Source organism: Nelumbo lutea, chromosome 6, assembly GCF_056320005.1.
Source record: "Nelumbo lutea isolate HS-2025 chromosome 6, American lotus-T2T, whole genome shotgun sequence".
NCBI lineage: Eukaryota > Viridiplantae > Streptophyta > Magnoliopsida > Proteales > Nelumbonaceae > Nelumbo > Nelumbo lutea.
Window position 1 is genome coordinate 44,681,259 of NC_142689.1, and position 72,089 is coordinate 44,753,347.

The 72,089-nt window shown below is 42.3% G+C and overlaps 2 non-coding genes across 2 annotated transcripts; both read left to right on the forward strand.

The window, feature by feature from the left end:
* Positions 1-37,379: 37,379 nt before the first annotated feature.
* LOC148848805 (small nucleolar RNA R71) lies at positions 37,380-37,486 on the forward strand. The gene has a single exon (XR_016101611.1). It is a non-coding gene; the product is annotated as a small nucleolar RNA R71 (small nucleolar RNA).
* An 8,816-nt stretch (positions 37,487-46,302) lies between these two features.
* Positions 46,303-46,409, forward strand: LOC148848806 (small nucleolar RNA R71). The gene has a single exon (XR_016101585.1). It is a non-coding gene; the product is annotated as a small nucleolar RNA R71 (small nucleolar RNA).
* The last annotated feature ends 25,680 nt before the right edge of the window (positions 46,410-72,089 follow it).

Below are 72,089 nucleotides of genomic sequence, written 5' to 3' on the forward strand. Positions count from 1 at the left end.
GACAATAGTCTTGCAAGAAAGACACTAGGATTTGGTGTTCAAGGTTTCCAGAGGATTCTTGTGAAGAATCTAGTGTGTAGGACGCACCCTACTGGTTCCATTCCATCCACAGCTGTATCATCTTCAGTAGGAGTGGATCTTGGTTATTTCTTTGGGCGTGAACACCAACTTTGGGAGATATTATTTCTCCGAATCAGGTATAATCCTTCCTGTTTCCTTTTGGTTCAGATCTGGTTTGTTTATGGTTCAAGTAGGACCCTTGAATAATGTATTCTAAATTTATGGAATATGATTCCCAGTTGGAAGATGGTAGGAAATTTTTTTGAAAGTCGCCCTCATTCCACACCTTTCTTGGCATCCATTAGATGGTTCCTACCATTCTTTTAGTGGTATCAGAGCCATAGGTTCGAATCTTGAACCAAAAGAAAATCAGATCTGACCCTGCGCAGATGAACAGAAAATGTTCTGCGAAGATCTGCGCAGATTGCTTTCCTTTTTTTTTCAAGAAATGGTTTCTTGTTAAGGGCGTTTGATCTGAAATTAATTTTGTTAAATCCAAAAATTTATTTAGAATTGTTCTTTATTTATTTTTTATTTAATGGACTGTTCGAACCTGGAGATCGCAGTGCAGATTTGGCGCAGATAGTCTGCGCACCCTTTTTTCTTCCTTTTATTATTATTCGGTTTGTAAATAAATTTTTTTTATTTTTCTAGACTGAATGTATAGGATTTGATCAACAATGTAATTAATTAATAGAAATGGGATTTCTGTTTTTTATTTATTTTCTTGATTAAAGAAGAAGGAAGAAGATGGCGGCGCTGGAGATTTGCAGATGGAGAAATCGCATACTGCGATTTACAGTTTATGAAACTGTAACTTTTGTGATTAACCTCTGTTTTGCAGGTGGTACGAACAGTCCATATTTTTTATTTGTGATTGTCTACAATAAAAAATTATTAATTTCATATCTCTCTTGAATTGAAAATCAGTTTTGGACCTTTTCGGACTAGATTGGACCAAAATTGTTTAGACTGAATATGAGATTCAAAGGGGGCTGTTTTTCAGTCCATATTTCTCACACTGATTATTCCAAATCTGATGTTCAATTACAGGGATTAATTCAGCCCACCTGTAAAGCCCTGTTTTAAAGGGTTAAAACTGCAAAAGCCCATTGTTGTGAGAAAAGCTGTATGGGCCGAACTGCTAACTGCAATTCAGCCCATACACCTAGTAAACATTAATTGTTAATGCTTTAAGTTTTAAATGGGCCATTTGATGGGCTTTACAACAGTTAATTGATTGGATCAATTCTTCCTTTACATGTGATGTTTGGATGTATGATGTGTTGCGACCATGGGCCATAAGCACTTGGCCCATGTTAACTCATTAGTGGCTCTTGCGCATACCATGACTGAATGCACATCATTGCCATGGTGTCCCTTAAGGCCATTGGATGACCCCTCTCTACTTGATGGGCCCCACAACCCTAAAAAGGGATATGTACGGAACCCTAGCCGATTGCGGCCCACCAGAAATCTGACTTTATGAAAGCCAGTGGGAGCCACTTTGGTTTGACCTAAATTAGAACTAGGGCGTAATTTTGTTCCCTCCAAGCAAATATGAGTGTGTGTGATAGGGAGATCCATTTGATGGATTCTCTAAAGGCCTTCCGTCACTAGCACAATGATGGGTCCATCAGTAATGAGGAAACGCACCATAAAATTGGGCTATCCATTTGCTGTTGGATCTGTTAGAGTGTTTCATTAGATGATAGGGGCGTCATAGACCGATGTGGGAGGGGCTTCACCAGAAAATGGGAACTCTCTCATGGTACCTTGGCATAACCTGAATATGATGGGTGTGCACTCACTGGATAGAAAGGTTTACCTGAAAACGGCTCTGAACCTTGTCTGATAGAGGCCAAAGGGAAACTCATCTGATGAGTGGATATGATCCGTCACAAAAAGGTGGTGGGGTTATGCAGCTGAAACAGTTGGCTTCACGCACCCTATGTGATTTCCCACATTTCTAGAGACATTTCGTCATCTCCGTCACTGAGAAGGGAGGGATAATCTCAGAGATGAATAAATGGGAATGGAACATAGATTAAAAGCCATATTTATGTAGGTAACATGAATCAAACTAAGGTTGTGGACTAACATTTTTGCTATTTTATCAGAAAATGGCAAACGGTCAATTTTCAAAGCTTCTAGATGATAACAAGCTTAAGGGCCCAAACTATGCCGACTGGTACAGAAATCTTATGCTGGTCCTAATTTTTGAAAAGTTAGATAAGGTGGTGAAAAATCCTGCCCCAGAACGTCCGGGTGATAGTGTCTGAGGCCCGTAGGAGGGACTACCAAGATTGGGAGGATAAGAACTCCCTAGCCCACTGCTTTGTCATTGCCTCCTTAGACAACTCAATACAGAGGCAGTTTGATCAGATCGAACTAGCCAAGGACATATTGGACAGCCTAAGAACAATGTATGAAGAGCAGAACCGTTCTACTCGACAGAAGGTCCTGAAATTGTTCATGACCGTGCAGATGTCCAAGGGGCAGAAAGTTCATGACCATTGTCTTCGGATGATGGGATACATTAATGAACTTGAAGCTCTTGGATCTGGGCTAGATCTTGGCATGCAAGTGGATGCCATCCTGAATTCTTTGCCCTCTTCCTTCAATGCGTTCACTATGAACTACAATATGAATAAGCTGAATGTCAGCGTCCAGGAACTCAGCAATATGTTGCAGAGAGCCGAGATCGGGTAAGAAAAAGAGAAAGGCAAAGAAGCCCCAGAAGAAAGCTGCCAAACCCAAGAAGCAGAAGAAGAACAAGGCATCGGATGTCTGTCACTTCTGTAAACAGACCGGCCACTGGAAGAGGAACTGTCCTGCCTACTTGGAATCTAAGAAAGGTCACATCAAAACTTGTGTCATAAAACTAATATGTTAGTTACTTCTGTGTCCTGGTGTGTTGACTCCGGGGCTTCAACTCATGCGTGTAACTCACCGGAAGGTTCAAGGTTAGTAGAAGATTGAGTGATGGCGAGGTGACACTATTCTTGGGAACAACTACAAGTGTTGTAGCTGCGGCGATAGGAACCGTAGAATTAGTTTTTAGAGAAGGAGTCCTTGTACTTAAAGATTGTCTTTATGTATAGAACTTGAGAAGAAATTTAATTTCTGTTTCTAAACTGTGTGCTGATGGATATACTATTTATTTTAGTAATATGATTACTGTTAAACGGAATAACAAATTCATCGCATGTGGGGAACTGGAGAATGGTTTCTATGTTCTACATCCTTCTCTAGAAACTAACCTAACCGAAACTACGTCGGTCGAAAATCCCAAGAAAAGGAATCGTGATACAGTTAATCCCACATGCCTCTAGCATTACCGACTTGGCCATATCGGTATTGACCGAATCACAAGACTAGTAAAGGATGGTCCTTTGGATTTTCTAACCATAGAAAATCTTCCCACTTGTGAGCCTTGCCTTCAAGGTAAGATGACTAAGCAGCCATTTGACGGTAAGCCTGAAAGATCTGGAGGCACACTTGACCTAATTCATACTGATGTATGTTGTCCCCTGAGTGTTAGGACACGGAATCAACACGTGTACTTCATCACCTTTACAGATGATTTTTCACGATATGGTTACGTGTACCTAATGAGACACAAATCTGAATCATTTGAAAAGTTCAAAGAGTTCAAATAGGAAGTCGATAAACAATTAGGGAGAGAAGTTAAGGCCCTTCAATCGGATCGAGGTGGCAAGTATCTCTCTAACGAATTCAGGGACTACTTAAAGGACAATGGGATAGTGTCACAACTAGCTCCTCTTGCTACACCACAACTCAACGGTGTTTCAGAGAGGAGGAATAGGACCTTGTTGGACATGGTCCGATCACTTCTCGTATGCTTAGAATTACTCACATCCTTTTGGGGATATGCATTAGAGACTGCTATCTACGTGCTGAATCGGGTTCCAACCAAATCAGTTCCGACAACTCCATATGAACTATGGACCGGAAGGAAGCCATGTGTAAGACACTTGAAGATTTGGGGTTGTCCTGCACACGTTAGAAGAACAAGTGTAGACAAGTTGGGATCAAAAACCAGCCGTTACCTATTTACAGGCTACCCAAAGGATTCAGTGGGTTATCTATTCTATGACCCAAGTGAGCAGAAAGTGTTTTGCAGTCGAAACACCCAATTCTTAGAATCTGAATACATCATGGACACTCACCATCAAGAAATAGTTCTTGATGAGGAGAGCTCACGAGTAGTGGGAGATGTCCCACAAGTTCTAGGTAATGACCTACCTAGAAGGTCCACCCGGGTATCCAGACCACCAGTCCGATATGGTTATGACCAGGATACCTACCTGGTAGAAGCCTTGACTAGTGAAGAGGATCCCGTGACTTACGCGGAAGCTATGTTAGACATAGATTCCCAGAAGTGGGTGGAGGCCATGAGAGTTGAGATGGACTCGATGGGACCAATGGAGTCTAGACTCTAGTAGATTCGCCCTCTGGGGTAAAAGCAATTGGTTACAAATGGATCTACAAGAGGAAGAAGGGCCACGATGGTAGGATTGAGACCTACAAAGCTCGCTTGGTGGCGAAAGGGTATACTCAGAAAGAAGGCATCGATTATGAGGAACCATTTTCGCCCGTGGCCATGCTTAAATCCATTAGGATCCTGCTAGCTGTAGCAGCATACCATAACTATGAGATTTGGCAAATGGATGTCAAAACCGCATTTCTGAATGGAGATCTTAGTGAAGATATCTACATGCAGCAGCCGCAAGGCTTTATTGCTGTTGGTCAGGAACACATGGTATGTAAACTCAAAAGATCCATATATGGACTTAGGCAGGCTTCTAGGAGTTGGAACATCCATTTTGATTCTACCGTCAAAACGTTTGACTTTGTGCAGAATCTGGATGAGCCTTGTGTTTACAGGAAATTCAGTGGGGATAAGATTACCTTTTTGGTATTGTACGTGGACGATATCATACTCATTGGGAATGATGTAGGAATGTTGACTTCGACTCTATAGAGAGAGATCGAAGTGGATAATTGGATTATCCCAGGCTGCTTACATTGAAAAAATTGTCAAAATGTACAGCATGGAAAACTCCAAGAAAGGAAATGTTCCTTTCAGACATGGAGTAACTCTCTCCAAGAAGATGTCTCCCATGACTTCTGAGGAGATTGAGGGCATGAGAGACGTTCCCTACGCCTCAGCCGTAGGGAGCATCATGTATGCCATGCTGTGCACTCGCCCGGACATAGCTCAGGCGGTGAGTGTGGTAAGCAGATTCTAGGCTAACCCAGGGCAGGAGCATTGGATTGCTGTGAAGAACATACTTAAATACCTTCGAAGGACAAAAGAGTTTTGTCTGGTATTCAATGGAAGGTCACTACAAGTTCTAGGGTATACAAATGTCGATTTCCAGTCGGATCCAGATGATAGAAAGTCTACATCTGGATAAGTTTTCACGATAGGATCGTGTATTGTTTCCTGAATGTTAGCAAATAGAGGTCCTGAGTAGCAAATTGATTGTCCACAACCCAAGCCGAGCGCATTGCCGTAAGTGAGGTTGCCTTATGAATGAAGGTGTTCATTCCTGAATTTGGAATTCAGTACATCACCCATTCCACTGTTGTATGACAACACTGGACCTACGGGAGGATGATATTAAGAGGTAGCATCAGCGGACAATGTGGTAGACCCATTGACTAAGCCACTGACACAGAAGGTGTTTGAGAAACACGTGGAAAGTATGGGACTACGGCTAGTACCAGATTGGACCTAAGTGTAAGTGGGAGCTGTTAGACAGTCTTGTATGCCTTAGTTTCAATTGGATTTGATGTACTTTTGTTATTTAGTGGAAATAAATTAAAGTGCATGTTAGATTCATATTGTTTGGTATAATTCTGTGTAAGACCCTAAAACTGGACACTTATAGAAACTTGTGTTTGTTTTAAATGTTCACAGCCATTGGATAAGTCTGGGGAGATTTATCCTGCCAAAGCTGATACTGCTGTGCCACCAAGTGTTGGGATGGCTTGTTTCAGCCATCAGGGTAAGACCCAAGGCACATATAGTACGGGATTGCTTGAACCCTTGAACCGGACCAGATTTCCAGTATTGCCCTAGACCTTGGAAACAGATGGGCAAAACTAGAAAGTTACACCTGACCCCTAGACTCGGTTATGACACATCACTAGGTGTCAGATCGGGCTGTCTTTGATGTGTCAATCAGTGAGATCCTTAGTGGGGGTCAAAACCTGGACATGTTGGGGCAGTCTGAGAATTCATCTGAGTGAGTGGTCATAGTGACAGGATCAACCCCTTTGTCGGACAATGGTAATGATCGGTAATGCACTCTCTTTGATGGAAACCAAACTACCGGTAGTTGATTTCAATCGTTGGAATTTTGTTTTGCAAAATAAGATATATATATATATATATATATATATATATATATATATATATGTATATGTACGGTTTCAAAAGATTTGCAAAATGTTTTAATTCCCGGGATCCATGTGAGTGGAGAGTGCGGCACTGTTCCTTGCAGCCGAGAGAGAGGTCTTCTCTTGTCGGGCAGTGCTAGATCATTAAGGGCTGAGAGGTTAAGTGTAAGACCATTTAGGATAATACCTGATGGGCTAATCTTGCACCTGCCCACAGTCCCTGGGTTTTTATAAGATGGCTTGGCCCAGGGACCACTTAATGTAAGTGTTGGGCCCATAGGGTCCATGTGATGGGCTCAAGGGGGTCATTGAGTCTTTCAGTGAATTTGGCTGGGCCTTGTAATAAAGGCTGGGCCAAACCCATGTGGCTGGTGTGTAGATCAATGCTTGGGTCCCATGCCATACAAAGAAGCCCAACTGGGCAGTAGGTTGGAAACTAGTTAAACACTGAACACTTAATGGGCCAAAAGCACATTTCGAACTGGGCTGATATGATCACCAGTTCATAGGGCGAATCTGAGATTAGTGTTAGTAAAAGGATTGGGCCTTTGACCTTATCCACTCTAAGAGACCAACTTCAAATTAGATTTGAATCTGGTAACCTCCTGATAAGATCAGGAGTTAACTAACTTAATCTGCAGATAGGATTAATATTAACCTCTATCCAAATACTGATTTGGATTGGGATTACTCCCAAAAATATTGGGAGGTTTCTTAATCAAGAAGAAAGAGGAGAAAACCCTAGCAGAAATATCAGATTTCGAACTAGGGGGTTTGAGTTAGCAAGAAACACATCCTGCAATCTGAGATTTGATCTCTCACAGACTCCAGAGAGAAGAGACAATTCTGCCCTCTTCATCCCAAGACTTCTCCTCCTTTAGCCGCCACCACTACCTGTTGGAAGATTGGATCTTTGCAGCAATAGGAAGTCAAGAAAGCAGTTCTTGACAATAGTCTTGCAAGAAAGACATTAGGATTCGGTGTTCAAGGTTTCCAGAGGGTTCTTGTGAAGAATCCAGTGTGTAGGACGCACCCTGCTGGTTCCGTTCCATCCACAGTTGTGTCATTTTCAGCAGGAGCGGATCTTGGTTACTTCTTTGGGCGTGAACACCAATTTTGAGAGATATTATTTCTCTGGATCATGTATACTCCTTCCTGTTTCCTTTTGGTTCAGATCTGGTTTGTTTATGGTTCAAATAGGATCCTTGAATAATGTATTCTAAATTTAGGGAATATGATTCCCAGTTGGAAGAAGGTAGGATATTTTTTTTGAAATTCGCCCCCATTCCGCACCTTTCTTGGCATCCATTAGATGGATCCTACCATTATTTCATGGAAGGCGTCATGGTCATTTGGATCGAAGGACCCATCATACTTCTCTAGAGGAGGGAGCTTGAAATCCTTTGGCATGGGGATAGCAAGGAGTTCTGGAGATAACAGAGCCGAGAGGAGGGGGTAGTTTTCACTTCAGCCGAGCACACCTCCTCCTTTCCTTTGAGCTTGGGAGAGGCTCTGGAAGCATTTCAGCGAGCTCGTCGGCGCCTTCGCTACTACTTTGTTGGTTCGGCGTTGGTGCTCAATGCCTCGGTGTTGCCGAGCTCAATAGGCTCGGACTGCTGGTGATGGCTCTGGACCGAAGGGCCCTGTCACTAGGACCTCGAATGGGTTGTCTGCTAATGGGAGCTCGAACTGAGAAGGTTGTGGTGACATGGGCTTTGTTGGATGAGAGGCCCCTGACTCACCCACAAGCTGCGAGGCGGGTGCCGAGATGGCGGCCGAACTCTCTTTCTTGCCACGGGAAGAGGCACAACTCTTGGTTGGATCTTGGACCTGGGAGGCTTCTTCCTGACGAGGCCGATCACTCCAACAAGTTGGTTTGGCCTGCTTCGTGGGTGGGTGCCAACCTGGAAGCAACACTTGGGCCTGAGGTAGAGAGGGAAACTGTTGCTGGTACTGGTACTAGGAGACATGGTGCAGCACTTGCTGTTGGTAGAGTTGAAACTATTGGAACTGTTGCATTTGAGCCTGCATGGCCCGAATGCATTGCACCAAGTCCTCCAATTGGTTCGGGTTGGCCACTAGGCACAACCGAGGGTTCAGTAGGGGTTGCTCCTACAGTAGAAGGGAGCAGAGCAATGGTGGGTGCCACTGTAAGGGGCACATTCAGGCTGGGGACTCCATCCACGGTGAGGGGGACGGTAAACTATCCAATGCAATCAGTAGGAAGCTGGGGCTGCTCCCCACCAACGTTTTGGCTGTTGCCACGTCCGGCATTGCTGGAAGAAGCCATGAAGAATGCTAAGTTTTTTGGAAGATAAGTTTTGTAAAAGATTGGAGGAAGGCTTTTAGAAGCGGTTCCCACAGACGACGCCAAATGATGCGGCATGATTTGGGCACTCCTAGCTGGCTGCGAATTGGCTCATTGTTGGCAACGGATGGCACCTGAGAAGATGGAAGAAGGATTCTCGGGGATTTACCCGATGGGAATACTCCGAAGCTTAAGTCAGAAGGTTGGGGAAGAAGAAAAAAGAGAATGCGAAAGCTAAGTGTGTAGGTTGCGCTTTATCACTGTGCTCGAGAGATTAGCTCGCAAGCAAGTAAAGACTCAGGTTGAGGATATGTGATTGCGGAAGTATTCAAAAATCTAAGAGATCTCTTCTCCTTTGCCTCAAGGGCTTTTATAGGGCAGTTACTGTCAAATCGGGTGTAACCGCCACTGGGCCCTTGCCGTAGGTGTTACCTGCCAGGGCTGCATAGGTGATCGTTGCAACGTTCCTCTTGCTCGGATGAGTGACACATCTTAAAAGGGGAGGCACGCCTCCCCCTGCTGAGAGACATGGGTGCAGACTGCCGAAAGGATAGGGACTACGCCATCAGTCAAGAGATGTGATGTAGACTAATCGGTACAGTTTGTCAGGTGGAAGCTTCCTGAGAAATGTCCGTGCCGCTCGCTCGCGAGCTACTTTGTAGCGAGCTTGGGAATACTTTGGGGTTAACCTTACTATGGTTGTTCTCAGGGGTGACTTATCCGCTCAGGGGCTGGAGCGAGCTGGTTTCCCTAGCATGCGAGCTGAAGCAGTCTTGGAGTATCCCCTTCTGGGTAGTTCGGGGGACCCGAAACTCATGTTGTAGCGAGCTCCTCCCATAGCGAACTATGATATAGCGAGCTGCTTTATGGGCTCATTACTTAGCCCTGATTAGGCTATGATGCTGAGCTGTTGCCCGTTCTAAGTCACGTCCACATGTCATCATTTCATAGGTTGGGTCAAATCATCCTCCATCAGTCAGCACTCATTCTTTTAACATGTGTCGGACAATGCCAAATCTTCAAGTGTCTTACACTTGGTTTCTTGCCCGTCCAAAGCTCATAGGGAGTTTTCGGAATGAATTTGGTTGGAACCTGGTTCAGCATGTATATTGTAGTCTCTAATGCATAACCCCAAAAGGATGTGGGTAACTCTGAGTGTACGAGAAGTGATCGAACAATATTCATTAAAGTACGATTCCTCCTTTCTAACACACCGTTTAACTGTGGTGTAGTAGGAGGAGCTAGTTGTGATACTATCACATTATCCTTTAAGTAGTCACTGAATTCGTCAGAGAGATACTCGCCACCTCGATCTGATTGAAGGGTCTTAATTTCTCTCCCTAACAGTTCTCGACTTCTTGTCTGAATTCTTTGAACTTTTCAAAAGATTCAGACTTCTGTCTCATTAGGTACACGTAACCATACCGTGAGTAATCATTGGTAAAGGTTATGAAATAAATATGTTGGTTACGTGTCCTAATATTTAGGGGATCACATACATTATTATGTATAAGGTCAAGTGTGCCTGTAGATATTTCAGGCTTACCAGTAAATGGCCATTTCGTCATCTTACCTTGAAGGCAAGATTCACAAGTTGAAAGATCTTTTATAGTTAGAAAATCCAAAGGATCATCCTTTACCAACCTTGTGATACGATCTACATTAATGTGGCCAAGTCGGTAATGCCATAGGCACATGGGAGTCACTATATCATGAGTCCTCTTCTTGGGGATTATTTCCGACATAGTTTTGGTAAGGTTTGTTTCCAGAGAATGATGGAGAACATAGAAACCGTTCTCAAGTTCTCAGTATGCAAGGAAATTTTTATTCCATTTAATAGTAATCATATTACTAAATAAGATAGAATAACCATCTATGCACAATTTTGAGATAGAAAACAAATTTCTTCTTAAATTTGGTACGAAAAGACAATCTTTCAGTACAATAGTTCATTCTCTGAAAACTAATTCTATAGTTCCTATGGCTGTAGCTGCAACTATTGTAGAAGTCCCCAAGTAGAGTGTCACTTTTCCATCACTCAGTCTTCTGCTTATCTTGAACCCCTACAATGAGATACACGCATGAGTTGAAGCCCTGAAATCAATACACCAGGAAGCAAAAGTGACCAACAAATTGGTCTCTATGATAAAAGATTCAAAATTACCTTTCTTCTTTGTCTCCAGATATTGGGGACAGTTCCTCTTCCAGTGGTCAGCCTGTTTGTAGAAGTGACATACATCTGATGCCTTATCCTTCTTCTGCTTCTTAGCTTTGCTATTTTTCTTTTGAGCCTTCCCCTTAGCCTTCTGTCTTCTTTTGACCTATTTGCCACCTTCAACAAGCATGGCTATCGGCTTATCCTTCTTAATCAGTTCTTCAACCCTCTACAAACATATTGCTGAGTTCTTGAAAACTAACATTTACCTTATTCATGTTATAGTAGTTCATGATAAACCGATTGAAGGAGGGAGGCAGGGAATTGAAGACAGCATCAATTTTGGTGTCATGGTCTAGCCCTGACCCGAGAGCCTCCAGTTCATTGATATAACCCATCATGTTTAGACAATGGTCATGAACATCTTGGTTCTCGATCATCTATGCAGTCATAAACAATTTTAAGACCTTCTGACGAGTAGAACGGTTCTGCTCCTCATACATAATCTTTAGACTATCCAATATGTCCTTGGACACTTTGATCTTATCGAATTGTTGTTGTATCGGATTATCTAAAGAGACTATAATTTAATACCGAGCAAGAGATTTTTTTTCTTCCTATTCTTGATACTCTCTTCGTCTAGCCTTAGAAGCCTTGTCACCCGGACGATTGGAGCAAGGTTTTTAGCAATTTTGTCCAATTTCTCGGATGTTAGGACCAGCATAAGGTTTTAGAACCAGTCAACATAATTAGGGCCCTTGAGTTTGTTGTCATCAAACAATTTGTAAGTCCACAACCTAATTGATTCATGTCATTACATAGATATGGCTTTTAATCTATGTTCCATTTTCATTTTGGGCATCTCTCAGATTCCGTCCAATCTTAATGACGGATACAGTTGTGTCTCTGGAAATGTGGGAAATCACATAGGGTGCATGGAGCCAACTGTTTCAGCTGCATAACCCCACCACCTTCTGTGAATGATCTTATCCACTCATCTTATGAGTTTTTCCTTTGGCCTTTGTCAGACAAGATTCATAGCCATTTTAGATTAAACCTTTCCAGTAAGTGCTCACCCATCATGTTCATGAATGCCAATGTACCATGAGAGAGTCTTCCATTTTAGGATAGGCCCTCCCACATCGGTCTATGACGCCTCTATCATCTTATGAAGCAATCTAGCCAACTGCATTAGCAGATGGATAGCCCAATTTTATGGTGCAACCCCACCCACCAATACAGTCAATCTTCATACTAATGATGGAAGGCCTTAAGAGAGTTCATCATATGAATCTTCCTATCACATGCACTTATATTTTCAGGAGGGAACGAATAATTACGCTCTATTTCAATTTATGTCAAACCAAAGTGGCTCCCACTAGCTTTCATAAAGCCAGATTTAGATGGACCCTTAATGGCTAGGGTTTCGCATGGTTCCTCTTGGGGAGGAAGCTGGTGTGGGGCCCTCCATATAGGGAGATCATCCAATGATCTTAATGAAAGAATGATAGGATCCATCGAATGGACGCCATAAAGATTGTGGAATGGGTGGGCGATTTTCAAAAATTTTTCTACCTTCTTCCAACTAGGAATCGCATTCCCTAAATTTAGAATGCAATATTCAAGGATCCTACTTATACCATAATCGAACCAGATCTGAACCAAAAGGGAAGGGAGGAATTATACCTTATCCAGAGAAATAGTATCTCTCAGAGTTGGTGTTCACGCTCAAAGAGGACACCAAGGTCCGCTCCTGCTAAAGATGACACAGTTGTATTTGGAACGAAACCAGCAGAGTGTGTCCTACACACTGAATTCTTTGCAAGAATCCTCTAGAAACTCTGAGCACCAAATCTTTTCAGTTTTTCTGAAGAACTAATATCAAGAACTGATTTCTTGATTTCTTTCCTTCAAAGATCGAATCTTATCAGAAAAATGGCGGCGGCTGGAGGAGGACTCCTGAGACGAAAATGGCTGAAATTGCTTCTCTTCTCTCTGGAGTGTGTATTAGATCAAATCTCAATTTGCAGGATGATTTTATTGCACACACAAAAACCCCTAGTTTGAATTTTGATCTAGTTCTCTTAGTTAGGGTTTCTCCTCTTTTCTTCTTGATTAAGAAACCTCCTAATTAGGAGTTAATCCCATCTGCAGATAAAGTTAGCTCACTCCTAATCTTATCAGAAGGTTACCAGATTTTAATTTGGTCTCCCAAAGTGGATAAGGTTAAAGGTCCAATCCTTTTGCTAACTTTAATCCCAGATCCGCCCCATAGATGGGTGATCATATCAGCCCAGCTCGAAATGGGCTTTTGGCCCATTAAGTGTTTAGTGCTTAAATAGTTTCCAATTTGCTGCCCAGTTGGGCTTATTTGTATGGCGTGGGACCCAAGCATTGATCTACACACCAGCCACATGGGTTTAGCCTAGCCTTTATTACAAGGCCCAGCCGAATTCACTGAAAAACTCAGTGAACCCTTGAATCCATCACATTGACCCTATGGGCCCAACACTTACATTAAGTGGTCCTTGGGCCAAGCCATCTTATAAAAACCCAGGGATTGTGAGCAGGTGCAAGATTAGCCGATCAGGTACTATCCTAAATGATCTTACACTTAACCTCTCAGCCCATAATGATCAAGCACTGCCCGACAAGAGAGGACCTCTCCCTCGGCTGCAAGGAACAGTGCCGCACTCTTTACTCACATGGATCCCGGGAATTAAAACCATTTGCAAACATTTTGAAACCGCATGTATATATATATATCATATATAAATTTTGCAAAACAAAATTCCAATGATTGAAATCAAATGCCAACAGTTTGGTTTCCATCAGAGAGAGTGCATTCCCGATCATTACCTCTGTCCGACAAAGGGGCTGATCCTATCACTATGATCACCCACTCAGATGAATTCTCAGACTGCCCCAACATGCCCAGATTTTGATCCCCGCTAAGGATCTCACAAATTGGCATATCAAAGATAGCCCGATCCAACATCTAGTGAAGTGTCATAATCGAGTCTAGGGGCAGGTGTAACTTTCTAGTTTTGCCCATCTGTCTCCAAGGTCTAGGGCAATACTGGAAATTTGGTCCAGTTTAAGAATTTGAGTAATCCCATACTGCATGTGCCTTAGGTCTTACCCTGATAGCCGAGACAGGTCATCCCAACACTTGGTGACACACCAGTATCAGCCTTGGTAGGATAAATCTCCCCAGACTTATCCAATAGCTGTGAACATTTAAAACTAACATGAGTCTCAATAAGTGTCTAGTTTTCAGGTCTTACATAGAATTATACCAAACAACATGAATCAAACATGCACTTTATTTTTTTAACTAAATATCAAAAGTACATCAAATCGGATTGAAGCTAAGGGCATACAAAACTGTCTAACAGTTCCCACTTGCACTTAGGTCCAATATGGTACAAGCCGGAGTCCCATACTTTCCACGTGTTTCTAAAACACCTTCTGTGTCAGTGGCTTAGTCAGTGGGTCTGCCACATTATCCGCTGATGCTACCTTCTGAATTAGGATGTCCCCTCTGCCAATAATCTCCTACAGTATGTGGTACTTGCTCTCGATGTGCTTTGACTTCGAGTGAGCCTAAGGCTCTTTAGCCTGGGTGATCGCTCCATTGTTGTCACACAACAACGGGATGGGTGATGTGCTAGACGGAATCACTCCCAATTCGTGTATGAATTTCTTCATCCACACGGCTTCCTTGGCAGCTTCACTTGCGGCAATGTACTCAGCCTCGGTTGTGGAATCTGTAGTGGACCCCAGTTTGCTGCTTTTCCAGCAAACAACACACGATCCTATTGTGAGAACATACCCAGATGTAAACTTTCTATCATCTGGATCCGACTGGAAATCGGCATCAATATACCCTAGAACTTGTAGTGAACTACCATCGAATACCAGAAAAAACTCTTTTGTCATTTGAAGGCATTTGAGTATGTTGTTCACAGTAGTCCAATGCTCCTGCCTTGGGTTGTCCTAGAATCTGCTTACCACACTCACCGCCTGCACAGCATGGCATACATGATGCTCCCTACAGCTGAGGCATAGGGAACGTCTTTCATGCCTTCAATCTCCTCAGAAGTCTTGGAAGACATCTTCTTGGAGAGAGTGACTCGGTGCCTAAAAGGAACGTTTCCTTTCTTGGAGTTCTCCATGCTGTATCTTTTGACAATTTTGTCAATGTAAGCATACCAAGGGAACATGAATCAAATATGCACTTTTATTTATTTACAATAAACTCATAAAGTACATCATTTTGATTGAAGCTAAGGGCATACAAAACTATCTAACAGCTCCCACTTGCACTTAGGTCCAATCAGGTACTAGCTGGAGTCTCATGCTTTCCACGTATTTCTCAAACACTTTTTGTGATAATGGCTTTGTCAATGGGTCTGCTACATTTTTCGCTGACGCTACCTTCTAAATCAGGACATCCCTTCTACCAACAATCTCCCTCAGTACGTGGTACTTTCTCTCGATGTGCTTCGACTTCGAGTGGGCTCATGGCTCCTTAGCCTGAGCAATAGATCCATTGTTGTCACACAACAATGGGATGGGTGATGTGCTAGACGGAACTACTCCCAACTTGTGAATGAACTTCTTCATCCACATGGCTTCTTTGGCAGCTTCACTTGTGGCAATGTACTCGACCTCGGTCGTGGAGTCTGCAGTGGACCCCTGTTTGCTGCTTTTCCAGCAAACAGCACATGATCCTATCATGAAAACATATCCAGATGTAGACTTTCTATCATCTAGATCCAACTAGAAATCGACATCAGTATACCCTTGGATCTGTAGTGAATTACCATCGAATACTAGACAAAACTCTTTTGTCCTTCGAAGGTACTTAAGTATGTTTTTCACAGCAGTCCAGTGCTCCTGCCCTGGGTTGGCCTGAAATCTGCTTACTACACTCACTGCTTGAGCAATGTCAGGACGAGTGCACAACATAGCATACATGATGCTCCCTACGGCAGAGGCATAGGGAACATCTTTCATGCCATCAATCTCCTCAGAAGTCTTCGGAGACATCTTCTTGGAGAACTATTGTGATAGCCATACCTTGACCGAAGTCAACATTCCTACATCATTCCCAATGAGTAGGATATCGTCCACATACAACAGCAAGAAGGTGATCTTATCCCCACTGGACCTCCTGTAAACATAGGGCTCATCCAGATTCTGCTCAAAGTCAAACGTTTTGACGGCACAATCAAAATGGATGTTCCAACTCCTAGAAGCCTGCTTAAGTCCATATATGGATCTATTAAGTTTACATACCATGTGTACCTGCCTAGCAGCAATAAAGCTTTGCAACTACTGCATGTAGATATCTTCACTAAGATCTCCATTCAGGAACACGGTTTTGACATCCATCTGCCAAATCTCATAGTCATGGTATGATGCTATAGCTAGTAGGATCCCAATGAATTTAAGCATGGCCACGGGCAAAAATGTTTCCTCATAATCAATGCCTTCTTTCTGAGTATAGCCTTTTGCCACCAAACGAGCTTTGTAGGTCTCAATCCTGCCATCGGGGCCCTTCTTCCTCTTGTAGATCCATTTGCAACCAATTGCTTTTACCCCGGAGGTGGATCTACTAGAGTCTAGACCCCATTGTTTTCCATCGAGTCCATCTCAACTCTCATGGCCTCCACCCACTTCTAGGAATCTATGTCTAGCATAGCTTCCACGTAAGTTATGGGATCCTCCTCACTAGTCAAGGCTTCTACCAGGTAACTATCTTGGTCATAACCATATCGGACTGGTGGCCTGGATACCCGAGTGGATCTTCTAGGTTGGTCACTACATGGAACTTGTGGGACATCTCCCACTGCTCCTGAGCTCTCCTCATCAAGAACTATTTCCTAACGATGGGTGTCCAGGATGTATTCGGATTCTAAGAATTGGGCATTTCGACTACAGAACACTTTTTGTTCACTAGAGTCATAGAATAGATAACCCACCGAATCTTTTGGGTAGCCTATGAATAGGCAATGACTAGTTTTGGGTTCCAACTTGTCTGCACTCATTCTTTTAATGTGACCAGGACAACCCCAAATCATCAAGTGTCTTACACTTGGCTTCCTTCCAGTCCATAGTTCATATGGAGTTTTCGGAACCGATTTGGTTGGAACCCGATTCAGCACGTAGATAGCAGTCTCTAATACATATCCCCAAAAGGATGCGGGTAATTCTCAGCCTACGAGAAGTGACTGGACCATGTTCAACAAGGTCCTATTCCTCCTCTCTGAAACACTGTTGAGTTGAGGTGTAGCAAGAGGAGCTAATTGTGACACTATCCCGTTGGCCTTCAAGTAGTCCCTGAATTCGTCAGAGAGATACTCGCCACCTCGATCCAATCGAAGGGCCTTAATTTCTCTCCCTAACTGTTTCTTGACTTTTTGTCTGAACTCTTTGAACTTTTCAAAGGATTCAGACTTGTGTCTCATTAGGTACACGTAACCATATCGTGAAAAGTCATCTGTAAAAGTGATGAAATACACGTGTTGGTTCCATGTCCTAACACTTAGGGGACCACATACATCAGTATGTATTAGGTCAAGTGTGCCTACACATCTTTCAGGCTTACCATCAAATGGCCGCTTAGTCATCTTACCTTGGAAGCAAGGATCACAAGTGGGAAGAAATTCTACAGCAAGAAAATCCAAAGAACCATCATTTACCAGCCTTGTGATTCAGTCAACACCGATATGGCCAAGTCGGTAATGCCATAGGCACGTGGGACTTACTGTATCACGAATCATTTTCTTGGGATTTTTGACCGACGTAGTTTTGGTTAAGTTAGTTTCCAGAGAAGGATGTAGAACATAGAGACCATTCTCTAGTTCCCCACATGCGATGAATTTGTTATTCCGTTTATCAATAATCATATTACTAAAATAAACAGTATATCCATCAGCACATAGTTTAGAAATAGAAGTTAAATTTCTTCTCAAGTTCTGTACATAAAGACAATCTTTAAGTACAAGCACTCATTCTCTAAAGACTAATTCTACGATTCCTATTGCCACAACTGCAACACTTGCAGTCGTTCCCAAGAATAGTGTCACTTCGCCTTCACTCAATCTTCTGCTAACTTTGAACCCCTGCAGTGAGTTACACACATGAGTTGAAGCCCCGGAGTCAACACACCAGGGCACGGAAGTAACTAACATATTAGTCTCTATGACACAAGTTTCAATGTTACCTTTCTTAGATTCCAGGTAGGCAGGATAGTTCCTCTTCCAGTGGTCGGTTTGCTTGCAGAAGTGATAGATATCAAATGCCTTGTTCTTCTTCTGCTTCTTGGGCTTGGTAGCTTTCTTCTGGGGCTTCTTTGCCTTTCTCTTTTTTTTGCCCAATTTGTTAGTTTCAGCAAGCATAACCACATGCTCATCCTTCTTAAGTAGATCCTCGGCCCTCTGCAACATATTGCTGAGTTCCTAGACACTGACATTCAGCTTGTTCATGTTGTAGTTCATTGTGAATGCATTGAAGGAAGAGGGCAAAGAATTCAGGATGACATCTACTTGCGTGCCAAGATCTAGCCCTGATCCAAGGGCTTCGAGTTCATTAATGTAGCCCATCATCCGAAGACAATGGTCATGAACTTTCTGCCCTTTGGACATCTGCGCGGTCATGAACAGTTTCAGGACCTTCTATCGAGTAGAACGATTCTGCTCTTCATACATTGTCTTTAGACTATCCAATATGTCCTTGGCTAGATTTGATCGAACTGCCTCTATATTGAGTTGTCTAGTGAGGCAATGACAAAGCAGCGGGCTAGGGAGTTCTTATCCTCTCAATCTTGGTAGTCCCTCTTACGAGCCTCAGAAGCCCTATCACCCGGATGCTCTAGGGCAGGATTTTTCACCACCTTATCTAACTTTTCAGAAGTTAGGACCAGCATAAGATTTCTGTACCAGTCGGCATAGTTTGGGACCTTAACCTTGTTATCCTCTAGAAGCTTTGCGAATTGATCGTTTCCCATTTTCTGATAAAACAGCAAAGACGTTAGTCCATAACCTTAGTTTGATTCATGTTACCTACATAGATATGGATTTTAATCTATGTTCCATTCCCATTTGTTCATCTCTGAGATTTCCCTCCTTTCTTAGTGACGGAGATGGCGAAATGTCTTTGGAAATGTGGAAAATCACATTGGGTGTGTGAAGCCAACTGTTTCAGCTGCATAACCCCACCACCTTTCTGTGACGGATCATATCCACTTATCAAATGAGTTTCCCTTTGGCCCCTGTCAGACAAGGTTCAAAGTCGTTTTCAGGTAAACATTTCTATCCAGTGAGTGCTCACCCATCATCTTCAGGTTACGCCATGGTACTGTGAGAGAGTTCCCATTTTCTGGTGAAGCACCTCCCACATCGGTCTATGATGCCCCTATCATCTAATGAAACACTCTGACAGACCCAACAACCAATGGATAGCCCAATTTTATGGTGAGTTTCCCTTTGGTGAGCACAACTTCAAATTGCCTCTTCTAGCAAGAAGCAATATCAAGAATGATTTTGATCACTCTCACAGGTAGAGATCGAACTGGGTAGGGGCGGAAAGAACAAGAAGAAAAAGAGCAAAAGACAGGAGCAGTCAAGCTGTGTTGTCTTCTCTCTTGATTCAATAGACAGTGAGTGTGTTTTGAGGTCCACCCTGCTCTCCTATTTATAGCCTTAAAGAGAGGTTTTCCTAATCCCATTAGGAGTTTTCCAATCCAAATCTTATATTTAGATTTGGACTCTCTTTAAGAGATAAGGATAATCCCTTATCTTATCTGCAGGTAAAGATTAGCCTTCCTAATCAAATTAGGAGTTTCCTAATCCAAATCTTTATTTGGATCTGGACTGTTTAAGTGGATAGGGATAATCCCTTATCCTATCACCTGATCCAAATCCCAGAACTGCCCCTTATTTAATTAAACTCATTAAGCCAGTTTGAATGGGCTTTAGTCCCATTAAATTTATGTGCTCACTTAACCTCTTAACCTGCTTCCCAGTTGGCTATCCTCGTATGGCGTGAGACCCAAACATTGATCTACACATCAGCCACATGGGTTCAACCTAGCCTTTGTTACAAGGCCTAGCCGAAATCACTATAGGAGACAGTGAACCCTTCAGTCCATCACCATGGGCTCTTAATGGGCCCAACATTTACACTAAATGGTCATAGGGTCCAGCCACCTTATGAAAACCCAAGGACTGTGGCCAGATGCAAGATTACCCCATCAGGTATTACCCTCAATGGTTTTACACTTAACCTCTCAGCCCATAATGAACAACACTACTCGACAAGAGAGGACCTCTCCCTCGGCTACAAGTGAAAGGGATGGTAGAATCCATCGTATGGATGCCAAAACAGTTGCGGAATGGGTGGGCGAATTTCAAAAATTTTCTACCTACCTTTCAACTGAGAATCACATTCCATAATTTTAGAATCAAGATTCAAGGATCCTACTTGAACCAGAACCGAACCAGATCTGAACTAAAAGTGAAGGGAGTAATTATACCTGATCTAGAGAAAAATTTTCTCCCAAAGTTGGTGTTCACGCCCAAAGAAGGAACCAATATCTGCTCCTGCTGAAGATGGCATAGCAACTGTGGAACAGAGCCAGCAGGGTGCGTCCTACACACTGAATCCTTCACAAGAATCCTCTGGATGATAGTGAACACCAAAAAAAATCAGCCTTTCAAGAAAGACTGATATCAAGAACTTTTCTTGATCTTTCTCTGGCAGAGAAAATGAACTACAGCAGATGGGGTGGTGGCTGCAACTAGAGGAAGCTAGAGAAATAGAGGGCGAACTGCTTTTCTTTTCTCTAGGGTTTCTGAGATCCTATCTCACAAAACTGTAGAATGTGTTCTATCTCCCTAGGGTTCAAATTCATGTAATTGAATTAGGGTTTCTTCTAGTTGCTTAATGATTAAGAAAGGTTTTCCTGATCATATCAGGAGTTGCCCCTTATCCAAATTTGTATTTGGATTAGGACTCTTCTTAATTCTATATGCAAATTAGATAAGCTTTTGGGCTCATCCTAATCTCAGATTTGCCCCTTAATAATGATTGATCAAATCAGCCAAGTTCGAAATGGGCTTCAGGCCCAATAAGGTTATGTGCTCAAAAGTCTTCCAAACTGCTACCCAGTTGGGCTTCTTTGTATGGAGTGGGAGGGACCCAAGCATTGATCTACACACCAGCCACATGGGTTTGGCCCAGCCTTTGTTACAAGGCCTAGCCGAATTTACTAGAAAGCCCAGTGAACCCCTTGAGCCCATCACATGGACCCTATGGGCCCAACACTTACACTAAGTGGTCCCTAGGCCAAGCCATCTTATAAAACCCAGGGACTGTGGGCAGGTGCAAGATTAGCCCATCAGGTATCATCCCAAATGGCCTTACACTTAACCTCTCAGCCCATAATGATCAAGCACTACCCAACAAGAGAGGACCTCTCCCTCGACTACAAGGAACAGTACTGCACTCTCTACTTACATGGATCCTGGGAATTAAAACCATTTGCAAACATTTTGAAACCATACTTAAATATATATCATATATATACATTTTGCAAAACAAAATTCCAATGATTGAAATCAACTGCCAGCAGTTTGGTTTCTATCAAAGAGAGTGCATCCCCGATCATTACCTTTGTCCGACAAAGGGGCTGATCCCGTCACTATGATCACCCACTCAGATGAATTCTCAGACTGTCCCAACGTACCCAGGTTTTGACCCCCACTAAGGATCTCACTAATTGGCATATCAAAGACAGTCCAATCTGACACCTAGTGCAGTACCATAATAAGGTCTAGGAGTCAGGTGTAACTTTCCATTTTGCCCATCAATCTCCAAAGTCTATGGCAATACTAGAAATCTGGTCCGGTTCAAGGTTTCAATTAATCCTACACTACATGTGCCTTGTGTCTCACCCTAGTGGCTGAGACAAGCCACCCCAACACTTGGCAGCACACTAGTGTCAGCCTTGGCAGGATAAATCTCTCCAGACTTATCCAATGGCTGTGAACATTCAAAACCAACACAAGTCTCATTAAGTGTCTAGTTTTAGGGTCTTACACAAAAGTATACCACACAACATGAATCAAACATGTACTTCATTTATTTACATTAAATATCAAAAGTACATCAAAACTGATTGAAGCTAAGGGCATACAAAAACTGTCCAACAGCAAGGTACAGTGCCGCACTCTCTACTCACATGGATCCCGAGAATTAAAACCTTTTGCAAACATTTTGAAACCATAATATATATATATATATATATATATATATATATATATATATATCTTTATATACACATATTTTGCAAAACAAGTTTCAATTGTTGACAACTGTCAGCAATTTAGGTTTCCATCAAAGAGAGTGCATCCTTGATCATTCACTTTGTTTAACAAAGGGGCTGATCCTACCACTATGATCACCCACTCAGATGAATTCTCGGGCTATCCCAACATACCCAGGTTTTGACCCCCTCTAAGGATCTCACTGATTGGCATATCAAAGCCAGTCCAATTCGACACATAGTGTAGTATCATAATCGAGTCTATGGGTCAAGTGTAGCATTCTGGTTTTGCCCATCTATCTCCAAGGTCCAGGGCAATACTAGAATTTTGGTCCAATTCAGGGTTTCAAGAAAACCCACACTACATGTATCTCAAGTCTCACCCTGGCATCTAAGACATGCCACCCCAACCAACTTGGCGGTACATTAGTGTTAGCCTTGGCCTGATAAGTCTCATCAGATCTATCCAACAACTATGAAGATTCTAAACAAACATGAGTTTCATTAAGTGTCCAGTTTAAGGGTATTACACAGAAACACACCACAATGACATGAATCAATTTTGTACTTTATTCATTTACAATAAATGTCACAAAGGTACATCAATCTGATTGGAGCTAAAGGGCATAACTTTCTAACACCCCTATTCTCAGTTTCTGGATGTCCCTTTTATGCCACTACTATTCAAGATGAAGGCTTACTCTAGATCCCCTACCGCAACAGTTGTTTCAGGCCATAAATCGATTGCAGTAACATCTATTCTCACTCATGACTTCCTTGACCATTAGAGATGGCAATGAAGCTCTACTGAGCCGATCTCTAAACGACCTACAATTAACAGCTTACAGGTTGCTTGATTTCTTGCTTTCGTTTGTTGTTATCATTTTTGTTTTTATTCCTGTGTTGCTATTGTGCTTCAAGAATTCATGTTATCTCTGTTTATTTTTTAATGTTCGATTGCTTCATTATTAATTGCCTATCATGGATAATGAATATGGACAGATTTGTTAACTAGGACCGGAGAAGATTATCATTGTGATATTCAATGGAACTCAGACTAAAAAGAAAAGAAGAAAATATAAAGAACAATGGGGATGGGATACAGAAGTTGAGATGATTTCTCTATTTGCAGATTTTGAGAGGGAAGAGTGATTGGCTGAGAGGATTTGATTAACTCAATCTAAAGAATATAGAAAATATAAAAATAAGGAAAAGGAATAGGTAATACAATAAAAAATTGGGAAAGGTTAAATGGGTAGACTAATTTAATAGACTCGGACAGTCATGGGAAACTTGGGGAGATAAACTACAGAAAGGGAAAAGTAATAAAAAAAGAGAAAAAAAACAACAAACATAAAAATAAAAAAAAAAGAGAGAAAAACAAAAAGTAGAAAATGTAAAAATTAAAAAAATAAACAAATAACAAAATAATAATATGTAAAAAATGAAAGATGAAATTGATGAGAATAAAATTTATCATATTTTTATCCCCAAACATTTTGTCTTTTATACTGAATTAGTACTTAATTGGACTCATACTTCTTGTATTTCGATGCAGGGCATGAAAGAAGGCATCAGGAGAAAAAGCAAGGCAAGTCGGATGATTTTTCATAGTTTCGGCACCATTCAGTAATCTGGGCCTAACTCTCATACCCGAGATCCGATTGGGCTGATTCAAGACTCACTGGAAAGGTAAGAGAGAATGGTACAACTTTCATGTTTTGGGATTTTGCAGATTCAGCCTGCATCGAAGTCAAATCCGGCCTGAAGTTGGGGAAAATTTGTAGGAAGGCCCAACTTGCAGAAAAGCCTTGTAGCAGCCCAATTCGCAGAAGCAGCCTAATACGAATGCAAGAATAAGAAACTGAGAAGAGTCCTATTAGATTTAAATTTGTGATGTAATCCTAGAAAGATAAAGAGATTGAGTTCACTAGATAAAGAGATAAGAATAGGATTAGATTAGGACTTTGTAATTTTGAGGATAATCTCCTAAGAGGAGTTGAAGAGAGCCCCTCCTCCTAAAGCTATATATAAAGGGGGGGTGGGGGGAGACCAGCTTTAGGCATCAAGAAGCAGAGGAGCAATCAGTCAAGAAAGCAAGAAGACTGCAAGAAGAATGTGGCAGCAAGGAGAAGAGGAGACCTCAGCTCTAAGGGCGACACCATGAGTTCTTTCTCTTGTTTATTTTATTTCCTCTAGTATGAATTGATTTATTTGTAGCTAGGACTATGGAAAGTCTAATCATAACAATGAAGACATTTTTATTCTGATTTATCCAAGATCGTGATTTCCATATAGTCTATGAGTTATCTTGCTTAATGCTATTAGGAGTGACCATCTCTTAATTGATTAGGTTTATGTGAATGAATCGAGAGAGGAATTCATATAGCAAACCACATAATTCATGGTGTGAATTGAATGGTATATAGGGGTATATACACATGATTCATCTTAATGTAACAGTTTTTCCTTGAACTTAATGCACTTCTACCTTGAGAACTCTGGTTGAGAGATCGAAGGGTTACCTGATAGAAGTAGTTTTAGTATATCTCGAGAGAGAATATTAAATAAAATTGGAAAGACTTCAGCTTATGGGAATGACAAATTATTTTGGATAATCTCATACATCAATATTTATTGGAATGGTTAGGTGGACCAAAAGTCCTAGCGAATGCAGTTAATCGTTGCATACTTCAGCATTGGTTACTTCTGCTCTTGTTTTCTTTTTCTGCTTTTCATTACTTTTTATCTTCAAATCTGAAATTCGATTGTCCAAATAATTAAGGAAGGTTGTAGTTCTAATACTTATTTTGTTAAATCCTCATGAGAACGATATTTTTATACTACTTGATAACTAGTGCACTTGCTAGGGCTATAAAAGTACATTTTGAGCTTCAGCCTAAATCCAAAGGTAGAGTGCCGCAAAAACTATTGTTGAAGAGCTTCAATTGTACATGCCTAGGGTTCAATGATAAAATCTTTGTGCGCCTAGATACGTTGATCCCTACCAAGCAACACAGTAAGATCGAATTCCGTGTTGGAAACTCTTTTGTCAAGCTTACTAGTGGAAGAAACTCAAGGCCCACCTAGCATTCGCTGGCTCTTCCAATTCTAGCAATATTTTCTCAACAACTGAGTCGGTTAACTTGATTGAATTGAAGTTCCCACTCAATGTATCCCGGTTCCTACCTATCTTCAACGAATAACAAACCCTATCAATGACTTCCCCACTCTTCGATTCTTCCTTGACTGTGTGAATTCCTTCAACCATTTCTAACTCATGAATCTAAAAGCGAATACGTTGGAAGTTCTGACTTCTGCACTATGAGCATAAATTCCTCTGTGATTCTCCCATGCTTTAATTGAAACCATTCTTTTCTCATGCTCTCACTCTCACTCACTCAAACCTTTTCTCTATTTAGGGACAAAAATAGAGCATCTGCTTTATGCTCTTGTTATATTCCGACTCCATCTGCTTTATGCGCCTAGATACGCTGATCCCTACCAAGCAACACAGTAAGATCGAATTCCGTGTTGGAAACTCTTTTGTCAAGCTTACTAGTGGAAGAAACTCAAGGCCCGCCTAGCGTTCGCTAGCTCTTCCAATTCTAGCAATATTTTCTCAACAACTGAGTCGGTTAACTTGATTGAATTGAAGTTCCCACTCAATGTATCCCAGTTCCCACCTATCTTCAACGAATAACAAACCCTATCAATGACTTCCCCACTCTTCAATTCTTCCTTGCCTATGTGAATTCTTTCAACCATTTCTAACTCATGAATCTAAAAGTGAATATGTTGGAAATTCTGACTTCTGCACTATGAGCATAAATTCCTCTGTGATTCTCCCACGCTTTAATCGAAACCATTCTTTTCTCATGCTCTCACTCTCACTCACTCAAACCTTTTCTCTATTCAGGGACAAAAATAGAGCATCTGCTTTATGCTCTTGTTATATTTCGATTCCAAATAAGAACCTAACCCAATTACGGATGTATCAAATTATCAATTATCATGCACCTCTTATTACTCATGTAATCCAAAATGGATTTCTTCTTCAAAATCCCCCACACAACTATTCTCTTTTATGAAGTCCTCCCCCCTCCACCCAAAGCCTGAGGCTGTATTTCCCACTAGCATTAATAGAAAACCAGTTATTATTTTATCATTTTCCCCCTATGATGATTTCTTGTTTTCCTGAACCTATACCTCTCCCTCTCTCTCTTTCTCTCTCTCTCTCTCTCTCTCTCTCTCTCTCTCTTCTAGAAACTAAATCCCATTTAAACTAAACCCCTTAAAGGATTTCTCTTCTCCTAAAAAATGACACATCATCAATTGATTCACTTCCTGTTGGTTCTCTTTTCTTTTTTCTCCTCTTCCTCCTCCCTTGTTTTCTGGCCAACTCTTTCATAGAAGATGCCATCTTCTTACACCGAGTTAAGAATTCCCATCTCGATAATCCAATCAGTAGCCTCCACAATTGGAATATACCCCCACAATTCACTAACATTACTCCCTGTAATTGGATTGTCATTATCTGTGATCCTCTTTCCCTCTCCATTATCTCTATTGACCTCTCAGGACTCTATTTTCCTGCTGATTTATGCTGCATTCCCACCCTTTAGAACCTCTCCCTCGCTGATAATTTCTTCAACGGTTCCCTTACTTCTACTTCCATCTCTTCCTACTCCCAACTTCACCATTTGAATCTCTCCCTCAACTTGTTCATCGATAACTTTGTTAAACAATGAATGCCCTTAGCCCCAATAAGATTGATGTAAAAATGCATTTATTGTAAATGAATCAAAGTGCATTATTGTTTCATGTTAATATTGGTATGTTTCTATGAATTTTACCCCTTAAACTGGACACTTACGAGACTCGTATTAGCTTAGAATGTTCTTAGCTATTGGATAGACTTGGGCAGTTTATCCTACCAAGGCATACACTGATGTGCTGTCATAGAAGTTGGGGCAGCTTATCTCAGCTATTAGGGTTAGACCCAATGCACATGTAATGTGTGTTTGATTGAAGCACTAAACCCGGACTATTTTCTAGTTATGCTCTAGACCTTGGAGACTGATCGGCATGAAGGGATAGGAAATCCATCACATGGAAGCCCAAAAATTGCGGAATAAGGGGGTGAATTTCAAAAAATTTTCTCTCCCTTCAACTGGGAATCGAATTCCCCATTTAGAAAATCATATTTTCAAGGATCATTCTTAAACCATAAACTAAACCAGATCTGAACCAAAAGAAGTAGGGAGAGATAATACCTGATACAGAGAAGTAATATCTCCCAATGGAGGTGTTCACGCCCAAGGAAGGATCCAAAATCTACTCCCGCTGAAAATGGCGCAGTGCAAGGTGGAGCAGAATCAGAAGTGTTCTTCCAAAAGAACTTGACCCTTTGAAAGAATCAATTGGATGGCTTGTGAATACAACTCCCACCAATCTTTTCTCCAAAAGAATGGTATCAAGATCCAATCTAGATTTGAAAGAATCAATCAAACTACTGTAGGCAACGACTGCAGGAAGGAGGCGGCAAGAGAGTATTTGCAGGGTGCAGAATTCTCTCTTCTGGTAATCTTAGCTTTGAAGACAAGAGTGTGTAGCTTGCATGTCTAAAGGCTGCCGCCCCCTTCTCCTTTTATAATCTTAAAGGGATCAGCTCCTAATCCCATTAGGAGTTGCTAACCCAAATCATATTTGAATTAGAAGTCCCTTTAAGATAAGAGATAACCCTTATCGTATCTGCATATTAGATCAGCCATCTCCTAATCTAATTAGGAGGCTTCTAGATCTAAATCTCATTTAGATCTTGGACTCTCTAAGTGGATAGGGTCTGGGCCCAATCTTATCAGCTGATCCATCTCAGAAATCACCCCTTAAGTGACTAATCAAATTAGCCCAGTTCGAAATGGGCTTAGGGCCCATTTAAGGTTATGTATTCATTTAGCCTTCCAAACTGCTACCCAGTTGGACATCCTTGTATAGCGTGGGACCAAGACATTGATCTACACATAGCCACATGGGTTCGGCCCATCCTTTGTTACAAGGCCTGGCCGAATACACTGTTATGGACAGTGCACCCCTGAAAACCCATCAGATGGGCTCTATGGGCCCAACATTTACCCTAAGTGGTGCCTGGGCCAAGCCAACTTGTAACACCCAGGGACTGTGGGCAGATGCAAGATTAGCCCATCAGGTATTATCCTCAATGGTCTTACACTTAACCTCTCAGCCCATAATGATCATACACTGCCCGACAAGAGAGGACTTCTCCCTCGGCTGCAAGGAACAGTGTTGCACTCTCTGCTTATATGGATCCCGGGAATTAAAACCTTTTGCAAATCATTTTGAAACCATAATATATATACTTTTATATATCATATAAAATATATTTTGCAAAACAAATCTCAACGATTGAAATCAGCTGCCGACAATCTTGGTTTCCATTAGTGAGAGCGCATCCCCGATCATTACCTTTGTCCGACAAAGGGCTGATCCTATCACTATGATCACCCACTCATATGAATTCTCAGACTGTCCCAACATACCCAGGTTTTGACCCCCGCTAAGGATCTCACCGATTGGTACATCAAAGATAGCCTAATCCGACACCCAGTGCAGTATCATAATCGAGTCTAGGGGTCAGGTGTAACTTTCTAGTTTTGCTCATCAATCTCCAAGGTCCAGGGCAATACTGGAAATTTGGTCCAGTTCAAAGATTCAATTAATCCTACATTGTATGTGCCTAGGGTCTCACCCGGGTAGCTGAGACAAGCCACCCCAACCGACTTGGTGGTGCCACAGTGTCAGCCTTGTCAAGATAGGTCTCCCTAGACCGACCCACTACCTGTGAACATTCTAAACTAACACGAGTCTCATTAAGTGTCTAGCTTAAGGGTATTACACAGAAACATACCAAGGGAACATGAATCAAATATGCACTCTTATTCATTTACAATAAACTCATAAAGTACATCATTTTGATTGAAGCTAAGGGCATACAAAACTGTCTAACAACTCCCACTTGCACTTAGGTCCAATTAGGTGCTAGCCGAAGTCCCATGCTTTCCACGTGTTTCTCAAACACTTTTTATGATAGTGGCTTTGTCAATGGGTCTGCTACATTTTCCACTGACGCTACCTTCTAAATTAGGACGTCCCCTCTATCAACAATCTCCCTCAGTACGTGGTACCTCTCAATGTGCTTCGACTTTGAGTGGGCTCGTGGCTCGTTAGCCTGAGCAATAGCTCCATTGTTGTCACACAACAATGGAATAGGTGATGTGCTAGATGAAAATACTCCCAACTCATGAACGAACTTCTTCATCCACACGGCTTCTTTGGCAGCCTCACTTGCGGCAATGTACTCGGCCTCGGTCGTGGAGTCTATAGTGGACCCCTGTTTGCTGCTTTTCCAGCAAACAGCACACGGTCCTATCATGAAAACATATCCAGATGTAGACTTTCTATCATCTGGATCCGATTGGAAATCGGCATCAGTATACCCTTGGATTTGTAGTGAATTACCATCGAATACTAGACAAAACTCTTTTGTCCTTCGAAGGTACTTAAGTATGTTTTTCACAGCAGTCCAGTGCTCCTGCCCTGGGTTGGCCTGAAATCTGCTTACTACACTCACTGCCTGAGTAATGTCAGGATGAGTGCACAACATGGCATACATGATAATCCCTAAGGCAGAGGCATAGGGAATGTTTTTCATTACATCAATCTCCTCAGAAGTCTTAGGAGACATCTTCTTAGAGAGAGTGACTCCGTGCCTGAAAGGAACATTTCCTTTCTTGGAGTTTTTCATGCTGTATCTTTTGACTATTTTGTCAATGTAGGCAGATTGGGATAATCCTATTATCTGCTTCGATCTATCTCTATAGAGTCGAAGACCTAGTATATAGGATGCTTCTCCAAGATCTTTCCTGGTGAATTGCTGTGAAAGCCATACTTTCACCGTAGTTAACATTCCTACATCATTCCCAATGAGTAGAATGTCGTCTACATATAGAACCAAGAAGGTAACTTTATCTCCACTGTACTTTCTGTAAACACAGGGTTCATCCGGATTCTACTCGAAGTTAAACAATTTGACAGCAAAGTCAAAACGGATGTTCCAATTTCTAGAAGCTTGCTTAAGTCCATAAATGGAACTATTGAGTTTACATACCATGTTTTCCTGACCTACAACAATGAAGCCTTCCGGCTACTGCATATAGATATCTTTAGTAAGATCTCCATTCAGGAATGCAATTTTGACATCCATCTGCCAAATCTCATAATCATGGTATGCTGCTACAGCTAGCAGGATCCTAATGGATTTAAGCATGGCCACAGGCAAAAAGATTTTCTCATAATCGATGCCCTCCTTCTGAGTGTACCCTTTTGCCACCAGACGAGCTTTGAAGGTCGCAAGCCTACCATCGCGACCCTTCTTCCTCTTTTAAATCCATTTGCAACCGATTGCTTTTACCCCGGAGGGTGGATCTACTAGAGTCTAGACTCCATTGGTCTCCATTGAGTCCATCTCTACTCTCATGGCCTCCACCCACTTCTGGGAATCTATGTCCAACATAGCTTCCGTGTAAGTCACAGGATCCTCCTCACTAGTCAAGGTTTCCACCAGGTAACTATCCTGGTCATAACCATAACGGACTAGTGGCCTGGATACCCGAGTGGATCTTCTAGGTTGGTCACTACCTGGAACTTGTGGGACATCTCCCACTGCTCCTGAGCTCTCCTCATCAAGAACAATTTCTTGACGATGTGTGTCCAGGATGTAATCAGTCTCCAAGAATTGGGCATTTTAACTGCAGAACACTTTCTACTCACTTGGGTCATAGAAAAGGTAACCTACAGAGCCTTTTGGGTAGCCTACAAATAGGCAACGGCTGGTCTTGGATTCCAACTTGTCTGCACTCGTTCTTTTAACGTGTGCTAGACATCCCTAAATCTTCAAGTGTCTGACACTTGGTTTCTTTTCGATCCAAAGTTCATATGGAGTGTTCGGAACATATTTGTTTGGAACCCGATTCAGCACGTAAATCATAGTCTCTAATGCGTAACCCCAAAAGGATGTGGGTAACTCTGAGTGTATGAGAAGTGACCAGACCATATCCAATAAGGTACACGTAACCATATCATGAAAAATCATCTGTGAAGGTGATGAAGTACACGTGTTGATTTTGTGTCCTAACACTCAGGGGACCACATACATCAGTATGTATTAGGTCAAGCGTGTTTGTACATCTTTCAGGCTTACCGTTAAATGGTCGTTTCATCATCTTGCCTTGTAGGCAAGGCTCACAGGTGGGAAGATCTTCTATAGTTAGAAAATTCAAAGGACCATCCTTTACCAACCTTGTGATTCGGTCAACACCGATGTGGCCAAGTTGGTAATGCTACAGACACGTGGGATTAATAGTATCATGGGCTCTCTTCTTGGGGATTTCAACCAATGTAGTTTTGGTTATGTTAGTTTCTAGAGAAGGATGTAAAACATAGAGACCGTTCTCCAGTTCTCTGTATGCGATGAATCTGTTATTTCTTTTAATAGTAATCATATTACTAAAGAAGACAGAATAACAATCTGCACACAATTTTGAAACAAAAATCAAATTTCTCCTTAAATTTTGTACATAAAGACAATCTTTCAGTATAATTATTCCTTCTCTAAAAATTAACTCCACGGTTCCTATTGCCGCGACTGCAATAGTTGCAGTAGTCCCCAAGTGGAGAGTGACTTCTCCTTCACTTAGCCTTCTGCTTACCTTGAACCCCTGCAGTGAGTTACACGCATAAGTTGAAGCCCTGGAGTCAATACACCAGGACGCAGAAGCTACCAATAAATTGGTTTCTATAACACAAGATTCAAAATTACCTTTCTTGGATTCCAGGTAGGCAGGATAGTTCCTTTTCCAATGGCCGGTCTTCTTGTAGAAGTGACAGGCATCCGATTCTTTGTCTTTCTTTTGCTTCTTGGGTTTGAAAGCCTTCTTCTAGGGCTTTCTCTTTGCCTTCCTTTTCTTGCCCGATTTGCCAGTTTCAACAAGCAAAGCAATGGGCTCATCCTTTTTAATCATTTCTTCAACTCTTTGCAACATATTGATGAGCTCTTGCAAGCTGATGTTCAGCTTGTTCATGTTGTAGTTCATGATGAATGGATAAAAGGATGGAGGCAGAGAGTTGAGAATAGCATCGATCTGTGTTACCAGATCCAGCCCGGATCCAAGAACCTCCAGTTCATTGATATAACCCATCATCTGGAGACAATGGTCGTGAACTTGTTGGTTCTTGGACATCTGCGCGGTTATGAACTGTTTCAAGACCTTCTGTCGAGTAGAATGATTCTGCCCTTCGTACATTGTCTTAAGACTATCAAATATGTTATTGGCAAGTTCAATCTGATCGAACTGCCTTTGAATTGGATTGTCCAAAGAGACAATGATATAGCAGCGGGCAAGGGAGTTTTTCTCCTCCCATTCTTGGTATTCTCGTCTACGGGCCTCAGAAGCCCTATCTCCTGGATGATCCGGGTCAGGATTTTTTGCTACCTTATCCAACTTTTTAGAGGTTAAGACCAACACAAGGTTCCTGTACCAGTCGGCATAGTTTGGGCCCTTAAGCTTGTTGTCGTCAAAAAGCTTTGCAAAAGATCCGTTTGCCATTTTCTGATAAAAGAGCAAACATCAGACCACAACCTAACTTGATTCATGTTCATTACATAGATATGGATTTTAATCTATGTTCCATTTCCATTTATTCATCTCTGAGATTTCCCTCCTTTCTCAGTGATGGAGACTACGGGTTGTCTCTGGAAATGTGGGAAATCACATAGGGTGCATGGAGCCAACTGTTTCAGCTGCATAACCCCACCACCTTTCTGTTAAGGATCATATCCACTCATCATATGAGTTTTCCCTTTGGCTTCTGGCGGGTTTGTCGAAGCCCTCAAAATTAGTACTAATCCCACAATAAAATATTTGTAGTAAAAGTGGTACTAGGTCGAATCCCACAGGGAGCAAATCAGTAATCTCTTAGCCGAATGGATAAAGTAATTGTGTGGGAAAATTAATTAACTAAAATTAAATGAATAACAAACTAAACAAACAAGAGAAAAATCAATCTTACCGAATTCTGGTTCAAGGGTTTGGGTTGAATCGATTGGCCATCGATCCTAGGTACAATTAAGCATTCTTGCAATTCAAGCATTTAACCTTAGATTTACTAGGATAGCCATAATAAACATTGTGGTTTCCTAATTCAGTTGACCAAACCCAACATTCAATCAACACTTATCACCACTCAACTGGGTACGATAGCGTTCCATGTTAAACAATGATAGCATTAAGATTTGTGAAAACAGTTAAACCAAAATAACAATAATTGAGATAGCTGCAATTATTGAATTTTGTTTCATTGATTCCTTTAGGTTGAACCATGATAAAACGTTGGTCAAAAGCTGTCACGAACAATTGACCCAAAAAGTTATCAACCTAATTGCTACTTCTACCATTATTCGTGACAATTACAGATCACCGAAATCATGGATAGCAATAGGAAAATCAACATTAATTCAGTTTGTCAAACTAATTAACATCAACATCCAATAAAAATATGCACAAGAATCAATGAATACTTGAATTAGAAAGCAAGAAAATAAAGTAACTACAGAACATCACAATGACATGATCGAACCTCCCCCCTTGAACCAGAAAAAGAAGCTTAGCTACTCATGATCTGCGCAATCTCCATGCTTTTCATAGCCGAACTACCTTCTTGAGCTTCTTGGCCTCTTGATGATCTGTTGGATCTTGGAATGAGTGATGCTAGAGCTGGTTTTCCCCCTCTTTATATAGCCAAAGGAGAGGGCTGTTTTCCAACTCCTTCTAGGAGATAATCTTATCTTTAGGGAGTCTTGATCTTATCTTCTTTGAACTAATCCTATCCTATCTCTTATCTAATCCCCAACCTTCTTATCCTTATAGGATTACATTCAAAGTTTAGATCTAATAAGACACTCTCCCTCTTGGGAGATTACATTCGAATTAGTACTCTAGACTCTTGTATCCGAGTTGGGCTTCTCTGCTACTTGGGCTGCTTCCAGGTTCTTCTGCGAGTTGGGCTTCAGCTGTTAAATGGGCCTGGCTGAGACGTTGCTCCAACTTCGGGCCCGGTTTTGTACTCGATGTGTACCAAATCAGTCAATACCCAAAACATAAAAGTTGTGGACCTTTCGTTCTTCTTTCTAATGCTTTTTGAATTGCCCAATTCAGAGTCCGGAATTATGAGTTAGGCCCAGATCACTGACTATCACCGAAACTGTGCAAAATCACCCAAATTGGCATGTTTCCTTCCAATTGCCTTCTTTATTGCCCTGAATCGAAATACAAGAGTAATGAGTGCATTTAAGTGTTAAAATAATGAAAAAATATGAAAATTAGGGGACAAAAATAGGGTTCTTTTCCATCTCATCAAATCCCCCCACACTTAAACTTTGCTCGTCCTCGGGCAAGGCAAAAACTCAAGTAACACAAAAGAAACCAACTACTGATTTTCAATATTTCTTTTTCTCTACATGAGGCCTAGTTCATCGCATGCTTTAGTTCATACTTGGCAACCTTTCCCTTTTCATCTCTTTCTCCCCTTTTTCTTGTCCAAGAGTGATCGCAAATCACCATTCCTCATGGTCCCAAGTTAAATCGATAGTCAAGGAGACAAGCCTTCCAGGGCTGAAACTCCTTGGACTGCACGGGTGCTCATTGCTTTTAACAAACCAATTCAGCCAGATGCAATTACTTTCCTTTGAATCAAAACAAGGTGTGCTTATTGCCATAAGCTTGCTATGTATCACATCTCCACCACTTAGTGTGAATTCCTAGGATCTGAAGGTGAGAATGGGGTTGGGGTTCTAGGGTGAGTGCATTTTATGCTCCATCTCACCCTTGCCTTCTTTTCAAGATGTGAGTGCATTTTATGCTCCATCTCACACATGCTTTCATTTCTAGATGTGAGTGCATTTTATGCTCCATCTCACATTAGTCACGATTTTTTTTTTTTGCACAAGAATCATAGGGTTTCACTGCCTGATCCATGAATTCATTGATCGTGGTCTCTATATGCCTAACACAGCAAGTTCTAGAATAATCAACCCATGTTTGATAGATAATTATGTGAAAATCAATCAAACCCTTATGCATCTTGCCTATTGATCGATTAAAATCATGAGGTACCATATGCAGCCAAGAAAGATTCAGTTAGTCATGCTTGCATCCTATCTTATTTATTCAGCCTAAGCGCATGATTCATGATAAGTTGAAATCATTGAAGGATAAGTTTTCGGGAGAAGAAATTTTAAGAAGGTAAGGTATCCCAAATTTCCATCAGATTTCCCTAATCCCCCCACACTTAAGTTATACATTGTCCCCACTGTATGTGATTATGCATAAAGCAGAAGGATTTGGGGGTACTTCCCTGTTTGTCTTGTTGGGTTCCTGCTAAACACAAAAATCAAAACCAAACAAAATAACAAATTAACTAAACATAATGGGTTGCCTCCCAGAAGCGCAATTGTTTAACGTCGTTATGCTCGATGTTTTCCTTTGCTACTTTAACTCTCGTGGTTGCAGCTTTCGGTGTGCTCCCCTTCCATCCATCATGGGCGGGTTCAAATTTGGAATAGGGGCCTTGGTATCCAATTGTGCACTCGATTCTAACTCCTCATTCATATCTTTTTCAAAAATTTCCTACACAGTTGGATCAAAAGTGTCAACCGAATAGATCGAATGGTCTTCAATTGGGTACTTCATAGCTTCAAAAATATTAAATTTAATAGTCTCTCCATCACATTTGATAGAGAGGGTACCCTCATCCACATCTATTTTGGTCTTGGCCATTTTCATGAATGGTCTGCCTAATAGAAGTGGGGCTGAACTTTCGATCATGTCCTCCTCCATCTTCAAAATGTAAAAATTAGCTGGGAAAATTAAATCATTAACCTGCACCATTGCATTCTCAACAATCCCTTCTGGGTAGGCATTAGAACGATCAACTAATTGGATAACAGCTTTAATTTTCCTTAAAGGACCTAATCTCAAAGCATAGTAAATTGAGTATGGCATGACATTGATAGGGTGAACATACCTGGATCAGCATGTTTTTCTGGTAAGGTCCTCTTGATCACAACTGAAACGTTCTCTCTAACTCCTACCTTAATGGGGCTTTTGTTTGAGTCCTGTACCTCCTCTTCTTCTTGTCTTTTTTCTACCTTCCTTGGTGAGGTGGGTTCTAGCTGTAGTTCCTTCCCGCTTCTCAGCACCACTGCACTTACATTTTCCTTGGGGTTGACTACCACTTCTGATGATAGTTTTCCGGAGCTCTGCGCCTCCAACTTACTAATGGAAGTGGCAAGTTGGCTGATTTGGTTCCCCAAATTATGAATGCTTGCTCTTGTTTTTTGTTGAAATTGTTGAGTATTAGTAGCTAGAGCCTTAACTATATCTTCTAATGATGTACCTGAATTCGGGGGTTGGCCTTGCGCTGTGATGGGTGTTGAAAACTGGGGCTGTTGACTGAAAAAATGGGGCTGATACTGCTGCTGTCCTCCTGGGTTTCCGTAGCTTAGATTTGGATGATCTCTCCACCCTGAATTGTAGTAATTGGAGTAGGGATCATACTTTCGTTGGGGCTGCCCTGGGAATCCTCCTACGACATTTACTTGCTGCATCGATCCATCTTGTAATGATGGACACATGTCCGTAGGATGACCATGGATCGAACAGATACCACACACCCTAGCAGTTTGTAATTGTCCTACAGCTAGTTGCCTAACCAAAGCAGTTAAGTCAGAAATCTGGTTTTCTAAATTTGCATGGCTTACCTCGTTAACACTTCTAATGGTACCTTTTGTCCTTTTACCGAATTGCTGAGAATTTTTGGCCATATTGGAGATTAATTCCTTCGCCGCTTCAGGTGTCTTGTTCACTAGAGCTCCTCCACTGGCTGCATCGACCATACTTTATCCATGGGCTGAAGCCCTTCAATAGAAGTATTGGATTAACAATTGTTCAGGAATTTGGTGGTGGGGACAACTAGCAACAAGTTGCTTAAACCTTTCCCAATATTCATATAATGTCTCACCACCAAACTGCTGAACTCCACATATTTCTTTTCTTATATTCACAGTCCGGGATGCAGGAAAATATTTATCTAAAAATATCCAATTCATTTCATCCCATGTGCGTACAGAACCGGGAGGGAGAATATACAGCCAATCCTTTGCTTTATCTCTTAAAGTAAATGGAAAGGCTATGAGTTTTACCTGGTCCTCGGTCATACCGTGGGGTTTCATGCTTGAACAGACGACATGAAATTCCTTTAGATGTTTGTGAGGGTCCTCACCTGGGAAACCATGAAACATAGGTAATAATTGAATCAAACCAGATTTGAGTTCAAAGGCTACCTCAAGAGTGGGGTACGTGATGCATAAGGGTTGTTGGTTCATAATTGGTGCAGCCAACTCCCTTAATGTCCTCTCTCTATCAGCCATTCTTTCTACTTCTTCGAAGATGGAAAAATCACAAGTGGGTAGATCGATATCTGAGTTCACCCTTTTAGGTGAGCGATCCTTCCTTTGCTTTGCCTCCTTCCTTAAACGACGGGTGGTCCTCTCAATTTCGGGGTTGTACTGAATTTCACCTCGTTGAGAAGCACGAGTCATAAACAAGAAGATAACAAAAGAAGGTAATAGCTAAGAAATTAACGTTGCTCCCCGGCAACGGTGCCAAAATTTTGGCGGGTTTGTCGAAGCCCTCAAAATTCGTACTAGTCCCACAATAAAATATTTGTAGTAAAAGTGGTACTAGGTCGAATCTCACAGGGAGCAAATCAGTAATCTCTTAGCCGAATGGATAAAGTAATTGTGTGGGAAATTTTAATAACTAAAATTAAATGAATAACAAACTAACTAAACAAGAGAAAATTCAATCTTACCAAATTCTGGTTCAAGGGTTTGGGTTGAATCGATTGGCCATCGATCCTAGGTACAATTAAGCATTTTTGCAATTCAAGCATTTAACCTTAGATTTACTAGGATAGCCATAATAAATCTTGTGTTTTCCTAATTCAGTTGACCAAACCCAGCATTCGATCAACACTTATCACCACTCAACTGGGTACGATAGCGTTCCATGTTAAACAATGATAGCATTAAGATTTTTGAAAACAGTTAAACCAAAATAACAATAATTGAGATAGCTGCAATTATTGAATTTTGTTCCATCGATTCCTTTAGGTTGAACCATGATAAAACATTGGTCAAAGGCTGTCACGAACAATTAACCCAAAAAGATATCAACCTAATTGCTACTTGTACCATTATTTGTGACAATTACGGATCACCGAAATCATGGATAGCAATAGGAAAATCAACATTAATTCAGTTTGTCAAACTAATTAACATCAATATCTAATAAAAATATACACAAGAATCAATGAATACTTGAATTAGAAAGCAAGAAAATAAAGTAACTACAGAACATCACAATGACACGATCAAACCTCCCCTCTTGAACCAGAAAAAGAAGCTTAACTACTCATGATCTATGCAATCTCCATGCTTTCCATAGCCGAACTACCTTCTTGAGCTTCTTGGCCTCTTGATGATCTCTTGGATCTTGGAATGAGTGATGCTAGAGCTGGTTCGCCCCCCTCTTTATATAGCCAAAGGAGAGGGCTGCTTTCCAACTCCTTCTAGGAGATAATCTTATCTTTAGGGAGTCTTGATCTTATCTTCTTTGAACTAATCCTATCCTATCTCTTATCTAATCCCCAACCTTCTTATCCTTATAGGATTACATTCAAAGTTTAGATCTAATAAGACACTCTCCCTCTTGGGAGATTACATCCGAATTAGGACTCTAGACTCTTGCTCCGACTTCGGGCATGGTTTCGTACTCGATGTGTACCGAATCAGTCAAAACCCAAAACATAAAAGTTGTGGACCTTTCGTTCTTCTTTCTAATGCTTCTTGAATTGCCCAATTCGGAGTCCGGAATTGTGAGTTAGGCCCAGATCACTGACTATCGCCGAAACTGTGCAAAATCACCCGAATTGGCATGTTTCCTTCCAATTGCCTTCTTTATTGCCCTGAATCGAAATACAAGAGTAATGAGTGCATTTAAGTGTTAAAATAATGAAAAAAGATGAAAATTAGGGGACAAAAATAGGGTTCTTTTCCGTCTCATCAGCCTCTGTCAGACAAGGTTCAGAGCCGTTTTCAGGTAAACCTTTCTGTCCAGTGAGTGCTTACCCATCATATTCGTGAACGCCAAGGTACCGTGAGAGAGTTCCCATTTTCTGGTGAAGCCCCTCCCACATCGGTCTATGACGCCCCTATAATCTTATGAAACACTTAGACAAGCCCAACAGCAAATGGATAGCTCAATTTTTGGTGCGTTTCCTCATTACTGAAGGACTCATCCTCATGCTAATGATGGAAGGCCTTTAGAGAGTTCATCATATGAATCTTCTATCACTTGCACTCATATTAGCTAGAGGGAACAGTTAATTATGCCCTAGTTTGATTTAGGTCAAACCAAAGTGGCTCCCACTGACTTTCATAAAGTCAGATTTCGGTGGGCCTTAAATTGGCAGGGATAAATTGATGAGGTGTGGGGCCCACCACTGAGGGAGGTCATCCAATAACCAAAAGGGACACCATGGCAATGATATGCATTCAGCCATGGTGTGTGCAAGAGCCACTGTCGAATGAGCATGGGCCCAACACTTATGGCCCATGTACGCAGCACATCATACATCCATACATCTCATGCAGGGATAAATTGATCCAATCAATTAATTATCTGTAAGGCCCATTGGAAGCCCGTTAAAAATCCATAATATTAACCATTAATATTATCTAGGTATATGGGCTGAATTAGGGTTACCCAGTTCGGCCCATATAGCTTTATCCTTTGAAGTGGGCTTTTAGCAGTTTTAACTATTTAAAATTGGGCCTTTACAGGTTGGGCCGAATTAACCATTTAATTAAATATCAATCCTTAGGCCCATTAGTGGGAAAAATATGGTTGACTTTCAGCCTTGTTAAACCCTAGATTTGGTCCAAACAGTTTGAACCAATCTTGGTTCGAATGGGTCTAAGGTTTGATCTTTAATTAAATCTTTAATTCAATAAAATAATCTGAAATTAAATAAATGATAAAAGAAAATCATGAATCAGTTAATCAGGGCTGTTCGCACACTCCATCCTGCAAAACAGAGGTTAGATCACAGATTGTAGTTTAACAAACTGCAAATCGCAGATTTTATGTCTCCCATCTGCGAAATCTCCTTTTCTGCGCCACCATCTTCAATCCAAAAATAAAAATAAATAGAAATCATATTTCTATTAATAATTACATCAGACCGAATGCCTATACATTGAGTCTAAAAAAAAAAAAAATTATTTACAGACCATTTGTAATAAATTAATCAAGAAACTACAAATCTTGCAGTTCTCCCTGCGCAAATCAAGAATTCGATCTCCTCTTGTACGAACAACCCATAAATCAAGAAAATCATAAAGAACTATTCTGAACAGTAATCAGATTTATATAAAATTAATTTCAGATTATTTGCCCATCAATTTTGGGAACAAATTTCCCAAAACCCATATCTGCGCAAATTGGGTAGAATGCCTTTTCCCTATTTGCGTAGGTTCAAATCTGAAACAGAATGGTTCAATACTTGAACCATGGCTCTGATACCACTGAAGGGATAGGAAATCCATCACATGGACACCCAATGATTGCGGAATAAGGGGGCGAATTTCAAAAATTTTTCTCTCCCTTCAACTGGGAATCGAATTCCCCATTTAGAAAATCATATTTTCAAGGATCATTCTTGAACCATAAACTGAACCAGATCTAAACCAAAAGGAGTAGGGAGAGATAATAGTTGATACAGAGAAGTAGTATCTCCCAATGGAGGTGTTCACGCCCAAGGAAGGATCCAAAATCTGCTCCCACTGAAGATGGCGCAGTGCAAGGTGGAGCAGAATCAGAAGTGTTCTTCCAAAAGAACTTGACCCTTCGCAAGAATCAACTGGATGGCTTGTGAATACAACTCCCACCAATCTTTTCTCCAAAAGATTGGTATTAAGATCCAATCTTGATTTCTCCCAAGAACTGGAGATCGAACTGCTGTAGGCGGCGGCTGCAAAAGGATGCAGCAAGAGAGTATTTGTAGGGTGCAGAATTCTCTCTTCTAGTAATCTCAGCTCTGAAGACAAGAGTGTGTAGCTTGCATGTCTAAAGGCTGCCGCCCCCTTCTCCTTTTATAATCTTAAAGGGATCAACTCCTAATCCCATTAGGAGTTGCTAACCCAAATCATATTTGGATTAGTAGTCCCTTTAAGATAAGAGATAACCCTTATCTTATCTGCAGATTAGATCAGCCATCTCCTAATCTAATTAGGAGGTTTCTAGATCTAAATCTCATTTAGATCTTGGACTCTCTAAGTGGATAGGGTCTGGGACCAATCCTATCAGTTGATCCATCTCAGAATTTACCCCTTAAGTGATTAATCAAATTAGCTCAGTTCGAAATGGGCTTAGGGCCCATTTAAGGTTATGTATTCATTTAGCCTTTCAAACTACTGCCCAGTTGGGCTTCCTTGTATAGCGTGGGACCCAAACATTGATCTACACATCAGCCACATGGGTTCGGCCCGGCCTTTGTTACATGGCATGGCCGAATACACTGTTATGGACAGTGCACCCCTTGAAAACCCATTAGATGGGCTCTATGGGCCCAACACTTACCCTAAGTGGTCCTTGGGCCAAGCCACCTTGTAACACCCAGGGACTATGGGTAGATGCAATTAGCCCATCAGGTATTATCCTCAATGGTCTTATACTTAACCTCTCAGCCCATAATGATCATACACTGCCCGACAAGAGAGGACCTCTCCCTCGGCTGCAAAGAACAGTGTTGCACTCTCTGCTTATATGGATCCCGGGAATTAAAACCTTTTGCAAATCATTTCGAAACCATAATATATATACTTTTATATCTCATATAAAATATATTTTGCAAAACAAATCTCAACGATTGAAATCGGCTGCCGGTAGTCTTGGTTTCCATTAGTGAGAGTGCATCCCTGATCATTACCTTTGTCCGACAAAGGGGTTGATCCTATCACTATGATCACCCACTCAAATGAATTCTCAGACTGTCCCAACATACCAATGTTTTGACCCCTACTAAGGATCTCACTGATTGGTACATCAAAGATAGCCTAATCCGACACCCAGTGCAGTATCATAATCGAGTCTAGGGGTCGGGTGTAACTTTCCAGTTTTGCCCATCAATCTCCAAGGTCCAGGGAAATACTAGAAATCTGGTCCAGTTCAAAGATTCAATTAATCCTACACTATATGTGATGTGTGGCTCATTGTGACACTAGCAAGTGCACTAGCCGTTCAAGTAATAAAGTAGTGAGTGAAGTATCGTTCCCACGAGGATTTAGAAAACAATTACCAATACTAAATTGAGCACTTCTTATCTGATCAACAAATAAATCAAAACTTTAATGAAAGCTAAAAAAATCCTAAATTAAAATCTATCTAAATCATTGGTCCAATTGCCTTCAATTCAGGTTAGAAGAGTAAGCAGTAAATGTCAATCTCAGAATTCAGCAATCTATCAATTTGGATCATTCGAATGAATCATGATTGAGCCTTGGTTTGGTGAAACCCCAAGGTCATGAACAGCCTCTCTCAAGCGCATGTTCATCCTATGCATGAGTGACGGTTCTTCTATCTCTAGCAAGAATCTAATCCCCATGCATGCATTTCTTCAAACACTTCTAAGGCATCAATTCAAATCTGAATTGATCACCAACTGAATTGTGCAAGTTATCTCTAACCTTGCACTCAATTCAGTTCTTGAATAGTAGATCTGAATTCCTAGAGTCTCTCTCAAGCACTCTAGGAATTCCAAGCTATAGATTAATTCGCCCAATCTGAAAATTGCAGATCTGAATTCTCTTTCAAGCAATTCAGATCTTGCAATCTCAGATCTGAGAATTCAGATCTGAGTTTTGAAGGTTAGTTGGCCGAATTAATCTACAATCACACCCTTATTCAAGAAACTTCAAGTACAATGCATGACCATTTGAATGAATCAAAATGAATTAAATTGCTGAACTGAAATTTTACAAGCTGAAATACATCAAGGAAGAATGGAAACAAGGAGAAAGAAGAAAGAACATATAACTAAGAAACTGAATTCAAATCAAAAGAGAATGAAACTACAAATGATTTATTACAAAAGATCTTTGAATCACAAACCCTCAATTCGAACTCACCTTCTTCTTCTAGCTTGCTTGTCTTGAACTTCCTTCAGCCCTTCTTCTTCTTCTTCCTTGCGCCTAGCCTTCTTCTCTTCTCTTCTCTCAAGGTGGCCGAACCTCTAAGAGTGGGAGAGCCTTCCTCTCAAGCAATTGAACAACTTTATCCCCTCCTAGAGGCCTCCTTATATAGTTTTTCAAGGGGGCTCTTGCCCCTTCTTGAAGCCTCTAGAATGGGGTGTATTACACCCCTTATGAACCTTCTAGAGTGCTCCCTCCTTCTCTTCAAGAAACATCTTGGAGTTGCCGCCCCTAGCTCCCTTTGGGCTGCTATTTGGGCTACAAATTAGCTTGCTTTTGAGCTCAAGTGGGCTACACTCTAGGCTGTTATTTGGGCTAAAAATGGGCTGGGCCGAAATTTCCTTCTTGCTAGGCTTCTTCCCTTGGATTTTTCAAAGAGTTTCACTTGCTCTTCTTGGGCCGAATGAAATTCTCTTGCTCTCATGACTGGGCCGGGCTGAACTTGATAAATTTTGGGTTTTCTTTTCTTGCTTTTGCCTTCTTTTTGTTGATTTGGCTCCCCCTGAAATCTTTCTTGCAATCAAGCTAAATTAAGGCAAAAATTAATAAAACCGACATAAAAATCCATGCTAAAGTCATCAAAAATTATAGATAAATTGTAAGTTCATCAAATACCCCCACACTTAAGCTTTTTCTTGTCCTCAAGCAACGACATCAGCCATAAACTTAACATTCCCCCCTTCTGTTCTCACCATTTACCTGGTGAACTTTTTTTTTTTAAGATAGAAATTCATTGAGTAGTCGGGGAACTTTTGTAAGTGCTCAACTCTTATTCTTGTAAATTACCATTTAAGATATGTATCAGATCCGAGGAAAGGAGAATATGAATTTCATCATAGTCTAGCCTTCACTCCTAATTCATATATAAATCAGCTCCTTAATTGTCAAGGTTAATAATCAAATTTCACTAAGTTTCACATCTGTAACTAAATCTCAATGAGAGTTCAACTTTAGAGTGCCCCTTTGAACCTCGGTTGTCACCACAATTACTTATTTCTAAGGGTGAGTGCATCTTATGCTCCATCTCACCCTTTTCTTTTTTTTTTCTTTTCGGTGTGAGTGCATTTTATGCTCCATCTCACACACTTTTCTCTCTCTTTTTTTTTTTTTTTTTTTTTTTTTTGGTGTGAGTGCATCTTATGCTCCATCTCACACTGGTCACTTACTTGAGGTAGGACTCATGTTCTGAGCTGCTAGTTTTACTATTTAGCTCAAAATAGCGGAGTCAATTTGGGCTTTTGTCCTTCTTTGCAATTATTGAACCTCAAGAATCAACACTTCAGATGTGCACTAGCTTTCTTGACCATTAACAATGAAATCAAGGGCTTCCATACACATGAAGGAAGTTAGGGCTAGTCATGCTGAAAGGCATATTCAGCTCCCCTTTTCTCATGCATATATCAAATTGGGTCATTCACAAGAATAAAAACTTAACAAGTACATCAGTCTCCCTCAATTCATTGAATTCCTTCTAAAAAAAAATCATTAAATAAATAGTAATGAACTTGAGAGGTTCCAGTCTTATTTTTAGGGTGCATGGTTTCAGCCCCCATACCCTAGCCTTGGGCTCACTCCCCCACACTTAAGATGAACATTGTCCTCAATGTTCGTAGTGTTAGGCAGTAACAATAAAACTAGCAAGAGCATCATCAAGTAATAGGAGGTATTTAGAGGACTTCCCTGAAGATCATTCTTAAATTCTGCAATATGTTGTCGGTGGAAAACTTCTTCTGCTAGAAATCACTTGCAAACTAGAAGAGGAGATCAGTATCTTTATTCAATTAAATTCTAAGAAAAACTAACTAAACTTTAAATGCTATGAAAAATAAAAACAAAAAGTAAGTAAGACAGTTTATGACTAAGTATCTGAATTGGGAATTCTCCCAACAGCCTTTTGTTCCCTTGGGTTTACCATGGTGTTACTAGGTAAGGTACCCGGAGCCCTTTCTGAAATCATCTGTGCCAGCTGCCCAACCTGAGTTTCCAAGTTCCTTATCGATGTTTCATTTTTCTGAAATCTATTTTCCGCACTAGCTATGAACTTGGTCATCAGCTCCTCCAAGTTAGATTTCAGTTCTGGCTGATAGAAGTTTTGGTGGAAAGGCTTAGGTGCATGCTGATTCAGGTGGCCTCTCCATCCGGGGTTATGGGCATGATGGTACTGATTTCCTGGCTGTCTTGTAAGGTTGCCAACAAAGTCTACTTGTTCTGTGGACTGAAAAGACTGACTGCCAACTTGGAATTCAGTGCTATCATGGCCTCCCCCACACTTATCATACTGTACATGCATAGCTGCCATCTGCATCTCATCAAATTTTTTGCTAAGTGCTCCTATTTGTGCAGAGAGAGCTGTGTATGTATCCACATTATGAAAGCCATGCTGCTTTCTAACTGGTGTCCTTTCTGAATGCCATTGGTAGTTATTGGCTGCCATCTCCTCGATGAGTGCATGGGCAACCTCGGGAGTCTTATTGTTTATGGAGCCCCCAGCTGCTGCATCTAAGATGGTCTTGTTTGAATCGGTCAGACCATTATAAAATGTTTGCACTTGCAGCCAAATCGGAAGGCCATGGTGAGGAACCCTCCTTAGTAGCTCCTTGTAACGTTCCCAGGACTCATAGAGAGATTCCCCCTCTTGCTGGAAAAAAGTAGTGATGTCATTCCTCATTTTAGCAGTTTTAGAAGGGGGAAAATATTTAGAGAGAAAACGGCTGGCCATTTCGTCCCACGTAGCTATTGATCCTGCCGGTAACGAATTCAACCAAGCTTTGGCTTTATCCTTCAAAGAAAATGGGAATAACCTCAGCCGGATGGCATCATCACTTACCCCATTGTGTTTGAAGGTGTCACAGATTTCCAAGAAGTTAGCAATATGGGCATTCGGATCCTCATGGGCCATACCACAAAACTGAACCATATTTTGTATCATTTGGATTATGGCCGGTTTAATTTCGAAGTTATTGGCAGCAATAGTTGGCTTGATAATCCTGGAGACAGTCCCGGTGAGGGTGGGCTTGGCATAATCCATCATAGTTCTTTGTTCAGCCATTTCTTGTGCTTCTTGTCTGACTTGCTTAGCAGCTCTCAAACGGACACGGAGAGTCCGTTCAATCTCCGGGTCGTAAAGGATCTCTTCCAGTTCAGGTCTGCTTGTCATAAACTGTAAAGGTCAAAGCAATAAAAAGGCCAATATTCACAAAAGAAAATAAATAACTAATCCTATTACAACTAAAAATGTAAAGTGAAGTATTGGAATATACAAACCTACATCCTAAAATAAATAAATGCAGCTAACTAAAAGCAGATCAACATCTTATTCAATATACAGAATTCAGTAGCAATTTACAAACAGGTCTGAATTTAGTAATCTCTGAGTAGAACAACAGTTTACAAATTCCTCTTCCTTATATTGCTGAAATCAGGGACGGGATTTAATTTCACAGATCTAAACTGCTGAGAGCTGAAATCTCAGTAGCTACTGAGAACAGTAATATACAATTCTGAAATCTTAGCAGCTACTGAGGACAGCCAAATGCGGATCAGCAGTGATTGTGTTCAGGTCTGAGTTTCATATTAAAAGGCTCTTCTGTGCTACTGAAGGTCAATACACTAAACTGAAATCAATGTACAAAGGATTGTGAGATAGTAATTCAGACATCAGTTCTACACAAAATTGAGATCAGCTCTGAAATCTCAGAAGCCACTGAGAACAACAATAAATATAATAGCAGCTGCTGATAACAGTACAGTTGTGCTCAGGTCTGATTTCCATATTGGAAGGCTACTAAATATCAGATCTGAGCCCACTGTTTTGATGAGCTATGCATCACCAAACACTAGATGGAGTAGCCATACTAAAACTGAGCAATTCAGCAGGATAACCTACTGATATCAGCAATGAAACATGCTGTATACAGATCTGCACAAAACCGAAATCAATCAGTAGTAAAAAGATCTGAAATCAGACCTGTATTCACCATGGTGTGGCTGCTGGGATCTGATTTTCTTTTTCTTTTCTTTTTCTATTTTTCTTTTCTTTACTTTTTTTTTTTAAATGAAGAAAACTAAATCAAAATACAGCAATGCAACCAAAATCTTTTTGGATGAGTGCAGGTCTGATTGATGAATGCAATTCAGATCTGAACTCATTTTGAGATTTATTTATTTATTTATTTATATATTTTTTTTAGAACCAAAAGAAGAAGAGAAATTTGATTTGCATAAACTACATTAAAACTGAAACTAAGGATGGAACAATCAAGTATCAAGAGAAGAAACATGGCTCCATCAATGTAGCCCTTGATGGAATATACACTTATTGGAATGTAGTACACACGGCTGCACACACCCATTCAGATCTGCTAGACTTTCTATTCATGCACAGCTGAAATCAGAGCTATCTATCTTAAAAAATAAAATAAAATTTCAAAGATCAGCCCAGGACAATTCACAATGCCAATTTAGTAATGTTAATTGTAATACAAACCTGTTCAAAACCTGCCCTGGTTCAGTCTTGCTGTAGCAAGTCTGCTATAGTAGCCCTGCTATAGGTCTGAACTCTAATAGAAAAATGGTGTGGAAGTGCCACTTTTCATGAAATCTCTTGAGGCATAAAAAAAAAATCTCAGATTAAATATACTTTTCTTCAACCAAATCAGCTCAGATAGATCGGAGTACAAGTTATTTAATACAGCAAAGTATGCCCTGTATCCTGCTCTGTTCACAACCCCAGTTCAGATCTAGGTGATTGCAGATCCGAATTTCTTCAACCATGACTATCCAATTGTTTTTGGGAGATAGCAGATTTTTTTGTAGGGTGTATTGGGGTGACGATAACCCCCAATTATCCTTTAAATTTACATCAGTTCAGGTCTGAGTTCAAGAGAACTCAGATCTGAACTGTTGCAGATCTGCTACAGCAGAACTCAGATCTGAACTCAGATCTGAGTTCTGTTCCGAATCCTTGGTTTCCATTCTTTCTGTTATATGGTTCTTTCTCTCTCTCTTTTTTTTTCACTATATATATATTTTTTTTCTTTTTGTAATGAAAGAAAGAATAATAAAGGGCTGAGAACAGATTTTTTTTTTTTTTTTTGAGTATTGCAGTTCTGCTATAGCAGAGTTCAGGTCTGAACTCAAGTCTGAGTTCGGATCTGAAATCTCAATTGCCTTACCTTCAGTTATTTCTACCAAATTGCCTTTGAGGAGTAGCAGAAGTGCCCTAGGGTGAATTGGGGTGGTGATGACACCCAATTCCCCTCAAAATTGCATCAGTTCAGGTCTGAGTTCAGAGGAACTCAGATCTGAACTGTTGCAAATCTGCTGTAGCAGAATTCAGATCTAAACTCAGATCTGAATTCTGATTCGAATTCTCAATTGCTCCTCTTGTTGTTCAAAAGATCTCTTTTGTTTTTTTCATTTTATATATATATATTTTTTTCTTTTTGTAATGGAAAAAGAAATAAAATTCTGAAACACAAGCAATTCTTTTCGGCTGAGTGCTGCAGATCTGAAATCTACTGATCTGAGTGCCGAATGCAACTCAGATCTGCAACACTCATGTTTATGTGAATTTTTTTTTTTTTCTTTTTGAAGGGAACAACACCAAGATTGAATAGAAATCAAATATGTCTTTATTAAAATGAAACTGAAACCAGAAAAAAAAAGTAATCTACTTAAGAAAGAAGAAACATAACTACAGTAGTACAGCAGTTGCAGTCCAAGCTGAAATGAAAAAGTTAGCAAATTAACCCAACTATGAGTGCAATGCTGAATGAGATCAGATTAAGAATGCTCAATGTTTCCTAATATTGTTTCTCTAAATCCCTGGCAACGGCGCCAAAAACTTGATGTGTGGCTCATTGTGACACTAGCAAGTGCACTAGCCGTTCAAGTAATAAAGTAGTGAGTGAAGTATCGTTCCCACGAGGATTTAGAAAACAATTACCAATACTAAATTGAGCACTTCTTATCTGATCAACAAATAAATCAAAACTTTAATGAAAGCTAAAAAAATCCTAAATTAAAATCTATCTAAATCATTGGTCCAATTGCCTTCAATTCAGGTTAGAAGAGTAAGCAGTAAATGTCAATCTCAGAATTCAGCAATCTATCAATTTGGATCATTCGAATGAATCATGATTGAGCCTTGGTTTGGTGAAACCCTAAGGTCATGAACAGCCTCTCTCAAGTGCATGTTCATCCTATGCATGAGTGACGGTTCTTCTATCTCTAGCAAGAATCTAATCCCCATGCATGCATTTCTTCAAACACTTCTAAGGCATCAATTCAAATCTGAATTGATCACCAACTGAATTGTGCAAGTTATCTCTAACCTTGCACTCAATTCAGTTCTTGAATAGTAGATCTGAATTCCTAGAGTCTATCTCAAGCACTCTAGGAATTCCAAGCTATAGATTAATTCGCCCAATCTGAAAATTGCAGATCTGAATTCTCTTTCAAGCAATTCAGATCTTGCAATCTCAGATCTGAGAATTCAGATCTGAGTTTTGAAGGTTAGTTGGCCGAATTAATCTACAATCACACCCTTATTCAAGAAACTTCAAGTACAATGCATGACCATTTGAATGAATCAAAATGAATTAAATTGCTGAACTGAAATTTTACAAGCTGAAATACATCAAGGAAGAATGGAAACAAGGAGAAAGAAGAAAGAACATATAACTAAGAAACTGAATTCAAATCAAAAGAGAATGAAACTACAAATGATTTATTACAAAAGATCTTTGAATCACAAACCCTCAATTCGAACTCACCTTCTTCTTCTAGCTTGCTTGTCTTGAACTTCCTTCAGCCCTTCTTCTTCTTCTTCCTTGCGCCTAGCCTTCTTCTCTTCTCTTCTCTCAAGGTGGCCGAACCTCTAAGAGTGGGAGAGCCTTCCTCTCAAGCAATTGAACAACTTTATCCCCTCCTAGAGGCCTCCTTATATAGTTTTTCAAGGGGGCTCTTGCCCCTTCTTGAAGCCTCTAGAATGGGGTGTATTACACCCTTTATGAACCTTCTAGAGTGCTCCCTCCTTCTCTTCAAGAAACATCTAGGAGTTGCCGCCCCTAGCTCCCTTTGGGCTGCTATTTGGGCTACAAATTAGCTTGCTTTTGAGCTCAAGTGGGCTACACTCTAGGCTGTTATTTGGGCTAAAAATGGGCTGGGCCGAAATTTCCTTCTTGCTAGGCTTCTTCCCTTGGATTTTCCAAAGAGTTTCACTTGCTCTTCTTGGGCCGAATGAAATTCTCTTGCTCTCATGACTGGGCCGGGCTGAACTTGATAAATTTTGGGTTTTATTTTCTTGCTTTTGCCTTCTTTTTGTTGATTTGGCTCCCCCTGAAATCTTTCTTGCAATCAAGCTAAATTAAGGCAAAAATTAATAAAACCGACATAAAAATCCATGCTAAAGTCATCAAAAATTATAGATAAATTGTAAGTTCATCAGTATGTGCCTAGGGTCTCACCCCGGTAGCTGAGACAAGCCACCCCAGCCGACTTGGTGGCACCACAGTGTCAGCCTTGTCAGGATAGGTCTCCCCAGACTGACCCACTGGCTGTGAACATTCTAAAATAACACGAGTCTCATTAAGTGTCCAGTTTAAGGGTATTACACAGAAACACACCAAAGGACATGAATCAAATATGCACTTTTATTCATTTACAATAAACTCATAAAGTACATCATTTTGATTGAAGCTAAGGGCATACAAAACTGTCTAACAGGCTCATTGCCATTTTAGGTTAAACCTTTGTCTGGTAAGTGTAGACCCGTCATATCGTGAGCCCCAAGGTACCGTGAAAGAGTTTTCCATTTTAGGATAAGCCCTTCCCACTAGTTCTTGGGAAGAACACTGTTGATTCTACTCCATCCTACACTGTGCCATCTTCAGTGGGAGCAGTCTTTGGATCCTTCCTTGGGCGTGAACACCTTCGTTGGGAAATATTACTTCTCCGTATCAAGTATAATTCTCTCCTATTCCTTTTGGTTCAGATCTGGTTCAGTTTAAGGTTCAAAAATGATCCTTGAAAATATGATTTTCTAAATAGGGAATGTGATTCCCAACTCAAGCAAGAAAAAACTAACTTTCCTACCGATTTTTAAATTCAACTCTCCTTCCTCTTTCTCTACAAATATTCTAGGTTAACTATTGCAAACCATTAAATCAACACAACCAAGTTACACTCAACTCATCTATCAGCCAATCCAATTCTTGCTACTGCAAACCAAGTCGTAAATCAGGGAAAACCTCTCTCTTTTTTTCTTTTTTTGGAGTGAGTGCATTTTATGCTTCGTCTCACTTTTGGATCACTCGGTCAATAGGTGCATTTTATGCTTCATCCTACTATTGAATTTGTTGGATAATAGGTGCATTTTATGCTCCATCCTACTATTGAATTGCTTGGTTGGTAGGTGCATTTTATGCTCCATCCTACCATTGAATTACTTGGTTGGTAGGTGCATTTTATGCTCCATCATAAAAACTCAGTTTAGGTGTACTCCCTATGATCTCCTTTTGCAGATTGGCCACATCAGTTTCCTTATCATCCTTCTAGGTCTTACCAATTGTCTTCCTGCTTCCTAAAGCTAAGGCACTTACTTGCTCTTTTGCATTCTTCTCCGTATTGCTGGGCAGCTGTTCCTCTTTTCTTTCCGACAACATATGCACAATTTGCCCCACTTGAACTTATAAGTTCTTAATCGATGCTTCATGGCTTTGGAACCTTGCTTCAATGGCATTAATGAACTTAGAGATCATTTCCTCCATATTGTTCTTTTTTTCTTGTGGGGGCGGCTGTGGTTGGAAACCCATGGGTGCCTTTTGCTGATTGTTACTCCATGAAAAGTTCGGGTGATTCCTCCACCCTAGGTTGTATGTATTGGAGTATGGGTTGAAGTTTGACCTGCCAACATGAGAGATAAAATTAGCATTCTCATGGGAAATAAAAGGACTATTTAATTGACAATCAAAATTAGTATGTCCTATTTGACCACATAAATCGCATGAGATGCTAGATGGTGTATTCATGGCTGCAATACTAAAATTATCCTATCTCTTATTTAGGTTGGCAATTTGTGCAGATAGGGATGCAAAGGAATCAATGTGGTGTACTCCCCTCTGATTGGTTCAATCATTGCTCCATTGGTAGTTGTTTGACACCATCTCCTCTATTAGGTCATAGGCTTCCTCTGGTGTTCTTCTCATGATAGTGCCACTTACGGCTACATCAATAATAGATTGATTAGGGGGGGGAATGCCATTATAAAAGGTCTGATTTTGATACCAAACTGGTATTCCATAGTGAGGATACTCCCTAAGCATCTCTTTAAATAAAGAAGGGTTCTTTCTATTAAAGATCGAATCTTGCTAGTCCTTCTCTTCTAGTGTGTGTCATGCACTAATAAATCTGAACCAACAAGAATTCAAATGAAATAAAAATAATAACAGAAATAAAAACAGAAATAAAAGGTCAAAATTAATCAAGGTTAACAAATTCTAATATTATTGTAGGATTAAATCCCCGGCAACGGTGCCAAAAACTTGATAGCTATAAATATATAACCCTAGCAAGTGCACTAGTTATCAAGTAGTATAAAAATATCATTCCCACGGGATTTAACAAAATAAGTATTAGAACCATAGTCTTCCCTAATTATTTGGACAATCAAAATTCAGATATGAGCAAAAACTACTGAAAATAAAAACTAGAAGAAGAAAATTAGAAGCAAAGGGTGATCATAAACTGAATATGCAATGGATGAAATCGCTAGGTCTTTTAGGTCCACCTAACCAATGTAATGAATATTAATGGATTCAATTAACCAAGATTATTTGTCAATCCCATAAGCTGAGGTCTTTCCAATTTTATTTAATATTCTCTCTCGAGATATACTAAACCTACACCCATCAGGTAACCCTTCGATCTCTTGAGTAGAGCTCTCAAGATGGGAGTGCATTAAGTCTAAGAAAACAATTAAATTCAGATGAATCATGTATATATATCTCTATATATCATTCAATTCACACTATGAATTATTTAGTTGATTATGTGGATTCATCTCTCGATTCATTCACATAACTCAAATCAATTAAGAGGTGACCAAGCTCTTAATTGCATTAAGCACAATAATTTATAGACTATATGGAAATCACAATCATGGATAAATCACAGAGATAAAAATATATTCATTAACATGGTTTAGGCATTCCACAGTCTTAGCAAGAAACAAATCAGTTCATGATAAAAGAATTAAAGCAAACAAAGGGAAAGAAAGAACTCTTGAATTCGCCCATGGTGCTGAGATATCCTCTTCTTGCCGCCACCTTCTTCTTGAAGTTTCTTGAATTCTTGACCCATTCTTGACTGATTTCTCCTTGCTTCTTGATTCAATCCCCAAGATTGAGTGATTGTGTGATGCCTAAAGTTGGTTCTTCCCCTCCTTTATATAGCTTAAGGAGAGGGGGTGGTCTCCTACTTCCTCTTGAAGTTTATCTTACAAGATTAGAAAGTCTTTTCTAATCCTACTTGAGGGGATAGGAAATCCATCGTATGGATGCCCAAGATTGCAGAATAAAGGGGGTGAATTTCAAAAAAATTTCTCTCCCTTCAACTGGGAATCGAATTTCCTATTTAGAAAATCATATTTTCAAGGATCATTCTTGAACCATAAACTGAACCAGATCTGAACCAAAAGGAGGAGAGAGAGATAATACCTGATACTGAAAAATAATATCTCTCAATGGAGATGTTCACACCCAAGGTAGAAACCAAAATCTGCTCCCACTGAAAATGGCGCAGTGCAAGGTGGAGCAGAATCAGCAATGTCCTTCCTAAGAACTTGATTCTTCCCAAGAATCACATGGACGGCTTGTGAATACAACTCCTACCAATCTTTTTCCCAAAAGATTGAAATCAAGATCCAATCATGATTTCTCCCAAGCAATGGAGATCGAACCGCTATAGGCAGTGGCTGCAGGAAGGAGGCGGCTAAAGAGTATTTGCAGGGTGCAGAATTCTCTCTTCTGTGATCTCAGCTCTGAAGACAATACTTGAGTCTATTGGATGCCGTATCTAAAGACTGCCACCCCCTCTTCCTTTTATAAACGTAAATGAATCAGCTCCTAATAGACATACGCAGACTTGCGATGAGCTTCTGACACACATGCACCTGCGATGAGATTTGGACATGTGCAGATCTGCAATGAGTTCAAATCCATTACAGAACCATGAAGCATAGAATTACTACAGACCGAGAATAAATATTAGAAACTCGTACATCTTTAAATTATGTGCATGACAGGATGCTTCGAGGGCCTAATAAGGGCACACAAACTAAATAATGGTGTCACCCATGCCACGTCGGTTAAAAGGGTCACGAAAGGAAGTATCACACGCGGATTATAAGAAACCTCAAATGAAGGGAAAGTTCATCCTTGAGATATCTCATGAGACACATGGCGAAACCCTAGTAGTGCTCCCTGACAACTGACAACGAATCCAATATGACCTTTCCTAGTAGGAGCTGAACGCTTTTGGCCCCTTCCTTTCGAGTCCTTGGGATCTCTCCCTATAAATAGGGGTCCATCTAATAACTCTATCATCTCATTTTCCTTAGCCTTTCGCCTACCTCCTGCACTTGGTCTTCCTTTGTCCTTCAAGGAGACCCCTGTACATAGCCTAGCCAAACTACTTAGTAGAATCTCTGGTTCAGTCCTTGATCACAAAGAATGGCTACACACGGGACTTACCTTTCTCCCATCCCTGAAGAACACAACAACACTCAAGAGAACATCAACCCAGAAGTTGGGCACTAGTCTAGTCTGGAGTCGATCGAGTAGGTTGACATTGAAATACTCTTGAACAAGGTCTATGAGTTTGAGTCTCGTTTCGACCGCTTGGAACAGATGCAATAGGAGACAAAAGCCACTCTACAACTTCTCCTCTAGTAGTTGGCCAGGACTGAACAATCCCCCTTTACCCCAGCAACTCCTCCTACATCCATACCCACTAGCCATCAGTCTGCCAATCAGAATCCCACCATGCTTGAGCAACCTGCCAGGACCAATCCTACACCAGAACAAACTAAGCAGCCCACCGTTGAATAGCCTCATGTCAGTTCCCATACCAACCCGATGATAGAGGCACCACTCATCCACGATGAACTAAAAGAATACATTCAAGGGCTGATGGTGACAAACCAGAATAGAGCCCAGGCTTCCCTTGTCTTACAAAAGCCCTACTCTGACTAAATTCTTTACAAACCCTATCCCGCCAGCTATGTCCCTTCCTAGCAATGGCCATAGTACCATGCATAGAAGGGTAGCCCGCAGGAACATGTAAACAAGTTTGAGGAAGTTTTGGGGTCCTTTGCTCTCGACGGGGACCTAAAAGTCTGAGAGTTCTCTAAATCTTTGATCGGGCCAGCATATACCTAGTTCATCTACCTAGGGTAGCATTAACTCATGGTCAGAGCTGGCAAAAAGGTTCTTGTCAAAGTAGTTTACCCTAGAGCACAGGCTAACAATTGCATACCTATGCAACACTAAACAATGCGTGGGAGAGGGTCTTTTGGCCTATGTAAAGTGATTTTAGAAATTGACCCACTCGGTTTTCGATGAGCATGTTACCGACAAGAGCTTCGTCAAATAGTGTGTGCAAGGCATGCAACTCGCCTATAGGATAGGCATAGAGAACGTAGAGATTGAAACCTTCAACTAGTTGTGGAAGTGCACAGAGAGGACGACGTGCACTGTTGAGAGCACTGCACCCCAGTCTACACCGTTCCCAGGATAGTACAGGAGGAAGAAGGCCTATGATGTTGACAGAAAGTGTCGCAACACTACAGGGCCTAGGCAGGAGCCTTATTATCGCAGCAACCCCTAGGGCAGAAGAAGTAATGCACCAACCCCTCCTCCTTTTGCTTGCACCAGGGAGGAGGTGATCATGATTATGAATAAGCTCATGGAAGATCGTGTTATTAGTTTACCACCACCACCAGGAATCGCCCCAGAGAAGGAGAGGCATGGTGGAAGGTGGTGCAACTTTCACCAGTCACCGCACCACAATCTCATGGACTATTTATCTGAGGCGACTATTTGTAGAAAAAGTAAAACTTGATGATTTTGTAAAAAGAAAACCAGCGCAGGTAGAGATGAACCCCCTCCCCACACACACACCTAGGGAGGAAGTATCAACCTGGTTGGAGCACCAAGCCAAGACCACACAGACATGTTGATATAGAGATTTGAGCAAAGCCCAGAATTACAACAATTTTTTAGCAAGCAGGGAGCCAATGCCTTGACAAGGAGGCTTGCCATCAGGGCACTAGCAAAAACGTTCAGAAGGCCATTGAAGCCCCACCGATCTGATAGGACGAATGTGGAATTCACACAAGATGACATGCTGGCCACTGACTCCCACCACAACCAGCCCTTGTATGTCACTGTGAAGATAGGGGGTTTTTAGATGAGGAGGTCCATGGTCGACTCAGAGAGCTTTGTAAACCTGATATCCGTCCACACCCTAAGACTAATGAGCATCCAAAAAGAGATGATCAAGGGGTTACCCATGGAAGTGATGGACTTCAATAGCAACGCATCCATCACAGAGGGGTCCATCGAGTTACCAGTTGCGACAGGACCGTTCACCATCACATAGGAGTTTCAGGTGTTCTCGAGTAGAATTGCATACCACGCCTTGTTGGGGTGACCTTTGATACATGGTTTGGCTTTGGTTCCATCAACGTATCATTAATGCATAAAGACAAAGCACAGAGGGCATGTAGTAAGGATCCTGCCAACTCGTGTCCCTTTTGACAAATCGGAGGCCCATTTATAGGATGCAATCTACTACACCAAATTGGCCAATAAAGGTGAGACAAGGGTAGCCAAAGTGGAAGGCATGCAGTTGCCGAACCCTGCGAGTAAGAAGATGACGAGATGCATGCGGGTGACCAGCGACAACAGGAGGAGCTATTACACCATCAAGGAGTATGAGGACGGTGAGACACCAGCGATCAAGAAAACCATCCCAGAGGTATGAATTTACAATTAATGTTTAATCACAAGTCATGAGATAATCTCTGAAAGTTGTACTACCTTTGCTTGAATTAAGATAATCAATGTACCAGATATTTGTGATACATACATCATCAAAATAATTTTGTTATACTACGATCAAGTCAACTATGGTGCATACATCTTTTATTGAAATTGAAACCACCATGTACTCAGTGCTTAAGCTGCACATATATCTCCATCACTATATGCATGCACTCTAAAGGGTATGATTATTGCATTCGCCAAAATGAACATATCTATGCACTCATCTTGCTTAACGTTGCAACCAGAACTAATTCACTGCACCATCTTCACAAAAGGACATCGCAATGATCTCACCACACAAGGACACTATACAACACAATCAAATTTCACCTGTATCAAAGGTATGATGCAGTAAAAATATATACACATACTTAGTAATGGAATCAAGAATACTAAAATCTACCCACAATAATAGGGGCAAAAGGAAGAGATTGTAAAGTATTATGATGACATCCATGCACCTCTGAAACATATGCAAGATTCCATCAATGTGGTAAAAGAACCATTAGAAGAAATAAATATGGCTGCAAAAGGAGAAATGTGTAGGTACATAGTGGTCACTAAGACCATTAGAGTACAGAGGGTGTCAAACCAACACTACACGAATGTCTGCGATAAATCCATAATCGATCGCACGTTTGTGATGAATTCATAACTCATCGCAAATCTGTAATGAACTCATACTTGAAATAGATCATGATGAACTTCGTCTAGCACGAATCCACGATGATCTATAAGACGCGCGGATTTGTGATGAACTTCGGACATGCGCAGAATTGTGATGAACCCGAGACCATTATAGAACCATGGAATCACAGTAGATTGGGAATAAATGTCGATCACACGTGTCTTTAAATTACGCATGTGGGTTTAATAAAAGCATGCCCGCTGAATGACGACGTCACCCGTGCCACATCAATATAAAGGGTCACAAAAGAATTAGTGTACGTAGAGAATCCTTAAGGGAAAAGGAACCCTGTCTTCAAAGGATCTCACTAAACACGTGGTGAAACCCCAATAATCCTTCCTTAATAGTCCAACATAAAGGAAATATCTCCTTTCCTAACAGGAAAGGTCTACTTTTAAGTCCTCCTTATAGCCTTGACTTTCTCTCTATAAAAGGGGAGAATAATTCTTTCCTAGGGCAGACAGCACAAGATACAACTTTGACCTAGGGTTTCTCATGGTGGTATCCCTTCTCTCCTCTCTCCTTCTCTCTTCACATCCTCTCTCTTTCCCGTCGCCATCTCTAGACCTTCAAAGACTGGACCAACCTCCTTAGCCTTAACTCCATACTTACATTAGAATCTTTGGTGTTGATCTTCGATCTCTAATTTTGGAATGATAGGTAATTTAGCATCGGAAGTAGTAGCAACAATAGGAGGGTACATAGAGGTTTCTAAGTATAAGAAGAAGGCCACCGAGACGATACAACAGTAGAGTGGCGGAACTAGTGACGATCTCTCCCCCGTCTCTCCCACTCATAGCCCCGTTTCACCTCTATCATCTGGGTTTGAGATAAGGCTCCTTGTTCCTTGCCTCGCCAATGACATTCTGGCTTATCTCACCCTTCGTCACCTCTGGCACAGAATTGGGGTTTCCCACAAAATCAATACTCTCGCATTCCTACTTCCGAAATGGTTCCTCTCACACTCTGTCATGGTCATCTTGATGAGGAGTCACCGAAGGACACTGATGGAGGATGATTTGACCCGACCCCTTGAGACAATGGCACGTGGACCTGACTCAGCACAAGCAACAGTTCAGCACCACAGCCTGACTGCGACTAAGTAATGAGCCTACAGGACAGCTCACTACGTCATAGCTCGCTATAGGGGGAGCTCGCTACAACGCAAGCTCGAGGTCCCCCGAGCTACTAAAAGGGAATACTCTCACGAGCTAGGGTAACCAGCTCACTCCAACACTTTGGCAGAAAGACTGCCCCAAAAACAATCTCGGTGAGAGTCACCTCAAAGTACCCCCTGGGAGCTCGCTACAAAGTAGCTCGCGACAAGATAGCTTGCTACGCGACAGGGTAGCTCACAACTAAGCGACGCGATGCTCTCAGGAAGCTTCTATCTGACAAGACCATACCCGTCAGACTACACCATGTCTCTTGACTGATAGCGCAGTCCCTACCCATTCGATAGACTGTACCCACGTCTCTCGACAGATGGTGGCGTGCCTGTCCTCCCGGGACGTGTCACCCATCCAATTGGGTAGTACCCTACAACTGTCACCTGTGCAGCCCTGGCAGGTAACGGCTATGACAGAAGCCTAGTGGCGGTTATGCCTGATTTGACAAGAATGCCCCTATAAAAGCCTCTTAGTCGAAGGGGAGAGGGATCTCTGATCTAATATGATTTTGAGTCATCTTACTTGCTCTCGAGCTAATCTTGAGAACTCAGTGATCCAGTGCGACCTACACTCTTAGCCTCTTTACACTCTTTACTTTCTCCCCCAACATTCTAATTTAAGCTTTGGAGTATTCCCGTCGGGCAAATCCCACGGGAATCCTTCACCTTCTTCTTCTCAGGTGTTGTCCGTTGCCATCTAGGAGCCAATCAGTAGCTAGCTAGGAGTGCTCGGATCATGCCGCATCATTTGGCATCGTCTATGGGAAACGCTTCAAGAAGCCTTCCTCTAAGCTTTTACAGTTTCCTTTTCTGAAAACTCAGCGTTTATGGTTTCCTCCAACAACACAGGACGTGGTGCCAGCCAGAACGCTCCTAGGAAGCAGCCCCAACTTCCTACTGTCTATATTGGGCAGTTCATCGTCCCCCTCTCCATGGACGGAGTTCCCAATTTGAACGTACCACTCACAGTGGCACCCACGGTTGCTCCACTCCCTTCCACAGTTGGAGCAACCTTTGCTGAACCCTCGGTTGTGCCCCCAGTGGCCAACCCGAAACAATTGGAGGGCTTAATGCAGTGCATCTAAGCCACGCAATCTCAAATGCAACAATTTCAACAATTCCAACTCTACCAACAAGTGCTGCACTAGGTTTCCCAATACCAGTATCAGTAGCAGTTTCCCTCTTTTGCCTCAAGCCTAGCCGTCGCTTCCCCCTCGGCATCCGACCATGAAGTAGACCAAAACCTCCTGCCGGAGTGAGCAACCTCACCGGGGAGAGGCCTCCCAGGCCCAGAATCCCGCCAAGAGCAAAGCCTCTTCCCATAGCTAGAAGGAGAGGCCAACCACCCCCACCTCACAGCCTATGGGCAGGTCGAGGGCCTCCCAGCCAACCAAGCCCATATCACCCCGGCCTTCGCGGTTCGAGCTCCCACTCACAGAGAATCCATTCAAGGTCCTAGCCGCAGACCATAGGTAGGGCCCTTCGATTCAGAGCCACCACCAGCAGTATGAGCCCGTCGAGCTCGACGACATTGAAGCATCAAGCACCAACACCGAGCCAGCAAAGCAGCAGCGAAGACGCCGGTGTGCTTGCCGAACTGCTACCCGAGTCTCTCCCAAGCTCATAGAAAAAGAGGAGGTATGCTCAGGTGAAGTGAAAGCTACCCCTCTCCTCTCATTTTCTACCCCATTATCTCTAGAACTCCTTACTGTCCCCATGCCCTGGGACTTCAAGCTCCCTCCACTGGACAAGTATGACGGATCCTTCAGTCTAAATGATCATGTGAACGCCTTCCAGTCCCAGATGCACCTGGCAAGAGCCAGTGAATCCTACATGTGTGTGGCCTTTTCCACCACCTTCAAAGGGGTAGCACATGGTACCGTAACCTCGTGCCTGGTTCGATAAGAAGTTGGGCGCAGTTCGTGCAAGTTTTCACCTTCCACTTCGTCACCAGCAAAAGGTGCCTGAGAACTCAAGAAAGCCTCCTCCGCATAGTTCAAAAGGAAGGGGAGTCCATTCAAAGTTACATCAAGCAGTTCAACGACACTTGTTTACAGATACCCGACCTGGATTCCGTAGTTCGCCTCACCGCAGCCAAGCGAGGTATCACCCACAAAGAGTTCAAGTGGCACGTAGTTGTCAATCAACCCAAGACTGTGACCGAGTTCCTCAAGCTCATAGATCGGTTCATAAGGACGGAGGAGGAAATCAACTAGAAGGGCGAGCAGACCCTTGAGAAAAGGAAGAGAGAACCGGAGCCCCCAGCTCAGAGCGACGACAGGAAGAAGAAGGACCAAGCTCAGGGGGCAAAGCCAAGTCATCCTTTCTGAGCCCCAACAGTAGAAAGGGACTATACATCCCTCAACACAAAACGGGTCAAGATCCTCATGCCGATAAAGGATGCCTCGTACGTGAAGTGGCCACCTTGGTTGAAGGTGGACCCTCATGTTAGAAATAAAAATTTGTACTATAGCTTTCATAAAGATCACGGTCATAACACCGAAAGTTGTAAAAATCTTCACGATGAGATAGAAGAACTCATCTGTCGCGGATATTTGAGAAATTTTGTATAAAGCAATAATAATAATAATAAAGCTGGTCGACAAGGGGAGCAGAGTAGGGATGCTCCCGAGTCCAACAGGCAAGCGGAACAGCCGTAGAAGCAGCCCCCCAAAGAGAGACCAGTTCGGGGGACCATCCACATCATAGTTGGAGGCTCGATTGTGGCAGGCTACACCTCAGCCGCAACTCGCAAAGCCGCCAGGGAAGAGCAGAACCCCTAAAAGCAGCCAAGGATGGAAGATCCCATCTTCTTCATAGAAGACGATGCGCGCAGGGTCCATTACCCACATGATGATGCACTCATCATAAAGGTGAAGATCAACGGCTTCGAAGTCAAGCGCGTCCTCCTCGACTCAAGCAGCTCAACAGACATCCTCTTCAAAGCAGCCTTCGACCAACTACAGCTCCAAGAGAGCAACCTAAAGCCCATGAACACTCCCCTGCTAGGCTTCAGCAGAGAGGAAGTCAAGCCCTTGGGAAGGATTATAGTACCCATGGAGGTTGGCACTTGGCCTAGCATAGTGAGGGTCAACCACGATTTCTTAGTGGTCGCAACCCCCTCCCCGTATAACGCCATAGAAGGTCGGCCGATTACCCATGCTTTACGGGTTGTGGTGTCCACCTACTACTTGGCCATGAACTTCTCCATGGACTTCAGAATCGGGATAGCGTGAGGTGACCAACTTGAGTCTCGCAAGTGCTACGTTGCCGCCCTTAAAGGGAAAGCCAATGTGGCTGATGACCTCAAGCTGGAGCGACCTATTGAGCAGAGTGAGAAGCGAGTTGCACCCACAGAAGAGGCTGTCTCCATCCCAGCCTCGATGGAGGACCCAGCCTGGATGCTTTAGATTGGTGATTCCATTGAGGAGCCTCTGCGATCTAAACTAGTATGCTTTTTACTTGAAAATTTAAACGTTTTTGCATGGTTTGCGGCAGAAATGCCCAGCATAGGCCCTAGCATTATAACTCATAAGCTTAATACAGATCCTGTAGTTAGGCTCGTTAGACAGAAGAAATGCAACCTAGCCCCAGAGCGATGGAGGGCATTCGTTGAGGAGGTCAAGAAGCTCCTTGTAGCTGATTTTATCAGGGAAGTCCATTACCCGAGCTGGGTGGCCAACCCCGTTCTGGTGAAAAAGGCTAACGGTAAATGGCGCATGTGCGTCGACTACATCGACCTGAACCGAGCTTGCCCAAAGGACTGCTTCCCACTCCCCAGGATAGACCGTCTCGGGGCACAAGTTGTTGAGCTTTCTAGATGCCTATTTGGGCAACAACCAGATCAGGATGGACCCAGCAGATGAAGAAAAGACTGCCTTCATAACCGAGTTTGGCCTGTACTGCTACAAGGTCATGCCTTTTGGGCTAAAAAATGCTGGGGAAACCTTTCAAAGACCTATAAATAAACTGTTTGAGCCATTGATTGGCCAAAAAGTAGAATGTTATGTAGATGACATGGTCATCAAAACCCAGTTCTCATGTGACTTAATACAAGACTTGAATTTAGTTTTTAAAATCCTGCGTAGATTCAATATGAAGCAAAACCCAAATAAGTGTGTCTTTGGTGTCACCTCGGGTAAATTTCTAGGATACATTTTTAACCGACACGACATTGAAGCCAACCCAGACAAAATAAAGGCCATCCTAGATATGAAACCACCCCGAAAAGTGAAGGAGTTTCAGAGGCTAAATGGCTGAATAGCCACTCTGAGCTGCTTCATGTCCAAGTCAGCAAATCATTGCCTACCTTTCTTTAAAGAAATTAAAATCAAAGGGTTTGAATGGACCCAAGATTGTCAGCTCGTGTTTGACGATCTCAAAAAGTACCTCGCTAGCATACTGGTCTTAACTCAGCCCGAAAACGAAGATGTTTTAGAGTTGTACCTCTCGGCAAGTGACAAAGTGGTTAGCTCGGTACTTATAAAAGAAGTAGGTCGAGTCCAACGACCTATCTACTATGTTAGTAAAGTGTTGTAGGGAGCAGAGACAAGATATCCAAAGAAAGAAAAATTAGTGTATGCACTGGTTATTGTAGCCTTTCAACCTCAATGAGTATGATCTTCAATAGAAGCCACGAACTGCTATCAAGGCCCAAGCCTTAACAGACTTCATCGCGGAGTGAACTTTCAGCTCCGAAGTTCCCAAGCCAGTTGAGCACGAGGCACCCAATTCGAGTGAGCCCGGAGCTCCCAGGCCGGTTGAGTTCGAGCACTGTGAGGTAGCAGCCAGCGCGGCATCTCTCATAGTTAGGACAAGCACAAACTAGGATGAGGAGCCCTGGATCCTTCACGTAGATGGCTCCTCAAACCAATAGGGCAACGGAGGGGGAATAGTTCTGCATGGCCCAAGTGGCACGAAACAGGAGTACACACTATGCTTCGAGTTTACGGAATACAACAATGTAGCAGAGTATGAAGCGTTGATAGCCGGCCAAGCACACTATCATCTGCAGCGATTCCCAGCTCATGGCCAATCAAGTCACAGGAGAATACGAAGCTCATGAACCGACTATGATTGCCTACTTAGCCAAAGTAAGAGAGGCTCTGCTCAACTTCTCGTCACACTTCATCAGGCAAGTCCCGAGGTCGGAGAACGATGAGGCCGACGCCCGTTCCCGGTTAGCCAGCACCAGTGATAACACCATGAGAACCGTGTACATAGAGAACCTGCCTCGGCCTAGCATTCTTAGGGGGGCAGAGGAGGTTGCTCCTGTCGTTCAAGCAAAGCTGAGCTAAATTGACCCACACGCAAGCTTCCTGCTACATGGGACTCTCCCTGCAAATCGCAATGCCGCCAGAAGGGTAGAGAGTCAAGCGGCCAAATACATCATGATAGACGAATGACTATACCAAAGATCCTATAGTCTCCCCTACCTACGGTGCTTGCGACCTTTCGAAGTTGAGCTCGTACTCCGCGACACTCATGAAGCCATGTGTGGTGGACACTTGGGGGGTAGGGCCCTCACCTAGAAATCACAACGATTGGGATACTACTGGCCAACAATGAAAGCAGATGCTATTAAGCTCGTCAGAAAGTGTGACAAGTGCTAGAAGCATGCCGATATCCACCATCAGCTTGCTGCGGATCTCAAGTATCTCACCAGCCCATGGCCTTTCATGCAATGGGGCATCGATATACTTGGACCGTTTCCACTAGCGATAGGCCAGAGGAAGTTTCAAGTGGTAGCAGTAGATTATTTCACCAAGTGGGTAGAAGTTGAACCTCATGTAATGATCACAGCCCAAAACAACCAGAACTTCTTTTGGAAGAATATAGTGTGCCGCTTCGGGTTACCTCGGGTATTGATTTCTGACAATGGTAAGCAGTTCGAGGACATCAAATTCTAGAACTGGTGCCAAGACATGGGGATCTGAAAGAACTTCACTTCGGTCACACACCCTCAAGAAAACAGTCAAGTAGAAGTCACAAACAGAGTTATCCTCCGCGGACTGAAGGCACGATTAGACCGAGATAAAGGACTATGGGCAGACAAGCTACCCAGTGTTCTATGGGCTTACCGAACCATCGAGAAAACTGCCACAAGAGAGACTCCTTTCAACCGCACCTACGGCACCAAGGCAGCCATCCCAGTTAATATCGAGGTTCCCTCGCTACGATTGGAAGCATATGATGACAAGGCAAATGAAGATGAGCTACGTACCATCCTCGACCTACTCAACGAGGTAAGGGACCTCTGGCAAGCTCATACCAAATTGGGAAGGACCCTACTGAGGGAAACGGGTGCTCGGGGAAGGAACATACGAGCTCGAAACCCTTGAAGGGAAACAAGTACGTCAGGACTGGAATATTGTCAACTTAAGGAAGTATTACCTATAACTACTGAGTAGAGCACGAGTCACTCCCAGAGCCTAAGGGCCAAAATGCCGAGCTAACACGACCTCGGCGCAATAAGACCCAGTCGCCTCTATGGCATGGGCGAACTACTAAGTAGACCATGCGTCACTCTTAGAGCCTAAGTGCCAAAATGTCAATCTAACACGACCTCGGCGCAATGAGACCCAGTCGCTTCCATGGCATGGGCAAACTCCAAGGGCAGACTATAAGTCACCCTCTCAGCCTAAGGGCTAAAACACCGAGCTAACCAAGACCTCAACATGATGGAATACTTAGCCGCTTCATCAGCGATGGCGAAGTATAAAGTATCAGAGGCGTAAGCATCTCGGGTCTGAACCCTAAGAAGCATAGCTCATCTCAATACATCAGTTGGACCAGATGAGGTACAACCTACAAACATACAGTTCAGGCATACATGGTGATTACTTCGCGTTATTCAATAAAGATGACTAAAACACTAAGGGATAGCTCAGGATAACGATTACCGAAAAATCCTACTTTGGGTATGTAGCTCTAGTAGCTCGAGTGATGAGATCGCTTTGGCAAAAAATAAAAGAACACACAATACATAGAAGAAAAAGAAATTTTTCATTACTGATAAATAAAAACCGAGCTAAACGGTATGTAGCTCTAAACGGCTTGGCAAAGTTCAACAAGAAGTAAAAAGGGCACAACTGCCCAAGAAGAAAACTTTTTAAAAACCGGGTTCTGGCACCCGGGAACCACCAGAAGTCAATCAGAAAAATGGAAAAACAGAGCCGCCAGCCTCAAGGGTCCACCACCCCCACCTCGTCCTCATCCTCTGGGGAGTCAGGCTCCTCCTCCTCCACCTAGTCCGCCATCTCGGAAGCCATGCCCTTCATTGAGATGCCGTTGAGGTCGGACAACAATGAGGCCGACGCATTGTCCCGGTTATCCAGCACTAGTGATAACACCATGAGAACCGTGTACAAAAAGAACCTGCCTCGGCCTAGCATTCTCAGGGGGGCAGAGGAGGTTGCTCTTGTCGTTCAAGCTGAGCTGAGTTGGGTTGACTGCTCTCGAGCTTCCTGCTACCTAGGACCCTCCCTGCAAATCGCTATGCTGCCAGAAGGGTAGAGCGTCAGGCAGCCAAATATGTCATGATAGACGAACGGTTGTACCGAAGATCCAACATGTTCCCCTACCTGCGCTGCTTGCGACCTTCAAAAGCCGAGCTCATACTCAGCGACACTCATGAAGGCCTGTGCGACGGACACTTGGGCGGCAGGGCCCTCGCCAAAAAAGCACTACGATAGGGATACTACTAGCCAACAATGAAAGAAAAAGCTACTGAGCTCGTCAGAAAGTGTAACAAGTGCCAGAAGCATGTCAATATCCACCATCAGCCCGCTACCGATCTCAAGTATCTCACCAGCCCGTGGCCTTTCGCGTAATGGGGCATCGATATACTGGAACCGTTTCTACCAGCGACAAGTTAGCAGAAGTTTCTAGTGGTAGCAGTGGATTATTTCACCAAGTGGGTAGAAGTTGAACCTCTTGTAACAATCAAAGCCCGAAACGTCCAAAACATCTTTTGAAAGAATATAGTGTGCTACTTCGGGTTACCTCGGATATTGATTTTGGACAACGGTAAGCAATTCGAGGACCTCAAATTCCAGAAGCCAAGACATGGGGATCCGAGAAAACTTCACTTCGGTCACACACCCTCAAGCAAACGGTCAAGTAGACGTCACGAACAGCTCTGTCCTCCGCGAACTGAAGGCACGATTAGACCAAGCAAAAGGACTATGGGCAGACGAGCTACCCAGTGTTCTATTGGCTTACCGAACCACCGAGAAAACCACCACAAGAGAGACTCCTTTCAATCGCACCAACGGCACTGAGGCAGTTATCCCACCTGAGATTGAGGTTCCCTCGCTACGATTGGTAGCATATGACGACAAGGCAAATGAAGATGAGCTATGTACCATCCTCGACCTACTCGACGAGGTAAGGAACCTCGCATATATCAGGACCACAGCTTATCAGCAAAAACTAGCTCTGTACTATAACGCCAAGGTCAAGAAGCAGAACCTCCGCGTCAGCGACCTGGTCCTTCATAAAATTATGGTACCTGAGCCCGGCGTTGGCAAGCTCAGACCGAATTGGGAAGGACCCTACAGAGGGAAATGGGTGCTCGGGGAAGGAACATACGAGCTCGAAACACTTGAAAGGAAACAAGTACCTCAAGCCTGGAATGTTGTAAACTTAAGGCAGTATTACTTGTAAATACTAAGTAGACCACGAGTCACTCCCAGAGCCTAAGGGCCGAAATGCTGAGCTAACACGACCTTGGCGCAATAAGACTCAATCGCCTCTATGGCATGGGCGAACTACTGAGTAGACCATGCACCACTCTCAGAGCCTAAGCGCCAAAATGCCGATCTAACACGACCTTGGCGCAATGAGACCCAGTCACCTCCATGGAAAACTTCAAAGGCAGACTATAAGTCACCCCCATAGCCTAAGGGCTAAAACACCAAGCTAACCAAGACCTCAACACGATAGAATACTTAGCCGCTTCGTCTGTGATGGCGAAGTATAAAGTATTAGAGGCGTAAGCAGCTCGGCTCTGAACCCTATGAAGCATAGCTCATCTCAATACATCAGTTGGACCAGATGAGGTACAACCTACAAACATACAGTTCAGGCATACACGGTGATTACTTCGCGTTATTACTATAAAGATGCCTGAAACACTAAGGGATAGATCGGGATAACGATTACCGAAAAATGCAACTTTGGGTATGTAGCTCTAATAGCTTGAGTGATGGGATCACTTTGTCAAAAAATAAAAGAACACACCATACTTAGCAGAAAAAGAAAATTTTCATTACTAATAAATAAAAACCGAGCCAAACATCTTGGGAAAGTTCAACAAGAAGTAAAAAGGGCACAAATTCCCAAGAAGAAAATTTTTTGAAAATCGGGTTCTGGCACCCGGGAACCACCAGAAGTCAATCACAAAAACAGAAAAACAAAGCCGTCAGCCTCAAGAATCCACCACCTCCACCAGGTCCTCATCCTCCGGGGAGTCAGGCTCCTCTTCCTCTGCCTAGTCCGCCATCTCAGGAGGCAGGCCCTTCATTGTGATGCTGTCGAGGTCAGAGAACGCTGAGGCCGACACCCAATCTCGATTATCCAGCACTAGTGATAACACCATGAGAAATGTGTACATAGAGAACATGCCTCGGCCTACCATTCTCGAGGGGGCAGAGGAGATCGCTCTTGTCGCTCAAGCAGAGCCGAGCTGGATTGACCAACTCGTGAGCTTCTTGCTACATGGGACCCTCCCTGCAAATCGCAATGCTGCCAGAAGGTAGAGCATCAAGCAACCAAATACGTCATGATAAGCAAACGGCTGTACCAAAGATCCAACACCCTCCCCTACCTGTGCTGCTTGCGACCTTCCGAAACTGAGCTCATACTCTGCGACAGTCATTAAGGCCTATGCGACGAACACTTGGGGGGCAAGGCCCTCGCCAAGAAGGCACTACAACAGAGATACTACTAGCCAACAAAGAAAACAAACGCTACTGAGCTCGTCAAAAAGTGTGACAAGGGCTAGAAGCATGCAAATATCCACCATCAGCCTGTTGTCAATCTCAAGTATCTCACTAGCCCATGGCCTTTCACGCAATGGTGCATTGATATACTTGGACCGTTTCCACCAACGAGAAGCTAGAGAAAGTTTCTAGTGGTAGCAGTGGATTATTTCACCAAGTGGGTAGAAATTGAACATCTTGTAACGATCACAGCCTGAAACGTCTAGAACTTCTTTTGAAAGAATATAATGTCCCGTTTGGGTTACCTCGGGTATTGATTTCTGACAACGGTAAGCAGTTTGAGGACATCAAATTCCAGAACTAGTGCCAAGATGTGGCGATCCGATAGAACTTCACTACGTTCACACACCCTCAATAAAATGGTCAAGCAGAGGTCACGAACAGAGTTATCCTCCGCGGACTAAAGGAACGGTTAAACCGAGCTATAGGACTCTGGGTAAACGAGCTACCTAGTGTTCTATGGGATTACTGAACCCCCGAGAAAACCTCTACAGGAGAGACTCCTTTCAACCGCACCTACGGAACCAAAGCAGTCATCCCAGCTAAAATCGAGGTTCCCTCGCTACGACCGGAAGCTTATGACTACAAGGCAAATGAAGATGAGCTACGTACCATCCTCGACCTACTCGATGAGGTATGGGACCTCGCATATATCAGGACCGCAGCTTACCAGCAAAGACTAGCTCGGTACTATAACGTTGGGGTCAAGAAGCGGAACCTCCGCTTCGGCGACCTGGTCCTTTGCAAAGTAATGGTACCTGAGCCCGGCGTTGGCAAGCTCAAACCGAATTGGGAAGGACCCTACCGAGGTAAACGAGTGCTCGGGGAAGGAACATACGAGCTTGAAACCCTTGAAGGGAAAGAAGTACCTCAGGCCTGGAATATTGTAAACTTAAGGCAGTATTACCTGTAACTACTGAGTAGACAACAAGTCACTCCCAGAGCTTAAGGGCCGAAATGTCGAGCTAACACGACCTAGGTGCAATAAGACCCAGTTGCCTCTATGGCATGGGCGAACTAATGAGTAGACCATGCGTCACTCTCAGAGCTTAAGCACCAAAATGTCGATCTAACACGACCTCGGCGCAATGAGACCTAGTCGACTCCATGGCATGGGCAAACTCCAAGGGCAAACTATAAGTCACCCCCGCAGCCTAAGGGCTAAAACACTGAGCTAACCAAGACCACGACACGATGAAATACTTAGCCGCTTCGTCAGCAATGGCAAAGTATAAAGTATTAGAGGCGTAAGCAGCTCGGGTCTGAACCCTACGAAGCATCGCTTATCTCAATACATCATTTGGACCAGATTTGGTACAACCTTCAAACATACAGTTCAGGCATACACGGTGATTACTTCGTGTTATACTATAAAGATGCCTAAAACACTAAGGGATTGCTCGGGATAACGATTACCGAAAAATCCTACTTTGGGTATGTAGCTCTAATAGCTTGAGTGATGAGATCGCTTTGGCAAAAAATAAAATAGCACACCATACTTAGCAGAAAAAGAAAATTTTCATTACTATTAAATAAAACCGAGCTAAACAGCTTGGGAAAGTTCAACAAGAAGTAAAAAGGGCACAACTGCCCAAGAAGAATTTTTTTTGAAAACCAGGTTCTAGCACCCGGGAAGCACCAGAAGTCAATCAGAAAAATGGAAAAGCAGAGCCGCCAGCCTCAAGGGTCCACCACCTCCACCTCGTCCTCATCCTCCGGGGAGTCAAGCTCCTCCTCCTCCACCTGTTCTGCCGTCTTGGGAGCCAGGCCCTTCACTATGGTGCTGTCGAGGTCGGAGAACGCTAAGACCGACGCCCTGTCCCGATTATCCAATACTAGTAATAACACCATGAGAACCGTTTACATAGAGAACCTGCCTCGGCCTAGCATTCTCGAGGGGGGCAGAGGAAGTCGCTCTTGTCGTTTAAGCAGAGCCGAGTTGGATTGACCTGCTCGCGAGCTTCCTGCTACATGGGATCCACCCTACAAATCGCAATGCTGCCAGAAGGGTAGAGTGTCAGGCTGCCAAATACGTCATGTTAGACGAATGACTGTACCGAAGATCCAACACGCTCCCCTACCTGCGCTGCTTGCGACCTTTCGAAGCCAAGCTCGTATTCTGTGACACTCATGAAGGACTGTAAGATGAACACTTGAGGGGCAAGTCCCGCGCCAAGAAAGCACTACAATAGGGATACTACTGGCTAACAATGAAAGCAAATGCTATTGAGCTCGTCAAAAAGTGTGACAATTGCCAGAAGCATGCCAATATCCACCATGAGCCCGCTGCCAATCTCAAGTATCTCACCAACCCGTGGCCTTTTGCACAATGGGGCATTGATATGCTTGGACCATTTCCATCAGCGACAAGCTAGAGGAAGTT